The 72,089-nt window shown below is 41.5% G+C and overlaps 5 protein-coding genes across 5 annotated transcripts in view; 1 reads left to right on the plus strand and 4 right to left on the minus strand.

Annotated features, from left to right (window-relative positions):
* Nucleotides 1-448: 448 nt before the first annotated feature.
* Nucleotides 449-5,141, minus strand: klhl7 (kelch-like family member 7). Its single transcript, XM_030789288.1, has 11 exons — nt 5,005-5,141; nt 4,770-4,872; nt 4,360-4,453; nt 3,941-4,065; nt 3,561-3,736; nt 3,010-3,184; nt 2,693-2,835; nt 1,891-2,131; nt 1,274-1,475; nt 899-996; nt 449-765 (listed from the first exon to the last, which is right to left on the minus strand). The coding sequence occupies exons 1-11, from the start codon at nt 5,137-5,139 to the stop codon at nt 449-451; spliced, it is 1,809 nt and encodes a 602-aa protein (XP_030645148.1). The 5' UTR covers nt 5,140-5,141.
* Nucleotides 5,142-8,327: 3,186 nt separating this feature from the next.
* Nucleotides 8,328-30,496, minus strand: rapgef5a (Rap guanine nucleotide exchange factor (GEF) 5a). The gene is made up of 18 exons (XM_030789084.1): nt 30,195-30,496; nt 22,796-22,929; nt 21,579-21,679; nt 16,743-16,821; nt 16,354-16,498; nt 14,389-14,480; nt 12,498-12,528; nt 12,053-12,131; nt 11,503-11,652; nt 11,010-11,107; nt 10,528-10,650; nt 9,883-10,061; nt 9,588-9,678; nt 9,370-9,420; nt 9,189-9,276; nt 8,993-9,057; nt 8,694-8,764; nt 8,328-8,474 (listed from the first exon to the last, which is right to left on the minus strand). Exons 1-18 carry the CDS (start codon nt 30,375-30,377, stop codon nt 8,375-8,377), a joined length of 1,860 nt encoding a protein of 619 aa, XP_030644944.1. The 5' UTR covers nt 30,378-30,496; the 3' UTR covers nt 8,328-8,374.
* A 24,881-nt stretch (nt 30,497-55,377) lies between these two features.
* Nucleotides 55,378-57,840, plus strand: il6 (interleukin 6 (interferon, beta 2)). The gene is made up of 5 exons (XM_030788508.1): nt 55,378-55,492; nt 56,246-56,448; nt 56,590-56,691; nt 56,819-56,962; nt 57,604-57,840. The coding sequence occupies exons 1-5, from the start codon at nt 55,378-55,380 to the stop codon at nt 57,838-57,840; spliced, it is 801 nt and encodes a 266-aa protein (XP_030644368.1).
* A 295-nt stretch (nt 57,841-58,135) lies between these two features.
* tomm7 (translocase of outer mitochondrial membrane 7 homolog (yeast)) lies at nt 58,136-64,174 on the minus strand. The gene is made up of 3 exons (XM_030789180.1): nt 64,008-64,174; nt 59,390-59,438; nt 58,136-58,544 (listed from the first exon to the last, which is right to left on the minus strand). The coding sequence occupies exons 1-3, from the start codon at nt 64,108-64,110 to the stop codon at nt 58,529-58,531; spliced, it is 168 nt and encodes a 55-aa protein (XP_030645040.1). The 5' UTR covers nt 64,111-64,174; the 3' UTR covers nt 58,136-58,528.
* A 3,023-nt stretch (nt 64,175-67,197) lies between these two features.
* hycc1 (hyccin PI4KA lipid kinase complex subunit 1) overlaps nt 67,198-72,089 on the minus strand; it is an 18,675-nt gene continuing 13,783 nt past the window's right edge. The window contains exons 8-11 of the mRNA XM_030789141.1: nt 71,627-71,743; nt 71,011-71,098; nt 70,514-70,673; nt 67,198-67,875 (exon numbers count right to left, since the gene is read on the minus strand). Coding sequence (XP_030645001.1) covers nt 67,244-67,875; nt 70,514-70,673; nt 71,011-71,098; nt 71,627-71,743 — 997 coding nt within the window. The 3' untranslated portion in view covers nt 67,198-67,243. The remainder of the gene's footprint in view (nt 67,876-70,513; nt 70,674-71,010; nt 71,099-71,626; nt 71,744-72,089) is intronic.

The following is a 72,089-nucleotide window of genomic DNA, read 5'->3' on the forward strand; positions in this document are numbered from 1 at the left end:
AAACATGCGATGTAAAAAAATTGAGGGAAAAAAGCAAACCAAAAAACAAAACATAAAAATTAAGCACCGTGATCAAAAAATCAACTCTAACACTAATGTAGTATCTAGTGGAGTGGATAAACTTTCATGATGCAAAACATGAGACATCAAAAAAAAAAAAAAAAAAAATTCAGCACTGGTTTCAAAAATCAAAGTTTTATACTTTTGGTAGACTGAAGCATATACCTGAAAAAAGTTTTTCTCAGTCTTGGAAACGCTGCTCCTTTCACTATCATTGTTTGACACAATAGGATATTAATAATATTACATCATATAAAAAAAAACCCAACACAGAAAAGACAAAAAACTTTAAATCTGGATGTTACAAAAATAAATAACTGGTCTTGGATTTAATCCACCAATTTTTTTTTTTTTTTTTCAGCAGTTCAATGTCTGTAATTCGTAGAGGCTAAGATGCTGATGACGAAGTTGAAGGCACGTTGGAGGAGCTCATCTCTTCCTCGTTGGCTCCGCTTGTGTCCACCACACAGATGAGGCAGCTGGTGATGGGGAAAGCCCGCACTTTGTTACAGACCGCCCACTTGTCCGTCTCCGTGTAGTACTCCATGATGTGGCCCAGACGGCCGACGCCCTGGAAACCAGCCAGCACGTAGATCACGGACCCCACGGCCGCACACTTCACCGTCACTCCTCTCCACGGCATCGGCGATGCCACCCTCCACTCATCACTGCCGATTTCATAATATTCCACCGAGTCCAGACCGCCTAGGAGTGGAGCATTAGAATTAAAAATCACCCCTTTAATCCTTATTGGCCTGTCAGCTTTCATGACCTTACCTGTCAGTTACTATTTATTGACATGACTGATAATGAAGTAGTGACAACAGAGAGAGCCTACCGAGGCCGTTCTGTCCGCCGACTGCATATATTCTTGAATTGGCCACCACCAGGCCGTGGTTCTTCCTGGCTTCTCTCATACCGCACAACTCTCTCCACCTGTATTGTGTGGAGGATGTTGGAGAGATTAACACGGCAAATCACTTAAGACAAAACCTATTTACCATTAATCTAGCATGTATTTGATTTTAAAAAGCAAGCATGTGGGTGGGCGTAACTAGGTAAAAGCCACCATCTAACACTAATCTGACGTGAAAAGTGGCATTAGGTTACATTTGGAGCAGGAGAGTTGCTCTTAGATCAGCCTGAGAAGGCAAGTTCTGCCAGGTGCTAGTCAAGGAGTAATGGGGGTCCATGTGAATATAAGGTGACTCACTTCTCTGTGCTGGGGTCATAAACCTCACAGTTGTTGAGCACCCTGCCGGACACATTGTTACCCAGGCTGCCTCCACACACGTAGATCAGGCCGTTGGCCTCCACTGAGCCGTGACTGCAGCGTGGCATCAGCATGCTGGGCTTGATCTGCCATGTCTCTGTACGAGTGTCATAACACTCAAACAAGTTTAATGCAGAGCTGCCTGTCAGAAAAAGGACACAAAACTCAGCGTCGCGTTCAAGTGGGAGTTCCCGTTAAGAAAGTATAATGGGCCACTCCAGCCTATTTAGAATGGAGAACTCACATCCTCCCATGACAAACAAAGAAACAAACAAACCGCAGCATGTGAGTGAATCACAAACTGTGGGTAAACAACACGTTCTGAGGGATAAACGATCCTATGAATCAACCTGCGGTGGAATTAAAAGTCTCTAACAAATGACCAATATTTGACCGTAACACCAAAGTACATAAACACTATGTTAGCTTTTTGGCTTTATACAGAGAATAAACCAGTGCTATGTCACAACTCCTTCGTTCCTCTAAACTATGCAATATTTCATTAGCTTGAAATATTGACCCTATTCATAAATATATCCAGTGCTTTGCAAGCTCACCCACTTCTGATCCTCCTGAGGTGTAGATCTTGCCTTTGGAGGCACATGCAGCCAAGCTGTCTCGTGGATTAGGTGGCCCTAATTTGGAGTACCAGCTGTCCTTTACCACATTGTAACAGTCCATTCTTTTAATGGGGAAGAGTTGAGACCCTCCCAGTATGTAGACTACATTGTCCCAGAACACAGCAGTAGCATCGCGCCTCTTCTCAAATGGACAACGGATGTCCGTCCAACTGTAATCCTAAAATCATCATGGAGAGGAGCATGACACAATAATTATCCTATAATGATAATAATAATAATAATAATAACAACAACAACAACAACAATACTACTACTACTACTAATAATAATTTATGTTTATTTAGAGCCCAGTATCACCATTTATAGTTCACTTATAAAAGGACTTTACATGTCTATAACCAAGTCAAATCAAAATTATATTATCCATAGGTTCAAGAAAATAGATATCACAATATTTCTTCACTGGACTCATTTTTCTCAAATTAATGAATATGTAACATGTATGAATGGAGAGATTTCACAGGGAAATGGAAAAAAAAACATGGAGCTGTATTGCTAGTGCCATTTTAAGGCAGTGGACAAACTGTTTCAACAGAACCACAACTCAACATCAGAATCTTCTTACACCAAATCCTCTAATCCTTATCAAGTGCTCCTTAATGATTACATTTATTTATTATAACTTTATCCATTCATTGGACCTGGAGTGCCACTATGTCTATGAAAGCATTATTTTTCTCCTGTGTATTGTTATGTTAACTTGTGTGTCTGTTTTTACCTTGGGGTTAAAGTATCGGCAAGACTGGGGCTGGGACCCACCAAACAGTGCAATCCGGAAGTCGGGTTTTTTGCGCCGTGGACGACTGCTCTCCCCTAACTCCTCACGGTCCTCTGGTGACAAGAGATGGTAACGCATTCCACCTAAAAAAAACCAAAAAACAACACAGACATTCAGGCTGATCTAGAACTCACTTCACAGCCAAGACAATTAAACATGATCATGATCATGATCATTTCTACATGTGACTCACAGAAGTGATGTGTAGAAAGATTCACCATTAAACATATCTTTAAAAGAGAATGCTGACTGCTTACAGATGACCATTTTCAGGCACTCTGAGTTGTCCTGTATGAGAGGCTCTGCCTGCACGGTTTTGCTGAGGAAAGTCTTTGAGACGAGAGGAAACCGAACTTTGCCGAGGATGTCGACGATGTACTGCTGACGATTCAGCACGTCATACTTGAGCCACCGCACGGCTGCGTCGTAAATCTGTACAAACACAAATTTACATGTCAACAAGCTAAGCACAATTAAGAGCTGGACTATGATACTTTTACACTCTGTGTTTTAGCCTCTCGGCTCTCCAGAATAATAGGTCAAATTAGAATAAGAATAACACAGCAGCAGAGCACATGTCTCAGAACAATATACTCAAACTTTGTGTAACAGCCCGAAACATGATTTTATTTGTTTCACAATCTGTCAACTGCTACGTCATACACTTATGAAAAAGGGTTTTTGAATCCACACTGTTAAACAACATAGTGCAGCAATTGTTGAGTCTGGTCATGCAATGAAGACTACAACTTGTAGAAACACATATAGCCACATATTGAGATAGAAAGGGAGTGAGACAGGCAGTCACCTGGTCCTCTGCTCGCACGGTCAGTGTGTCCTGCTGTAGCAGGTGAGTGACCTGTTTCACATCCAGCTGCAGGAACTCATCCATTTTATACACGTCAGTGAAATGCTGGTGAATGAAATCGTCCGCCACAACCTTCAGTTCAGGACAGTTTAGGTACTCAGCTAGAGCACTGATGCCTGCACGATTTTCAAAAAAGATCACACCCAGGAAACACATCAGTCAGTAAGCTTGTTAGCAGATCTAAAATGTGAGAGTAAAATACTGTAGAAACACTGTCAGGAGTAGCTTAAAATCAAAATCAGTAGACTTTTGTAATAGTGAACAGAATGTAATCCATTCATTTCTAACAGTATGCTCAGTGCAGTAGAATGTTGTCTTACCGAGACAATTTGTCGCATCTACTTGCTCCTTGAGAAAATCCACGCACATTTTCTTCACTGGTTCTATCTGATATTGATTAGCTGCATTCAGTAAAGACTCAACATTGTTGCTGTTGACAGAAATTCTGAAACATGAGGAAAATGACAACCAGAAACCTTTATGATTACCCAAAATTACACCACTGAACCATGACAGTAAAATCTATTTATGAAGAGCCTGAAAGCTGGATGGATTCTGTTCCTGTGTTATGTTTAGCAAGACTAAATTGGTCTGCTCTAGTTGAATAGATTGACATTTGCAGAAAAGGAATGTTAAACTTTGATTACGCTTGTGGTATTATAGCTTTAGGCCAATCAGAGTTTTGGCTTGAAAATGTTTGAGGTTGCTTTAAGATCTTATTTTTAGCCATCAGTCTTACCGTGCGGTGTATATAAAGTCCACAAGCACCTCAATAATCTCATACTCTGCATCCCTCAGTTCCACTTCTTGATTTGATGCCTCCATCATGTTGGCTATGACAGACAGGTATAAGAAACATCCTTGTAATTATGAATGACTATATACAAGACATTACAGTGAGTATATCACAGTGAGTATGCTCATTACCGATTTACTCTTTCGAATCTCTTAGATGAAGTTCTTTGTGAGACAAAGGCATTAGCCCTATATCCTCGTGCATCTGATGTGCATCTACAAAGAATTTTTTGCTTTAATCAAAATTTCCCAAAGTCAGGTCCATTTTAGGCTTCATTTCACAGATTTAAGTACGTATAATTCAGATTTGAATCTAATTCTGATTGCTATATAATTGTATAACTCAGTACTTACTGGTAAACATGAGATTGAAGAAATGACTCGCAGCGGCCAGCACCACTCTGTGTGCAGGTATGTGTTTGCCTTGAACCACAAGGCTGACGTCGCACAAAGACCCCTGAGGGAATATATATTTTGATTACACTCAGCAGGCGACACACAATTACAAAAAGTCAAGCGTCCTTATTACTGTCGTATCGTATTAGATGTAGGGAACCAGCAAGAATGTCTGTCAAATTAATGACCTCACCTGCTTCCTTAAGTTATTCATGACACCCATTATGTTAGACAGCAATCTGTATTCCTCTTTAGAAGCGAATTTCTTTTCACTTTTCTTTTTCGGACCAACAGTCTTCTCACTCATCGATGATGCCACGCTAGCCATTCTGTTCTTCTAATATTGTTTAGTGTCCTCTTTTCAGCGAGATATTTACCACACAGCTAACGTCAGACTTACTAGTTTCTTTAATTGAAAACAAGAACGACAGTTGTCAGACAGTTTAAACTGACTTTGAGGCTAAGCATAATAGTCTCCTACATTTCACAGGACTTTGTTTTGTCTTCGGAAACAACTTCTTCGTCAATGGATTTTGTTGACGGAGTCTAGCTGAAGAGCTGCACACTGCCACGTACTGTCCTGGAGTGTGATGAGGACGTGGCCCATGATGAGCCCTTTCAAAGTTCTCTGGTTGCATGGAATCGGATGGCTGCCTTATAATGGAGCCTTGGCTTTCCAGTAAGAGAAAGAACAAGTAGAAATCTCTTTACCTGAAAGACGCAAGGGTTCTTCAGTGTTTAACATATCATATTCATACACGTGGCAGGTGACACAGCATTTTCTGGTGTATGGCCGTTATGAGGTTGCTGTGAATTCTAAATTCAGTATTAGACTAGATAATAGTGAAAGCACAAATTTAACTCAAAGATTTTTATTACGTTAACGGTTTAGTTTAGACTCTAAGAGTTTGTTTCCGGCAACTACTGTACATATATTAATACAAATAAATAATATAGTACAAATATACTTGAATATATTACTTTGCTCGGGTCCCACTCTGAAATTGTTTTCCTAGACCAAATTTAAAGTAAACTTTAAAGTTTACTCTCCAAATTTCATTTAAAGAAATGACACTTTAGGCAGAAGATGTAATATTACATAAACCTTTTATTTGTTGCTTTACATTTGAACTTGGGTAAAAATGCAGATTATAGAAAAGATGTGTGTGGTTTTTATAGCAAGAAGAGGAAAACTGAACACACTGTTAATGTATTGCTTTGCATTTTTCTTCTTTATAACATAAATTATAATATTTAAAGCATATCTATATTTACATTTTCACTTTAGAAGAAAACATTTTTTGTTTGTTAGTTTGTTTCCATTCTTATTGTGTTCAGGTGGGTTTCCACACCTCATGCAAAACAAGTTAAACATATTTTGAACAGAACAATATTAAACAACAGCATCAAAACACTATACCCTCTCTATGAGTGATTTTTGTTCACCCTTGTCATGACATCACAAGACAAGTCACAATCATCTCAGTATTATCTGAAATGCCAACTCAATACTGAGATAAAGGTATAGGGAATTGCAACACATCACATATCAGAATATAAACACAATAAAGATCCTCTTTACAGGAACCTGTAACTCTCTGAATAATCTCTGCACAGCTCGAACATGGCACACAAAACATTCTGCACATCTCTGAACCCTTATCAGAACATAAATAATAATGAGAAATAATAAATAAGCATTAATTGTTTATGCTCATTTTAATTACAGTGTCAAAGTGAGAGATGTACACACTAAGTGATTTCACTACAGACTTAGAGAGAAAAGTGATGCACAGGAAATATGATACAAGTACTTAATCCACAGATCGAAAAATTACCAAAGCAAAGTGACTAATGTTAGTGTTTCCTTGTTTACTTCAGTTTTCAGTCTTTTGGTAAGTTAGAAAGAAAGAAAGAAAGAAAGAAAGAAAGAAAGAGAAAATAAGAGCAACAACCAGCCATGGCTTCCTAGCAAACTCCTACAGCACCAACCCCCTCTTAAAACATTTTCCTGAGCAATTACTATTTTTGTAAAATCATTCTGAACTTTTGCTTACTGAGCCAGACACACAAGGCTGTCACCCAGTACAATAAGACATGATTTACACTGGACAAAAAATGAACAGTCACACACATGAAAATATTGTCAGTGAATTTTCAAAAACAAAAATACTGGCGAAATGTTTCTAAGGGGACATGAAGAGTTTGTAATGGATGCACTTTGTTTAACCAAGAGAAAAGCTGCAAGTAAGGCATAAAAACTGTTAACACACTGTTACTACATTAAATATTGCATTACTCCCCCATTATTCTGTTTGGCACTGAAACAAATGCAAGCAGATGTTTCCCCATTCACGTGTACACATATATAAATGTATATACATTCTTACACATTACTGTACAGAAAACAAATATGTAAGTGCAAATCTTATGTGCGTGCATATGAAATGTAATAAGAAAATAATCTCCCTTTAGCAAATGAGGTCAACTGAGAGGAAATCCAGTGTTACTCTGTTAAAGCAATATGGCAACAGAGTAAACCAAAAACAAATCAACAAACAAAACAAAATATCTGAACCAAAAACAGCTACTGCATTCTACTGTTGCAAGGGAGTTTGGACAATTGAACAGAACAATACTGAATACTTGACATAATACTGCTGTGTTTTCATATATCAAAAAGCAAATAATTACTGAGGATTTGAACTAAGTAGGTGAACAGTTTCATTACTTATTTGCCTCTTTTAGTGAATGTGTCTTATCCTTGTGTCCACCAAGGAGACACATTAAAAGTTTGCCATGCGTCCATGCGCTTTCTCCCATCCGTGTCCACAGTGTGTCCATGAGCAGACAGGTGAAGAAACTCTTCCTTCTGAAAGTCTGGAAAAATACCAGTCCCATGGAAGTATGGCATCTTAAGCAAATTCAGAACCTATTTACATACTTAACACATATATAAATGACACTACATCAAATCCCAAAGTGAGGATATGAGATAATAGCAGTGTTAATTAACATCAAAAACAGCATTTCAACAAGGCAACATCAAAAGAAAAAAAAACTATACACTCTGTGTCTTGTGTTTTAAGGAACAGGCAGAAGTTGCCTCCAGGGCTGGTGAGGGACCACTCAATAATGTCAGGTCAGTGTATCTATTCTCTGAGTGATAACAGAGTAGGAAATAAACAGCTTATGAGCATTGTGAGAGAACAGCTTGTGTCTGTTAGACAGGTTTTGAAGCTGTGGTTCATTCAGTCTCTTCTGTCAGGATTCCTCCTGTTTGGCTATGAAGGAGCTCTGTCCTTCACAATAATATGACACCAAAAATTAAGTAGTGATTAGTTAGTGTTGTTTTGTGTGGTTCGTCTGAGTTCTCTGACTGTCTTTCCTTTTTTTTGCACAGACTGTCCTGTGTATAAATGGCAGCTTTTCTCATTTCAATGTGTATGGCTGTTTGAAGTTCTCCATTAGCCGCTATATTTCAATGTCCAGCAGGGGTCACTGTTGGCCGTTCACCGTTCTGTATTAGCTGCTACATTTTTAGTGTCCAGCAGGGGTAGCTGTTACGCTCTGGGTTCAAGTCTGTGAGACAGTTCAAATAATGTCTGCTGATTGTCAATGATGTGAAGGTAATGGACACTGGCTCTCACATCAGGACTGTCACTCTGGACAATCTCATTTCCTAAGAAAAAGAAAACACATAAGAATCAAGACAACACTGAAACATCAGCGCAAGCAACGTACAAACCCCGTCCTTTTGGGTGCTATAGACTACAGGAAGAATAAATGGCTTTGGCCAGTAGCTGCCAGCAAATATTCTTCAGAATGCAGGTAGAAGAGAAAAGTCAGCATGGCCCACATCAGAGATTATGAGCAATTCACAGCGAGGGTTGTTTACCTGTTTGGTCTGTTTGACAGTGGCGGATGAGGCGGACGGTGTCTGCAATCATGTGCTGTGAGGTAGAGTAGAAATAAAAATTCATTCGAATCACACAGACTGAAACAGATGAGAGCATGCACGATGAATGAGTGATCAACCGACAAATTCGGTCGTGCTTGTAATATCCTGCTTATTAAAGTGCGCTGCTTTTTAAAAATGGTAGCGAGAGCGCACAAAACCACGGGATTCAAGAGAAGGAGAGCATGCAAAACAGCATATTCTGAATACAGAAGTCACTCACCAGCTTCTCAAAATTCACAAGGTTATCATGAAATGTTTTGTTTCCCTCATGGATGAAGGTAATATCTGTAAATTAAATTGGAACAGAATCACATGCAGTGGTGACATTAATAACAACCTGTTTCAGTATGCAATGTATGCCAAATAATCACCCTATATGGTGCAGTCTTTTAAAAGGCTTGAGTGTGGCCAGTTACCTTTTAGTAGCAGAGGCATAAAGGGGATTTTAGGTGGCTTCATCTTCCTGAATGCATCTCTGTAGGCCTTATGGTTCAGAGACGGATCCTGACAGTGAGAGAAAAGAGTCAGACAAATCCATGAGAGAGGACCACGTTCCTTTAGTTAGCACAAACATGGAATTGGGGAAGGGTAACTTACGGTCAACAACTCTAACTCAGAGAAGAGCTTCTTGAATTTCCCTGGAACTTTCTAAGGAATTGAAAAAAACATAAAAACAAGAACATTAAACAACCGAACTAGTAACATTCATACAGTATCGTACTGTTCCGTGAGCCATGCGCATCTGACCAGCAGTGCAAGACTTGTCCAGTACAAGCCCCAAAACATTGTCATAAAAGCCAAAACACAGCTCTTACCTCCCATGTCTGATTCAGGCGACTGACAGCTGCAGTGTTCAGACCCATGATGATGGCAAAAGAGGAGTTGAGATTTCTCTGAGCTTTACAGCTACAGACAGACAAAGGACACACAACCCATTAACCTCTACAGATTTAAAACCAAAGGACAAAAAGCCTGAAGGTCTTTACTTACAAAACATTTTTTTTTTATTTGTTTTAAACAGTGTTTAAAGCCACTTATATTAAAACGATCGTTGGGATTTCATATGTTTGGTGATGTTTATAGAGTCTGGTGCTTTGGAGAGATCCTTACTGCGCTGCGATCTTGATGAACTTCTTGAGAAGCTGGACGCGTTTAGCCAATGAAGAGCAGAGAAGAATCTCGGACATCACCCACTGCTGAACCTCATTACAGCGCTGCAGAAGGAGCTCCAGCGCCACCGTGTGGCCGCTGCTGGCCTGACGGTTAAAAGTGTAGTAGATGAGCTCTTGCTGCAAAAGGGAGACATAAAAACAGTGTCAGACAGTGGGAGGAGAAGTGCAAAGAGAGACGGTAAAAATAAACGTGTGAATGATGCAGGGAAAGAGGAACAAAGCAAGCAAACATATAAAACTCCAGGAGCGCAGGCACAGGGAGAAATTATTTACACAGAGAGATGAGCTACCCACACCCTTACGGTCTCAAAAGGATTTCATATTTTGATAATGTTTAATAAAAATGAACATTCTTCGTCACTGAAAATGAAGGGAATATGTAACAGCGTATAACGGAGCGGTTGGAGCGTGAATTCAAATCGTCAGTTGAATTATAAAACTGTTTGGAATGAACAGCTCACAAACAACTCAGTCAGTAGGATGCCAGTGCCGTTCAAAGCTAAATGCCACCAAACGTATCTTAAGATTATCACGTGGACGCTTCATTTACATTCCGCTGAATAATTCATTAGAGACGGTTTACCTCGTGGATAGAGTTGAAAAGGATCCAGTCACAGTTGGTGAGGGCCACTGCCACATCCCAGGTATTAATGCCCAGGAGTCTCACTGGCCTCTGGCCAAGTTCAGTGCATTCTGTCAGAGGAGGCTGGAGGACAGGAGGAAGAGAGAACAGTTAGTTAGTTAGTCAACACAGAACCAGACGTGTAAGGATTCTGGGTGAAACTGAAATATTCAAATTCAAAACTCAAATGCAGAGCCCTGTAGCTGAGGTTATATTACACACAAAAGACTTCAGTATAAGGGAAGCTGTGGTTTTGATCAAGAATGAGAAAGCTTGGTGTATGCTGCATATGCGAAAGCATTTTTTTTTTTACATGTTATTCTTATATCTTAAGAATAACTGGGGGTGTGATGACAGATGATGGATGCTGATTATGCGATCATGCTCCTCTGTTTGTAATTACGTGTCTGGTATGAAAAGCGTGTTTAAGTGTAGCATTGTACCAGAATCTCAGTCAGGTCTTTGCGGCACGCTATCAGTCGACTGGGAGCCGCTGGAGATTCTGAGTAAATACTGTCATGTGGCTGAAGGACTAGTTTCTCTGGAAAGGGAACAGAAGAGAGAGAGAGAGAGAGAAACAAACACACACACACACACACACACACACAGAGAGCGAGAGAGAGAGAGAGAGAGGGAGGGAGGGAGGGAGGGAGGGAGGGAGGTTGGGTGGGATAGGGAGAGAGGGAGGGGTGGAGAGAGACAGACAGAGAGAGACAGACAGACATACATACATACAAAGACAGAGAAATGAAAATCTTGAATTAAACTGAATTGAAAGTCTTATCAAGATTAAACAATAATAAAGCCAACACTGCTTACATTGTGTGTGTGTGTGTGTGTGTGTGTGTGTGTGTGTGTGTGTGTGTGTGTGTGCGCATGTGCGTGTGCGTGTGCATGTGCGTGTGCGTGTGTATTTGGTATGTCTGGTGGTCTAACCTCCATTGTAGGACTGAGACACCAGCACCATGTCCTCCTCTGGCTTCTCCATCTTGTGGGCGATGATGCTCAGCAGCTCCTGAGCAACCAGCGTAGGACGAGTTCTCACACTCAGGTATGAGTCAGGGCTCACATACACACGACACAGAACTGAGACAGAGAAAAAGAGAATGAATGAATGAATGAATAAATGAATGAATGAAGTCACAAAACAGGTCTCCATAAAGAAGATGAAAAACCTGATCTGACGACAAAAACATAATCCTTTGAATGATTTAGATCCAATAAAAAACAGACATTAAATTTAACTAACCTCTACAGTGGTGCCTTACAACACCTGAACAAAGTGATTTATAACTTTGAAATGTTAAAATATTTATAACCTAGGCGCAAGACGCAAGGCGCAAGTAAACGTCCAGTAGCCAAATACGGTAAACAGTGCAGGTTCATTCACTGTGCCAAGTGGGTTAAGGGTCTTTGACAAGCACGGAAAACGCACTGACGCCAACACCACGAAAGACAGGAGGAACGTGTGAATCGAAGGGCCTACCCTCTCTGCTCTCGCTCGGTGCCCCTCGTAACTGGACGCAGTTCTCTTTCAGGCTCAATTGCTGGAAGAGGGCTTTGTTCTGTGAGGAAACAGATGATATGAAGTATTCTCACATTTCATATCTGAGTCAGAGATGTTTCTGGATAGATGGCAAGCTGCCCTCTCAGGAAAAGGTTATTAGAGGAAAGGATGAGGAGTAAATGGGTACTGGGTTTAACAGTCGGGTTTGTAAAGAAATGTAACTTTAGGCTGTCTTCTGCCTTTCGTGTCTGTATAAAGAGTGGCAAAACTAACTCATTTACAGTCATGTGTTGTGTCTCAATGTATCAATGGATCTCTGTTGGATAGCTTGATAATGAGCAACCATGCTGACAACGGATGCAGCTCAGATTTTCTGAGTTTAATTTCTGAAACTTTCTCTGACACATTTCATTCATAATCTCACCTTGTGATGTGGAGAATAGTCATCCACCGTGCTAAGTTAGAAAGAAAGAAAGAAAAAATGGAATTAAAGCCATATCAACACACAAACACCCCCCCCCCCACACACTATAATCTCTTTCCAACATTAAAAACAGAGTCAAATCACATAGAGAAAACCGGTCATATTTAAATCTGTGTTTGTTCACCCTTTACAGCAGTGTAACAGACCAGGACTGGCAGAGATGTGTGTGTCTCTGCTGTTTGTCTGGCTCTGTGACAGTGTGTGACCAAGCTGAGATTTTTCCTTGTTGACAGAGCTCATTTATCAGAGTCAGACTTCACTCAGAGAGAGATGAGGAGAAGAATGACTGTGTCTTCTGCTCTGTCTGTTTCACCGACGCTTGGGGCCGGGGGGGGGGGGGGTACACCACGGAGCAAAAGCAGCTGACCCCAAAGGGCCGGTTATATGATGCAATAGCAATGACATGGAGAGACACTCCGCTTTTTGTCAAAGTGTCCTGAGCAGACCAATGAAATGTGTCACACTGAGAATGTCCAATGGAAAGCTTCACTCTGCCTCCACCTCCACCAATAAAAAGCTTCTCACCTCCAATATCCACTTATATGTTTAGCCGTCTGCTTCCAGCCTATGCCTGCTATTGTACTTGTCTCTGTCGACTGAAAAAAATCGAATTTATCTTGCCCCTCTATATTGAACAATCTATCCTGACCTAGTGGACAAAGACTTACTGCATAGTCATAGAGCACGCCATTGGACTCAATTAGACACACCGCACCACGCCAAACAGACACTGACTGATGTGATTTAGCGCTCCTAATGACATAATGAAAGGTAATGGATGTGGAAGATGGCTTCACTGATCAGTTTCCTTTACATAACCATTATGCATACCCAATTACCCATCTGCCCCAGGCCACACAACCAAATGCCCTTTGGTTAACCAATTAAGGGGTCTGGAATGAGGTTTAATGTTGCTAACACCTTCCTTTGCTCCTGTTTTTCTGTGTCCTCTCATCCTGCCATTCCATCCCTTTTTGTGGGAGGTAAAGTGGATATATACTAGCAAAGGTTAGGATCTGTCTGATGTAAAGAGGATGCAACACATAAGTAGTTTAGTATTTTTTTTATTTCCTGAGGTGAGCAGTTTCCAGTGATGTTGTTCAGAATGCAGTCTGTGAGAATAAGAATGTTCTGGAAGAACGCTTCCTACTGTGAAAAACAGACCACATAACATCAGTGTGATTTAACAGAGGCAAAGAAGTCCGATACATTCTCAAACAGTGGTCTCTGTTCCTAATCACAGAGGAGACCACAGTGTCTCAGTACCACGGAAGACTTTCAAAAACAACTCCGGTTTGTGTTGAAAGGGGAATTATTATGTTTGAAGCACAACTGGGTGTAGGCTGCGTCTCAAGAAAGAGACAAGAGCCACACTGTCTCCCTCACAAAGAGCGGCAAGAGGGCAAATATACAGTAAAGGCTTGTCTGAGCCATAGCTGGTTGATACCTCAGAGCACCCCTCTCTCCTCCCTCTCTCAGTCATTCATTCTTTCCTCCTAATCCATCTCCTTCTCCCCCTCATTTAAGGCTGTACGCGTCACATCTTTCTGTGGTCCTGGTCCATTAAGAGGACAGACAGTGCACTGTGGGTCATGCATGAGTGAGTCCTGTCTGGGGTTGTGTGAACAGAAGCTATCTAAAATCCAAACGTAACCAGAATGTGGAACACATGTGCAGACAACGTGAGCTATGTCCTACACGCTGATTTCAGGTCTGCTCAAAATGTTAAGCCACACTCCGTTGTATAATGTAGGAGAGTTAACCATTTGCAGAGCACGTCTGAGCATGTCAAACATCTGCTGTGCACCGAGAGGTAGAAGAGGACACTCACTGCCTGCGTCGCAGAAGTTTCTGGAACTCCTTTAGGTCCTTCTCCAAGGTCGGGAACTCGTAGACATCCTCCAGCACGTAGCGGTATAGGGTCTACAGAGGGAGAGATTTATACAGGAGCTGAAGAGCCATAAAGCACCATGTGATGGTGATGGAGTGTGTGTGTGTGCATGCGTGGGCATGTGTTTATGTTCAAATAAATGCATTCGCATACACACAGGTAATAAGAGAGGTAATTTATTACGGAGCATGAATCAGGAACTTGCTTGTACACCAATATATCACAAAGAAAACATGCAAGCATTTGCTGTATCACATACTCAAACACGCCCCTGAGTCTCTCTCATTCTTTCTATCTATCTCTGTGATACAATGCCAATCATACACACCAGTGTATAGCTTCAGATGCACTGTTCTGTCTGACACGTACCAGCATTTCGAACATGGATTAATATTCTAAGGGGAAGGGTATGCAATAATGGTTGTAATGGCGTTACGTCGAACAAGACTCTGAATTCCCTGTCTCTCATAGCAATACTGCATAACACAGGGGAAAAACACGGCCCCCTCAAACCCAGGACCTGGTACACTAAACTCTATGCCCCTTTTCATGTCTGTTACCAAGCAACTATCACCTGGGATACACTCAATGTAATAATCTACACTGGCGACCGACGAAACAGCCTGTCAAGGCGATGGCAGCTCGGTTGCTATGGCAACCGTGAATGGAACAGGCAGGTTAGGGCTGGAAGAGCATGGTGTGTGTGCGTGTGTGTGTATGTACATGTGCCTTTGCCTGTGTAGACAAGTGTACAAATCAGTGCAGTTCATAGATTTCAGTGGAGAACACAATTAAATCTGTTATTTTATGAAACACTGCCATATGGAGGCAATGTGGAAATAAATATCTGGATGTATTGTACTGAAAACAGTTTAGATCCATCTGCTCCCTCACATCAGTGGAGTTTTCCTCCTCCTCCTCCTCCTCCTCACACAGTGTGCTGTGGAGTTAATCGACTATGTTTATGAGTCCATCGTCATCAGAAAAAAAAAAGCAAAAAAAAAAAAAAACAGAGCAGCGTTTCTACCACGCATCTAACACAGCCTTGGAGTCTTTAGTCGATTGGAAAAGGCTAAATAGTTTTCTAATAGCCGCATTAGCCTGTAGCTTGAGGCGAGATTCATGTTTGAACACAAGCACGAGAGAGAAAAGAGGCATCTGGAGAGAAAAACGAGCAAAAAACGATTAAAAACATCAAGTCTCTGCATGTGGCAGCAGGAGCCCCTGAGGATATGAACTAATCTCCAGCCTCCCACTGGAGACACTGGCGTGACTCGGGGCCACCCACTGAAACCTTCACTCTCACAGCTCCACACTGCTGCACTCTCTCAGAGTGATTAACCCTATATCTTACTGTGGACTGGCATGTGTCAGCTAGCCTCACAGTGATTACTAAAAAACCCCCCAAAACACTGGTTATCAAAACGCTTGTTTTAAACTGCATCAGAGATTGCAACTGCTATATACAACATAGAACACCCTCAGATGGATGAGTCCACATCTAAAACATGCTGTGTGACCAGTATCACGGATACACCGGTTGGGAAAAGACCTGAGGGACCGCCTGGCTTTTTCAGACTCTCCTTTGTGTTTCCCGTTTGGTTTGTATAGGGTGGAACATGACCTTACAGCTCAGCCCCAAACCATTTCCTTAAACCATCCCTTCCTACGACCTTTTCGAGCACAATCCTTCCTTATGACCTCTTGTGTAGGTCGTTCTGGGACTGATAACTGTGAGTAAAATGGCTGAGACGTCAGCAAACAGGGCACATTGACCTAACGGGCACAGAGGCAAGTATCATCTCAAAAACAGCGTTTTCACCTTCTGTTAATACTATCTGTCTGTCAGCACCGATTCCAGAGTTGTGTTGCCACGTTGTTAAAATGTTTAGGGAGTGCGCTCACCTTCATGAAGAGTTTAACATGCTCCTCCTCACGTAAGAAGTCCTTGTAAAGGGAACTCCACTGACAGACCAGGTGCAGTACTTTACGCTTCCTGTAGAGGGCCTCTTTCCCCTCCTCCTTCCCTCGGCACCGTTTGGTGCAATAGGTGGAGACAGGTTAAGGACAGCTCAGCTGACAGACATAGGAAACCCAGACATATCACATAACAAGTTCAGAGGACCATTAACCTAAGCCAGACAGACAGAGACAATGGGTTGCATAACATCTATAAACTAGCTGTTTCCTGTATAAAATTGAAGATGTTCTATCCAAAAAAAAAACCCTCTGCTTTCTGTACAGACATGCATATTTCTTGCAGTGTTTACACGAATTTGAACCACAAAGGATATTGTCCAAGGAGCGCCTGACAGAGATCATGAGTAGACATAAACACAAGGTAGGTCAACAGGAAGTCATCTAGAAGCATCTCTGTGAAAAGAAAAAGAAAAAAACAGACAAACATCATAAAATGCTTAGTTATAAATACCACAAACAGTTCAATGAAAGGTTCAAACCCTCAAAAACAATCACAATTTCATTCCACTCACACGAAAATGAAAATTCGAACAAAACCACGCCAATTAACTCATCTACTTACCAAAAGATTATGCAGCCCACAAACACTATAAAATGAAAAGCCAAAAAAAAAAAAAAATCCCAAAACAAAACAATCTGTGCCTCATAGTCCTGTAAGGATTTCAATAAATTATAATTCACAAGTTTTATAGGCCTCATGAATCAGAGATTAGGCATGTCATCACAAACTTGGCAGCTGTTTGTTTGCACCTCCCAAGTGTGTGTAGCAGCCAAGAGCTGGAGAACTGAAATACAAATGCATTCACTGGATGTTCTCTCTATCACTGCAGGGTATAAGACAGAAATCAAACAGGAGTTCAAACCTGCTTTTTCTTTTATTCCAATCTTCCCTCCTTATGAGACAGGATAGCAATACAGTCTTTGCAAAACTCTATCTGACCTAAATATATGCTTTCACAACTAGTGATGTGTAAATCATTGATAAAGGGGGGGGGGGCAGTATTGTAATATGCTTCTGGTGAAATCTCCTCAGTTTCATTATTACAATCCTCCTGTATCCAGATGACACATAGAGAATGTCAACGTTACCTGTAATAACCTTCCATCCTGACTGCTCTACTCTTCCCATCATTCCCCCCTTCCCATTCCTCTCTCTCTTCCCTCACTCTGTTCTTTCATTTCATTCCTCTCTCTCTTCCCTCACTCTGTTCTTTCACTCCATTCCTCTCTCTCTTCCCTCACTCTGTTCGTTCATTTCATTCTTTATGATGCCTTCCATGCTTCTGCCTGCTCTCAGCTGTAATGAATATCAACTTTCATCTTTATCATATGTCCTCACTGTCATAACACAACCATGCCTCTGGAGAACCAACTCATCCAGCTGAGACCTCTGGCTTTCTCACACAACTGGTGAGCAGAGAGAGAGAGAGAGAGAGAGAAAGAGACAGACAGAGAGAGAGAGAGAGAGAGAGAGAGAGAGAGAGATCTAGAGAGAGAGAGAGAGAGAGAGAGAGAGATGACAATCTTGTCATTTGAGAATCACAGGGGGAGATGAAATTGTACTGCCTGACTGATTGCACCGAGTGGCCAGGACTACAGAGTGCAACTACCACATCATACGCACATGAACACACACACACGCACACACACACACACACACACACACACACACACAGGGCGTTCTGCTCGCCCCACACATAAACACCTCTCAAAGCATATCTAAACACGCTGTATTTATTATGCTTTGTGATTTTCCTGAAGATTCAGTGTAAAAAATATCTGATCTAGGATCAGAGATACCTATTAAGTTGTTGACTTTTCAGTCTACATGGGCCACTGAACAGTGTTGTGTACAGCACGTGTTAGGTCAATAAAAGGAGAGGCTAATTTTTCTCCTCTACATTTTCCTGGGTTTGGGCCCATTGTTGCATGACTAGAAACAATACACTGGTAAGCACAGAATGAATATGAGGATGACTCTACGTGCTGAGGAAATCCATTTTGATCTGACCTCAACTCTGAAGTTAATGCTTCACACCCTAAACCCCTCGTGTTTGCTGTAGCACCCACGACAAAGGCTAAACCAGTTTGATTACGTATAGTTTAATCTCTCTTTTTTTTCCCTGTTGTTGTCTTCTCCTTGGTACAGGATGAATTATTCAAAACTGCAGAGCCCTTAGGGGATGCTGGGAAAACACAGCTTTGTTTTGCCTGTTCAGAATTCCACAAATGTCTAACAGCCTGAACCACAATTTCATGTTCTCCAGATGAAAAGAGGAGAAGAGAGGAGAAGAAAAGGGCAGCAGCCTTTTCTCAGTGATTCTGATTTACTGTCGCCAAATCCAGTTAAGTCTGAAGTTGCACTGAAACACCTTGAGAATGATACTGCTGAACAGGCTACCATATAGTTACTTCTATATGCACGATACCAAATGACTGTCACAATGCATCAAAAAGCATTCTTTATGAAATCACATTGACTGTATCTTTCACATCAGAGTTGTAATAGATCTGACATTTAAGCAAGGCAGAACCCACCAGAATTTCTTCTATAGCCCCCAAACACACACACACACACACACACACACACACAATATGACACAGTCAAGAGCAGGAAACAAACACAAACCATGACATTTTCAAACTGTTCTTTTCAGTTTCCTTGGTCCTTGCTCTGTTTGTTTATGATGACATTTTAATAAGACAAAAGAAGGCTGGAGCTCTATATCTTGAAGAATGAAGTCATTAACAGTGTTCTCTACAGCCTCTTTTGAGACTTCCCTTCTCATTTGTGTAAACACTCAACTGACATTGGATCAAAGGTGTGTGGTTTGGCAGGAATAACTGAAATGAGAATTAACAGGTTACTCGAGGTAATTAAATTAATTTCATGGAAAAAAGTTTGTAACTGATTCTCACTCAACTGGGCTCCCAACCTAAAGGCCTCGGTGATACAAAACCTGCATTCAGTTACAGTGCATCTGTATTCCAGAGTGTGTGTTTATGTATGTATGGTGTCTTTGTCCTCGGTGCTGCGTATTTGGAGTGAATTATTGCCTGAGTGGACCAGCTGCTTTTCCGCTGACATTAAAAAGCCAACAGAAAACTTTTTTCTTTATCCTCGTTAGCGTTTGGTGAGGATAAATGCTAAATGTAGCCGCGAGTGTGCCGGTAATTACCCAGGATGCACTACACAGACAGGCTAACTGTGTGCCTATGGGTATACTAAACAGAACAGAACAAAACAGAAAAGAGAGAGCATTTATCACATACAGGCATGCTCACACACACACACACACACACACACACATACACACGCTCATTATGCCTTGTCTTTCTCTAGCTTCTACTTCACTTCCTCCTCCACACTCTCCCTGTCTCTTGGCATATTTTACTTCATTAATGTAAAAGTGAAACAACTTTCATAAACTTTCTATGAAAATTGGATTTTGGAAGAAGGACCTTTTTTTCCCACTTTTTAATCCCCCTCCGCCCCCCCCCCCCCCACCCCACCAAAAAACCAAAACATTTCCCTATCAACTCTAGCCTGAAACAGCAGCAATTTACATGACACCAACAGTCTAAACTTCCCTTCAACAGAGAGTCTAACTCAACAGCACAACAGACTAACTCACTCCACAACTGCCTCTCTACTTGTCTAAATATCCTTCTGTTCTTAGAGCAGGCTGAGTACACAAACATGGACAGAACTGTGTTAACCATAAGCACATCCATTGCATAAGTTTCTTCCCAAAAAAAAAAAACCCTGATGGATCAAGGACAAGGCCACTGGGCTGTGACTTGTGTCTTATTGAAACTACCTGTGCCTACATGTTCAAACAGGGTAGTCCTGGGCATACCTTGAAGCTGCGAGGAAAGAGAGCTTAACAAATAGAGAGGAAAATTGTACAGCTATAGGGGATTTTAACTACAATGCATTCCTGGAAGAGTTGTGGTACATATCAATGCTCTGACTTGCAGGTACATTCTTCTCACTGTTTTTTGAGGTCTCTGTCAAGGGTGTTCTATTTTCAATAACCATAATGAGGTTTCTGTCAAACGTCTTTTGATCTGACATGTGCTATCCTGTTTTCATTGGTTTCATAATGTCTTATACGCATAACTTTATTGTTTCATATTAAGGTTGTCATATCAGGTTCAAATCAAAAGATTCATATCAAGACCATCTTGAAATGAATTTTAGATTGTCTCAAACAGGTGATGAGGGAACATATTACACCATGTGGCCACTTTCAATATCTGTGCCCTAAGAACCAGAGACGAGCAGAGCTCCGACCGTAACCCGCAACACCCCAAAATCTGAGACTTGGGGGAGAGCAGGGGGATCTCTCCTGCTTATCTCATTTTGTCTTAAGTGAGAAACGAAGCCGAACTGTGAGGCAGAGAGATGGCAATCCAACACATGTTTGACTCTAGGTCTATTCTCATCTTAAACTTGTATCTTTATTTCTATCAGTCACTCCTACTATATCTCATCGTTTTCTCTGCCATCTCACTCTCTCTCTCTCCCCCATCTACTCTCTCGCTGACTCTGTCAGTTGTCTCCGAGTGCTTGAATATTTTATAATCCTGTCAAATACAGAATCATATATGGGTTCAACCGATGCACAAACGGACGAAATCATAGCGCTTCCATATAGGCAATCATCAACGGCTGCCGAGAACATTCATAGATTCTTCACTTCAGGATTCATCTCCCTGTGTCATTCAATCCATTCCAGAACCTAGCACTACAGCAGCAGTGTGTCTTTTCATTTCAGTCATGTGTCACATTTTATCAGTGATTGCCTACTTTATCTGTCAGCATACGATGTTCCACTATGTCTTAATAAGAGAAAATACATGTTACGTCTGAAAACATAGGACTTTGAAACAGAGAATGATCAGAAAGGAGAGGGAAACCGTATTGCAAATGTACTCTCTCGAACTGTTTCAGTATGATTTGTATGGATAAAAGTGCCAAAAGTAATGTATATAGTCTAATCCATGTCAAACTGGACTACAAGTCCATAACGCTACTGTATACCAATCCAATGCTGAGGGATCCACTGATTTGTGGCCATTATAAAGTGGTTTAAGTGAACTCTTATGGTATGGGGGTGTGGGAATCAGAGGCGATGGTTACTCACCTGCCTCTTTGCCATCCGTCGCCCCCTGGTGTTCATCCAGACGCAGGTCACTCAGCAGGTGCTCCAGGATCTTATGGGGCGTACCGGACACCACCACATACCTGTCAGACACACCAGAGGAAGAAGAGTTGGTGGGATAGTCTTCATCAGTGGAGGAAACAGAGCGAGCACTGCTGCTACTGCTCCACTCTTTCTCCTCTCTCTCCTCTTCCTCTCGGTCATTTTCCTCCTCATCATCATCATCGTCAATGTAGCGGAAATGTGGAATGTCAAAGGTGGCTACTGTCTCCTCCTTATAGCTACTGCTGCTGCTGCTATCATCGGACTCTTCTTCATCGTCGGAGTCATCCTCTTCCTGCACCAGCGTGGCGGGTCTAAGGTCTAGAGAGAGCTGTTGCACACTGTTCATCCCCACGCCTCCAGAGAACCCCCCCAGGCTCACTGCCACATGCCCCAGGCCAGGTGTCCTGTCCTGGGCTGTGGAGACAAGCGGATTGCTCCGTGGGTTAGGCGAGCTCCAGAAACACGGTGCCCAGCTCCAACAGATCTGTCCCAGTCTGGGTGCTCAGCGCTGGCCACGCACAGAGAGCAACGGCTCTCTCTGTCTGCCTGACTGCTCCAGAGACACTCCCTGTTCTGTCACTGCCTCTGGAGCTAACGCACACACACGTAAACTGAACTAAACACACACACACACACTCGCACTGTCCCTGCAGCAAGCAACAAATACTGTACTAAAACACATACATTGTCCCTACTGCAAAACCGAATACTTACGCACATAAACTCATCACAATGTATCACAAGGCACTAAAAACACACAGCTGTACACATACACACTCACACACACTCAGACAGAGAGGCTAGTGTGCTCAGTCCTCATGTAAACGCTGCAGTAATTGTATACATAAGAATGCTAGTGTTGGGTGTCTAAAAGAGAGAGAGAGGAAGAGAAAGAGAGAGAGAGGGAGGGAGAGAGAGAGAGAGAGAGAGAGAGAGAGAGAGAGAGAGAGAGAAGTGATTGGGAGATTGGGAGCAGAGAGTGATTGAGAGGGAGTGTCTGGAAGGGGAGGAGACAGTAAGGTAGCTGTATAAAGTGGAGGAATACTGAGATGGGGAGAGAGAGAGAGAGAGAGGGAGAGTGTGAGAGAGGGGACTCACTAGAGGGAGAGAGAAACAGAGAGAGTGAGAGACAGAGGCCGTGGGAGGAGGCTCACCTCTTATCGCTGTCCTCCTCCTTTACTCCTCCTGCTGTCTGAGGTGATGTTCGCTCTGACGACACCCTCTGAAGCACCAGCACATCCTGGCCTCTCTCCTTCAGACACACACGCACTGCTCCCTCCCCCTGAGCCTGGGAGACAGAGAGAGAGAGAGAGAGAGAGAGAGAGAGAGAGAGAGAGAGAGAGAAGAAATGAGAAGTGTCAGACAGAAGGCAGGTGTAAGACAGAGGGAGAGAGCAAAAGAAAAACAATAAGATGAATGGACCAGCTCCAGAACAAAAAGACAAAGATTGTGATTGACAATTGAAACATTGAACAATGCCTGACTGCCATAAATAAAAAGAGAAAGGAAAACAGAAACACAACTGAACAGCATGAACTAACAGACATAATTTTGATGTCACAAATGTAACCAAACAGGAATGAAAGCGATTTGCATACAAACTGAATACTTCTACGTACACTGTAAAAGTGAAAATTAAATACTTGTATGGGTAAGGGAAGATTTCTGTGCGTGTAATACTACTCATAGCAGTACTAACATGTTCATGCTTGAATTCTCATTACAGTTTTCCTAGCACCAACTGCCATATGCTTCCCAATGCCCCGATAAGCCATTAGGAGAAATGAGAGTCAGCTCATCCGGAGCAGGAAGGATGAAAAAAAAAAAAAACCATTTTCCCAGAGAGCAGGAATATGAAGAATCTCAATTTCCATGATCCTGCTGAGAAAAACCCTGAGGAAGGCCCACTGTAGAGCGTATCTCAGGTGCAAAGCAAGTCATTCCCTGAGGAGGTGGGAATCAAAGCTGGTACACCCAATGCTAGAACGCCGGGATAATGACTGCCACCTCGGGCAGTCGGGGGGGGGCGCAAAAAGAGAATAACGCTTTTTTTTTAATCTAAAACTGCAACTGCCTTTTCAGTAAAAACCAAAACAAACCATAGACTTCTCCCACTGCTGCATTTCACTAATCTGTTATCAACACAACCATTTGTACTAACATAATAGGTAATCAACGTTTGGAATTTCTAAAACTCTTGCTTTTAAAACATTGCTGTACATTGACTTCACTTGCTGAAAGAACTTCATTGTGCTATCAAAGTCCAAAAACAACCAAGGAATAAAGTGATGGAGGCTTTATTTCATCCTTCTAATAAAGTGACTTTGTTCGCAATACTCTGCTCAGAGTGTGACCCAGATGCAGGTCGTATGTACCTGAGAGTCCTTAGCAGTCTTTGATGGCAAAGATAAAAGACTAGGTGGGGATTACAGATATCTGATACTAGATTTCCACCCCCTCCCCTCTACACACCTGGCTCTCCAGCACAGGTGTGAGGATCCACAAGACACTCGCGCGCACGCACACACACACACACACACACACACACACACACAATGTGGCGCTGTCTCTCTCTCTCTCTCTCTCTCTCTCACACACACACACACATTCACACTAACACACAAACACCAAACACAGAGTGTCAAGGAAGAATAGAATATCTGGAGTCACTGTAATGTCCATTCCACAAGCTCCACAGTACCACAGTTAACATGAACAATGAACGCTCACACAGTTTACTGCACTATGAAAGCGCCTGGACTGCAGGCAGACAAATGAACAGTTCAAAGCCCCTGCAAGCCAGCAGGCCGTAATGTCTCAATAAACCAAACCAGCAGAATTTACACACTAACCACAGGATGAGAGCGCTGTGTTTTAACACCAAAAGTGTACCAGTAGAACATGATCTCAGTGTGTTATATCTTTAAATGACTAATCTGGTGGTATGTTTAAAAAGGACTTGCACTGGCGTGAGATGCATAACACACTCAGCCAAGCATGAGGTCTTTGGGATGACTTATCCACTAATAACCACCTGGTACAGGTAAAACAGCGATGATGTCACCTGAAACTCCTCCCCAGGTGTGTTCTGTCTGGCTGCTGACAGGTAGGCGGAGTCAGACAGGCACAGGCCTGTCATTATTCCAAAGAGAAAACTGCACAGGAAGTCCGCTTCATATGAGCAGCTGGCCAAACTGCTTACTGCACGTTCAACCACATTATCGTTAATGTTTGCAATGTCAGAAGCAGCAAACACAGATCAAAAACCACCAGTCTGGCTCACAGATAATCACCCATGAGATTACACAGCAGAATAGAATGCATTCCACTTCAAAACAGAAATGAACATTTGTTGTGAGTTTGATTGATGGATAAAGTGAAACTGACAAAGTTTATAAAGAGTAGTCTGAAATGATAAATGAGGGAGTGAAGTGGCTAAAGCACACAGGGTCAATCCCTTGAATCCTTTGAATTCCCCAGAGGCAATAACATGCAGAACGACATGTCCCAGTTTTAGTGTTTCACTGAGTAAGTGAGCACACCCAACCATAATAAACAAATCACCAAGAACACGCATAACTGCAAAAAGCTGTATGCTGTCACGAGCATTAATATCTACAAACAAGTGCTGAGTCAAGAAACAACTTGACCAGCATGTATGTCTTCAAATTTTCAAAGCAAAGTTTCTCAAATAGTTCTCCATCCCCACCCCAGACACACCAGTACTAACATACACACACACACACACACACACACGAGAGAGAGAGAGAGGCTCTGGTCCAAACCATTTTTCAGCAGTTAGACCTTTAGCCAATAAAATGCACCCCATCTGTCACAGTCCCATGAGGAGCTCAGGAGTGCTGGTGGGGTATGTAGCCTCCTGTCTGCAGAGTGAAGGATGCTGGGACACGGCCACGGAAGGACGTTTGCCGTGGCGGTCAGTCACCAGACAAACACCTGCAGGACAGGACAGGATGCAGATGACACACATCTGCATTCAGTCAGGGGAAAAACCTCCTTAAGAGAGAACACATTAGCCTTTTCTCGAACCGTGACCCGGCCCTCTCTTAAAGCCACGAAAGCACGCTTTGACATAACTTTGGATGACCCACTTAAGACCAAAGTTACCTAATAGTTCACTGTCCACATTCCTTAACATTCCCAAAATAATCCCTGTCTTGACTGGTCAAACGAAATCTAAACATGAAACATTTCCAAATGTTCTCATCGTCGGCTTTTGTGGGATGTCTGCTACTCCAAGTGCCTCTGACTCAAGAGCGCCAACTCCCCTAAAACGCCCAATTAAATCCCTGTATGAAAACCATGTACTGATGAAAACATCAGTCGGAATGGTTTGCAGTTACATAACACTTTGGAAACAGCTATACTAACAAATGGGGACCAAGAGGCTCATGGGAAAAATGTCAGCGATGTACCTGATAACAAACAGATTATCTGCCACAAACACATTTGTCTAGGCTCTTTCCAAAATCAACACTGGACAACACTGGGGAATTTATGGGCCAGTGACACAGCTACTCTGCTTACGTAGGAATGGACACACACACACACACACACACACACACACACACACACGTACTCCCACACACATGCATGTACTCCCAAATTCGCAAATTCACGTACAATCACTATTAACATGCATAACATTATTCACTATAACATAAAAACACACATAAATTCCCTCTTAAATATACACAAACGTTGTGATGGACGCAAATGCACTCGCACAACGATTAACAAAAACTCAAAAGGAATTATTCCACAGACAGTTTAGACATCTGCATGAATCTAGTGGGATAAATCTGATGTTAAGTTAGACAAATAGTTGGATAACTGCTAAGATTACATAACATGTTCTGGAGGGAGACAAAGGACTGGAAGTGGTCTGGTTTACATGATCCAGGAATGTAACGTGGTTTGCTACAGAGTCGTGTGAATTACATGTGGTCTAACTTTCGAACCTTTAGAAAATAACGTTGTCAACGTCCTCACACGGTTTGTCCACACGGCGCAGGGTGAAATGTGGGGGTTCTGTAATCACTCAGAAAGCATTTAATAACTCACTAGTTCCCACTGCAGAGAACGAGAAGATAGAGCAGGAATGATGCAGGAGTGCTGGAAAAAGAACATTTGTATCTTAAATGGTATTTACACACTGACTCTACTCCTCACAAGCACAGCTCTTTGACTGGACTAGACCAGACTAGACAGGGCAAGACCAGATTAGGGCAGAAAAACACACAGGGGATTTTGGTGTCACCCTCTTAAGAGGGTTTGCCCGGCGAAACCGACGAGGAGAAAAGCGTTCCGACACATCTCTTTCCTTCCTCTTTTTCCTGTTCTGCGCTCCACTTGCTGTTCCTCCTTTTCTGCGTCCAGGACATTACCTCACCTGCCTTTTCTGTTCATGACATCCCCTCTACATTCTTGTCCTCTTTCTCCAGCCAAGCCAAGACTCTTACTTTAGCACATTCCTATTCGTATTAGCGCATTCTTATTATTCTCAACTCCATCCCACCAAAAACATCCCAAGCTCTCTACACCCACCAGCTTTCTTTCTTTTTTTTCTCTTCCCTCTAAACTTCTCGCTACGCCATTCTTCCCCTCTCTTTCTCCACGTTCATCCATATCTTTTAAAGCCTTCTAAAGCTCTTAATACCCTTAAATGAGGCCCAGGTTCCCTTTCAGCGTAAATTATACTGTGCATTTCTTTCAGACATACAACAGCGTTCTCACATGACATATAGGTGTATATACCGAGTTTAAAAAATAATGGCGCATTCTAGAATTTTCCAACAGTTCCACAGGACTTCATTTTCATTTTAAGATACAATGGCTGTTCTTAAACTTTGTCTTCATTGAGTCAGAATCTCCACCTGTGCTCAGAATCTCCACCCAAGCCCCTGCTCTTGTCTGTAGTGGGGTTGTGAGGTGGGGGGGGGGGGTCATGGTCTATTTTCTCACGCCTAGAGGAAGGGACCAGAGCCACTGATTGACTGACGTAAAGATGTGAGGAGAGAGGAAAGGAAAGGAGGGTTTCATGGAAAACCTACAGGAAGCACTTGGTGTTCCTTTCCTGTGTTCCTGAGCAATGAATGTGTGAGTGTGTGTGTGTGTGTGTGCGTGTGTGTGTGCGCGCGTGTGTGTTTGTGCGTGTGTGTGTGCATGTGCGTGTGTGTGTGCATGTGCGTGTGTGTGTGCATGTGCATGTGCATGTGCGAGTGTACAGCTGCAACCCATTGCTTCCTAAAATGCCAAACTGCAAACTGAAATTAGAGGTGTCATGTCTTTGTTGTGATATTACGATATGATTGTTCCTGGAAAGGAGCATGCCGAATGTAATCAGCAAGGCTCAGTCAGGAAGACATCTGTTAAATAAAACAATCCCAAAATAGGGCTAAAAACACCCAAAGACCTTCTTCAAAAACTCTTAGGTCATTGACCATTCAGTCCTGGTATCTGGGCTTGATAAAGTGCATTGTGTAAAGTGCATTGTGTCTAACACAGAACTCTCTACTTCTTAATAGCGGAGCCACTGTAATCAAGAACATGATACTCTAGCTTCTGGTCCAGATAAGGACTAATACGTCTGATAATTACCTTGATTAAAATGAGACATTAGGGTCATTAGTTCAGAATCATTACCGAAACACCCTGGGCCCCTCGGCCAGGGCCGCAGGCTCCAAACGACAACACGTCTTACATAAGCTCTCATATCACTCTTCCATAAAAGCCCCTGAACCAGACTCAAAGTCCTGTTTTCATCAAAACACAGGCTACTTTGTCTCAAACTACGGCCCTGTGCAGGATCAGAGACAAACCGAGGCCTCCTGTTTTATGTTTCTGATGATTTTATCTGTAGTTATGTGGAACTGAAGGCTAGAGTCTGAAAAAAAAAAAAAAAAAGAGTCAGACTGCTGTCTGTGATAGAGCATGATCACCGTGGAAACCAGCACGTTGCAGGGGGAAGGGGAAAAAAAATAGCCTGCAAAAAGCTGCAAGCGAAAGCTCCAGGTCTTTCTTTTTCCCCATGACCGCCGAGGGAATGTAGCCAGGAATCATCAATAGCAGGAAGGGAGAGACGCAGTCATGGTTATTGTGAGGCAAGGCAATCTGTAGCCAATCAGAACGTCCCGTGCGAGGTGGACATGTGATCTGTGACCGCTGTTATCACCAGGGCCGAGTTCTAAACCTCCGTCTCCTTTCCTCGTCCTCTCTCCTTGATGGGCATTGATCTGAATATGACTAGGTGTGTGGGAGCAAAATGTAGTAAACACAGAGGGTGGACTGCCCCTATGAAGTCCTAAAGAAGACCAGTTGTAAGAAAACAGAGAGAAGATGAGCAGATGAAGCTCGCTCAGAGATCTGGATCGGAGCCCAGATCTGTTTCCTCTACCCACTCAGCTTCACTCGACTTTTCTTTTTACACATGTCTCGACATCTTCACACAGACTGAGTGGGATTGATTCAACTCACACAATGCATTCCAGTGGGATGATGGTATTGACTATGATAAACCCAAATTTAATCCGGCATGACCCGTATCGGCTTTTGAGTACGACTTTTTTTTTTTTTCATCCCACCTGCAACTTCAGAGCTCACCTAAGAGTTGCTGTAATCAAGGCAAGATGACACAGACCTAAAACAGGGCCTCTAAGTTATGAATCAGTCCTCTCAACTGACATGTTGAGTGAAATATTAATTATACAACTACAGATGCAAGCAGAACACAGCAAATGGTTGGAAAAAAAAAAGGCTCAAATTTTAGTCTCAAAACACCCCGCTGGCAAATAATACAGGGATGGTACTATTCTTAATAACAAACAAAAACTCATTTTCAAAATTAATCTCATTCTAAAAATAACTTTGAAACATACCCCACTAAAACCTGTCTTCTTCTTTACTACAACATTCCTACCAGCGCTACACAGCAAGCGGAGCACGTTCAATAGCCGGAGGGCAAAATTTCAAAAGATGCGAACACAGCTTGTAAAATACATTTAGTCATGTGCTGTATTTAGTCACACACATCACACACTCTAGTCACTGCGCCGACAAAAGTTACACAGCGTCTGCTGTCACCTTGCTGAAGGCTATAACAGTAGCTTGTTAAGCCCAACAGTATCCTAAATCTTTTATGTCTGAAGGTACAGTGACTACTTCATGATAACTTATCACGCCAGAACATTAGCACACGAATGTACTGAAAACACTAAAAACAGATCATTGTGTAGGAGAGATGTCTTAAAATCAAAGACAGGCTGAGATAAGAAGATCTGTCAGAGCACTCAACAGAAAATACATGATTTAGAAAGTACACGATTTTCAAGTTCCATTTAACGAGGTATGTTGTTTATATGTCGCGCTATTTGGTGTGAGGGACACTTTGCAGCATGAATTCACTGAACACTCATTTGTACATTATAAGCCTAAACAAAAACCACGCATCACCCAGATCATTCCATCACCCGGACTCGACCCAAACGTTTCCATGTCGACCAGGACGCGGAGCAGGCAGGTGAGGTCACTTACCCCTGCGGAGCGGTCAGGCAGGCGGTAGTTCTGGTTCTGGAGGAAGCGGCAGCCGTCCTTGGCCAGCCTCTGCACCATCTCCAAGCGGGAGAGCTCGTCTTGGGCACGCAGGGCGCAGACGCCCCCCTGCTGCAGCGCCGGGGGTAAAGAGAAGAGATATTTCAGCCCACAGTCCCAGGACATGCTCACTATCCCTCTCAGCCCCAGTCACATGAAGAGATTCACTACTGAAGCGCGCTGACCCGCTAACAGGGAGAGACAGTCTCCCACTCCTCACTACCTGAGATCTGTTAGTGTAAGTCTGTGTGAGTCAATCAGTCCAGCTCCAACCTTCCTAAAAGTGTGTAGGGTTATATGTGTGATAAGTGATGCTACCCTCTCTCTTTCTCTTATTCTCTCTGTCTTGTAAACTGTGAGTGAGAATATGTGTGTGTTTCTGAGTGAGAATATGTGTGTGTTTCTTCTGAAGTGATGAGCGCTTGTAGTGAGTGAATAAAGACGTGAGAGAGTATGCTTGTGTGTGTGTGTGTGTGTGTGTGTAAGAGAGGGGTGTGTGTGATTAACTCCTCCCACACAGAGGCGGGAATGGGAAGGATTAGATTTTTCTGTGAGGGATTTTCAACATCTACACCTAACGGAGAGAAAAATGAAAGAGTGGAGAGAAATGAAAGTGATAGAAAAGGGAATGGAAGGTTAACTCTAGCCCTTCCTCTCACGCTGTAAGAGGGGAACTCCAAAGTATCCAGTTTCCTGATAGGGCTCTCAGACTTACTGCTTGTAAACATATCCTGGTGTGTTTAAAATGTGTGTGTGTGTGTGTGTGTGTGTGTGTGTGTGTGTGTGTGTGTTTATGTGTTGTTTGTCTGTCTGTGTGGAGAGATACACAAAGATACATCCACATGAACTAAAAAAACTTTGGTTTAAATATAAGCTATGAATGTAGATATTTACATACATATTAATTGGTCTGTGTTGAGCACATAAAAGTAGAACTATGAACACCTTATTTTTTTTTTTTTTTAAAGGTGGGGCAAACACAAAACTTCACCAAATGTCCCTTAGCGGGCACATTAATGACACCCATAAGAGGAGACTTTGTGTGGGACAGAGGAGCTGTGGTCACATGGTGAGTGGGAGGTGACAGGGGTCTCTGGTGGATTGGCCTATCAACAGTGCCAAGCTGCCCTTACTCTGTTTATTTACTTTTGGATGTATTTTCCTTGGCCTCCACAAAAAAAACAGACCTTTTCCTCTAAGTCAAATCATCCCACACTGCCACACAGAGACACAGAGGGAGAACAATGGGGGTGGCACAGTCAGGGAGGGAAAGACAACAGAGGAAAAAATGCAAGTAAGACCCTTACAGAAACACTCCTTAAACAGATAACCTTCAGAAAAAAAAACCCACACAGAACAACAGTCCTCAGATTAAGAGGAAATATGATGTTCAGTGTTTTACTTCAGTAAACAGACTACCCTCTGGAAAAAACAAAAAACAAAAACACGACAGAGCATCTGGTCATAAATTTGTCATGTCATTGGTTTTAGCTGTTCTGACCTATATAAGAGAGAGAGAGAGAGAGAGAGAGAGAGAGAAACTCAACAGTGCCTTACACACTAGTCAAATATTCATTAAAGAAGAACACGTGACCACACATACACAACCAAAGGTGGTCAACCACCTCCCATCTTACAGAATTGACTGAGAACAGACAGTGGCATGTTAAAGTGAACAGAACAGAGGGTTGTATGTTAGAGTGGGGCAGTGGTTGAAGAGGAGTGCGTTGGCTGAGAGTGCAGTGGACATTGGAGAGTGTGTTTCAGGGCCTGACCTGATAAACTGTAGGAGGCAGGCTGTCTCTGAGGACGGAGGGCTACTGTTACCAAGCCTGTAATTACCTACATGATAATGAACATTCAGGCTCTGGGCTGCAGAGAAGATTTAATCAAATCCTGCTCTGCTTCACACACACACACACACACACACACAATACTCCTCTCTCTCTCTCTCTCTCTCTCTCTCTCTCACACACACACACACACACACACACAGACACACACAGACACACACAGACACACACAGACACACACACAGCACAATCATAAAACACACTCATACCAGAAGAGGAAGCACAAGGGAGTATCTGTTATCGCACTCTTCCTCAAAGTTCAGCAGTTCCATGGTGACTCCATCTGTCACAGTGCATGAAGTGAAGCCAAACGCTACACTACCTAATCACCCTAACACACCCAAAAACATCTCTCTCTCACACACACACACACACACACATAAACAAATATACACACTCACACACATTGCCCCGCCCCTCCCCATCCACCCCCACACCTTCCCGTATTAGTTTGTTTACTAAGAAAACACCCATGCTAACTGCTCCCCCAAGTCTAACCAGCCTCTCACCTACCGTACAGGAGTGACCCTCTCATACCTTACCTGCCACTGAGGGGACAAAGAAATACAAAAAAACGACTCAAAGTTGAGAGAGGGCCATTTGGGTAAAGTGTACTCTATTGGGTTATGTAAGGTTATTTGATGCTAAATTTGGGTCTGTCTGTTCTAAGCGCCGGTGACTGGCTCTCTCTCCTCCGTGGCTCTCTGTTCTCTTGGGTCTCTGTGTTGTTAGGCCTCCTCTCTAATTGTGATGGGGCTGATGAATTATTGAGATAGAGTAAGAGGTTTCCCCTGTTTGAAGGCAAGCCAAGAGCCCTCTACCCTTTTTCAATCTACCACTTCCTCAACTAATTCTTCTCTACACACACACACACACAAACTCTCACAAAAAAAAAAGAACAGAAACATCATCACAAACTATTATGGTAAATCCTAAAATAGATCCAAACAAATAATTGCACTCCCCTGTCCCCGAGTTGGAATAATGTTATTCCACACAGTTCTGTAACTTTCAGTAGTCTCTTGTGATTTCTCTTATCGTGACTGGAAGGAAACTCTGTGTGTGTGTGTGTGTGTGTGTGTGTGTATACCCCAAATTTACCTTTGTTTTCTCTTCAGTGGGTTTCGGAGTCTCTTGTGGAGAACTTTCTGCTGTCTCTGTGCTGTCCTCCTCTGCCACTGTTGGTAAAATCAACACATGTGATCAGACACACAGTTTATACCAATAACGACAGTTAAACCAAGACATGACACTCCTCTGTCAACGAACAGAACATGTTTGGATGAGAAACATCATTCACACAATGATACCGTCATCCACACAGGCACTTGAACGCCAGTGACCACCGTCATTCCACTGTGAGAAGGAGAGTGGTCTTGGCAGATTCACCTGCCCATTGGAACACAGCCATAATGTCTTCCCTGTGACCCTACCCACAGTCTTTTCACTTGATTTCCTCGTTCTTCTTAACTTCATTAGACAAACTCAAAATATGAATAAACTACTGGGTGAAAAAAGAAAAAAAAAACCCAACATTTCACTCACTTGATTTCCGTGCCTTCCTCGCAAGAGCAGCGGCCAGTTCGTTTTGTACCTTCGGAGACGAGAGAGCAGAGTTAAGTTTGTGTCAGGGGAAGAACATTTTGACTAATTTTTATTTCAGTAACCCAAGGACTCAGAACCCTGCTGGGTATAACTGTAATTCAGATAAGACTGGAACTGGGATGTAGCAAAGGGAAATGAACCGAGATGGTCTGAAGTTTCTTTTTTTGACACAGTCAGCAAAGTGGACCTATTTTCAGGGTCATTGGAGAGACAGTAAAAATTCAAAGCACTTAAAGAGCTGAAACATGGGAAAGTAAATGTTGAAAAATTGAAAAAACACTGAAAAATCTCTAGTGCTTTGGAAATGAATACATCCAACGCAGGCTGGTATGGAGTGTGCTGTACTGTGTGTGCTAATTGAGCTGACTGAGTAGCATCTGCTTATTTCTCATTAATTACTCACTCAGAAATGCATTATGAATGTTTTTTTATTTGAGACATGAACTTTATTAATGAACTCTGTGATTAAAAAGATGGGAGGGGTATTTTTTCTCAACAGAGCAAAATCAAAGAGATTAAATAAATCAAAGTTTTTAAACAATTTCTGATTTTTCTCATTCATGCATAACTCCCCCATAATCTCTTAGCAGGCCCCTTCCAATCTCACCATCTCACAGAGACAGAGAGAAATATGCTGTCAATTTGGGGAATGATTTTTGATGTGATATGTTTTCATGTTTTATGCTGATGAAGCTTCTTTGTCAGGGATACAAGCATTTTCTGTCAGTCTAACATCTAATATCTGTGAATCATGTTCAGTGTTTTAAACTCATTGGAGTCAGATTGTTTGGCTGTGTATCTGTTGTTGACAATGTGTCTGATGTGGGGACATTCACTGAGGTAAAGCAGGACTGACTCTCCTCTTGTCCCAGATACATCTCCTTCTGGTGAAATCTCATGAGTTCTCCCCATGCAGGCACTGAGAGACATGAGACACAGACATCCAGCACTATACAGCAAACACACACACACATACACACACACACACACACACACACACACACTCACCGTGGACGTGAGTCTTTCCAGAGCCTTCATCTGGAGAATCTCACTACAGATGTCCCTCTTTCCATCAGCGTCCTCTTCAGGTCTAGACAAAAAACACGCGCACACACACACCCCCCTGATAAATATCTGACAATAGAACTGACACAGCAGGCGTTAATTGCATGCCGTACCAATAAGCTTTCACATATTCAGTTCTCCAATACGTCATATTGATACTCAAGGTGAGAACAAACAGCAGCACAGAGCTGATGGTTCTCGCCATACTCCAGTGCACAAACATCAGCTCTATACTGCACCCTGCTGACAGCACTGCACTGGACTGGGTCCCCTCCAGTTAACAAGGGACTGAATCCCTGGAGTCCCCTAATTAAACTCAAGCAAAACACAGTATGTAAAGCTAACCGTGCTTGCATAAAACTTAAAAAGGCAAACAGCTCCATACAAGGGCCTCAGTAATAAGCAGCAGAGGTTCAAGAACAAAGGAAACACTAGGCTCAATTACACTGTTGTTTATGAATGATTTTAGAGGCCTAAAGAAAAGGAAAAAAGACGAGGAAAGATTTCTCTTTGTCGTTCTCATTGACTGTGATTCTCTGTCATTTACATTGATACATGTTCTTATTACAGCCCCTATCTCTTGTCCTGTCTGCTCATCTCTTCTCTCTCTTCTTCCACAGAGACATATACAGTAGATAAGATGATTCATAATTGCTTTGTCTCTTACACGAGGCAGTCGGGTGCCCTAGCTGTGAGCATGAGGGATAAGACGCTCCTCCATAGAGATTTCCTATCATTCTCATCTTCATAACCCTACTGTGTGATACATATTCACCAGAGGTCATACACACACACACACACACACACACACACACACAAATGCAAATGTACACACACACATACACTCACACCCACTCACACACAAACACAAATGTGTACACACACACACACACACAAACACAAATGCAAATGTACACACACACACACACACACACACACAAACACAAATGTGTACACACACACGCGCACACACACACACACACACACACACAGACAGACAGGTGCAAACGCACAAGCAAAAATACACACGCAAAAGTGTGCACATACACATACACACACGCGCGTGTGCACAAACATGTGTGTATGCATTCACATGCATGGACACGGACACGGACACACACACCCCCCCCCCCTCCCCACACACACACACACACACACACACACAGTTTCTCCCTGAATCAATACTAAAACACACTCAAATAAGAATGACAATTTTTCAGTCAATTGGCATGAGATGCAATTCATTTGTGCTCACACTAAACACACTCTCAGATTTCATGTCTGTCAGGCTCCACACCGGTCCACCAGAACTCCAGATAAAATTCAAATCATATGCAAATTTTCTCAGGCAGCTGGGTATGTGTGTGTCTCTGTGTGTGTGCGCGCGCACATGCATGTGCTTGGAGATATCCAAACACTCATTTCTAAAAGAACACATTAGCTCATATAGCTCCCGGCATCTTCTATTCCAGTGGGTACACAATAGAAAAAAAAACTATGAATGAAATTCACACCAAAAAACCCCCGAAAAAACAACAAAACCCAATTTACACAGAAACGACAACAGAAATTCAACCAATTCACAGTCTCAATGAATCCGTCACCATCTCTTTCAGAGTCTGCAGAAGACCTGCATGTTTAGGTCTCAGAAGAACCGTAAATCTAAGGTATTTTGATTATTTTCCGGGACCTCGTTGCGTTCAGGTCACTATTTTGCATCAGGTCTGGCAACACCGTGTGCAGTCAGTGATGAAATAAACAAAAATGCATTGGTTCAGACTGATGTGAGTGAGCGTCGGAGAGTGTGTGTGTGTGTGTGTGTGCGTGAGCGTGAAAGAGGGGCAGGATTGGACAGCTGGCTGGCTGGTGTCAGAGAGGCCAGTCTGTGTCGCTTTCAATTTCATCAATGTGAAATAGCTGCCACTGCCAGATCTCTCTCTCTCACACACACACACACACACACACACAGAGACAAGAGCTAACGCCAAATGTCTGTTTCATCTGTTTCTATTCAATCTATCAATTCATATCTGTCTGCTAGACCCCACTGCATCAGTGTAACAAACAAAAGAGTGCTGCACAGGGAAAGATGGGAACTACATCGATAGGGGTGTGTACGACATCACAACGTCTGCTTCTTTTCCAGGTATGAATGCCCTGGCTACGCCACTGTTAATGATTCAGGGAAGACTCACTCTGAAATCACTGTATTCTCCAGTACAACTCCCCGTTTTCTCTTTTATCAAAGAGGGAAAAAAACCCCCATCTACAAACCAGGGTGTAACATACTCTAACACACTCTCCACAAAACTATTTGTTTTGGGGTTTTTTTGCTACAGAATATTTGATGGATTGGACAACAATAAAACAAAGAAAATACATTTGTAAACCAATCGCAAACACACATTACAGGTCTACTCACTCCTCAAACAAAAGGCACATATGCAAAGTACAAAGTACAGATCCACTCTGTGACAAAGACTGTAATTTATAACCAGACATTAATAGTAAGGAGAAAAGAGAAGCACAGAGAGAGAGAGAGAGAGCGAGAGAGAGAGAGAGCGAGAGAGAGTGAGAGTATGTTGCTGACTGTAGGAGTTTTTGTGTGAAAGATTCAGTGTTGATCTCAGCAGAGCTTCCAGTCTTCCCACAGCACCTGGCCTGTCTCATCTCATTCATTATACAGCCCCTCCATTCTCTCCCTTACATCTATATTTACATTACCAATCTACACAGGCTTTCCAGCTACAGCTCTACAATAGAAAAAGACCAAAAAAAGAAAGAGAGAGAGAGAGAGAGAGAGAGAGAGAGAGAGCGCGAGGCAGAAAAAAGGGACAGTGGGAGAGAGACAGAAAGAGAGAAAACACATTGGGTAGAAAGAGCATCATACGATTCTATGGCACATTTTTAAAGGCACAAATAATTCAGCTGCCTGGCTGTTCAGAGGCTGACAGTCACCCCACTACATTCGTTCTCTGGTTGACTCGCCCGTTCCCTTCCTCCCAGAACTGAGTGACATATTCAGTTCAGCAACCATTAGCTCAGTGTGCTGAAATACTACAAGCCCAACTGGATTCCTCATGGACAACAATCACGCACAAACACTCCACGCACACCTACGTACTCTATCAAAGGTACACACTCTTTACACACACTCCACAAACAAACACACACACACACACACACACGCCATGCAGCATAATTTGTTCTTAGGCTATCTCGCCTCTTCGTTTCCTTGCATAGGATTTGAGGGTAAAACAGGATTAACATAAACAAAGTAAGAAATAAAATAAAAAAACATCAATCCTCCACGCTTTTCCACTGTTCTGGAGAGTGAGATTAACACTGAGTAGGAGTCTGAACTGCAGGGAAAAAAAAAAAAAAAAAAGCCAGCACAAGCCACAGCCTGATCACGTGACATAAGCCACAGTACCTCACAGACAGAACACAGCTTAAACATCACCTGTCAGGACTCTGTTTCTAACAAAACATATAAAATGACCAAATTTGGGCTTCCATGTATGAATACGCACCATTTTCACATCTTCCTTGGAAACACAGCACTATGACTATGACACAGATGAGGAAATGGTAAAAAAAAAAAAAAAAAAATCCACTGAATTGTCCATTGTGAACACTGAGACAGTTATCCAATTGCGCTCCTCCAGATAAGTGGAGGGTCAGTGCTCTTTAAGAGTTACAGTTAATGAGAGCACTCGATGTACTGAGCCAATAAGACTAGTTGATCGTGACGCCAAGTACTGACCCACATCCATTCACATCCAGGCGCAACTATACGAGAAACTCCAAGGGCCTAAAGTAGAATGAGCAGTGAAGATAGATACCTGACTCTGATTAACCGTAATGATGGTGAAAACGGGCACGCCGCTGTGGATTCCGACTCCGCCTCAACTCTAAAACCACTCGGTTAAATGTTTCGAGCGTGACCAGAGACGCGCGTACTCACGGGCTGACGACGCGAAACTGGACGTAAGGGACGAGCTGAAGGAGCAGCCGGACTCCGTTCTGCCACTCCTCCTCGTTCCGAAATTCACAGCCTTGAGCCTCACACTCCTCAAAGGAGAACTGGTAGTAAGTGTTGGAGTCTTCGAAGACCACCCGCTGGTCCACTGCAGCACAGACAAACAGAGAAAAATGATAACTGTAACCATTATAAAACTATTGTAACCGTGATACTTGTGGGAAAACACCACACAGAACAAAGTCGGGGTGAAAACCTGGAGGTTGTGGAAGTCTAGAATTGCTAAGAAGCTCAGATTGCTCGGATGTTAAGACAATAGTGCAGTGTGGTAGAGAAGCTGATATGGATACTGAAAATGTACTGGTACAGGGGTTTAGTACAGAAACACTGAACCACTAAAGGTGGTAAAGTCATGGATTTACTGCTATAAGGAAAAGTCTGAAATGGTCACTGTGCAGGCTAATTGTATAATGAGCAAACTTACAGATATACCTTCAAGACAGAAGAAAAGGGGAGGTACAGTGAAGGAGTAAAGGGGTGTGAGTATATATTAAATACAATGACGTTTTACTACACTGGAGAAGTTTACATACAGTTAGAAAGTAGACGTGGAAAAGGTTTCTCTAGAAGCACTGGTGTACAGAGTGGTTAAAGTGAGAGGGTATGAGCTGGTTGAGATGCAGTGGGATAATGGCTTTGTAGTAGGTGAGTGGGGTCATGTACCTGAGTGTAGAATGCCAAGTTCCAAGAGCACCTGCCACACACGGGCAGCCATCATCCTGCACTGGACAAATACACACTGCTCCAACAGCCACTGCACCAGCTCCACACCCACATAACTCCTCCTGTACAGAGTGAGCGAGCGAGAGAGAGAGAGAGAGAGAGAGGACAATCTCATCATCTGAGAATCACAGGGGGACTTTAACAAACACACACACACAGACACTCTTAAACACATCCAATGGCCACTGCGCCTGCTCCTCTTCCATATAATTCCCTTTGTTCACATTGAAATGTTAGTCCTCCATACACACACACACACACACACACACACACACGCACATAAACACACAGACACACACAAACAAACACAAAGACAAAGATATGTCAACAATGGTCTGGCTTACTTTACAGAGACACCTGATCATGCCTCTTTACATCTGTGTGTGTGTGTGTGTCCTTTTAAAGTACCTGAGTGAGCAGGCAACTGATTATATGTTTCCATGGCACATGTCCATGGCTTCATTTACATCTCTTCCCATCACATGTACTTCTCATTTCCTCACTCTTTCGCAGGGCACAGGTGCGTGCTTATTGGCTGCCAGAGGCGTCAATCTAATCAGAGCGCAGTCTGGACCATGGCCATCTTTCCAACAGTAATTGAGCGGTGATGAGTCAGCCAAACCACCCCTCACTGTTCCATCACCCCTCCCCCAACCACCCCCCCCCCCATCCTTTAACATGGAAGTCACATTGATCCTCAGTTTGATGAACAGTATTTTACTCTCACATGTTTTCAGCTTACGGAATCACAGCAAGCAAGGTACGCACGCAAATCAATACCCCTCTCCTTTCATTCTTCAAAAAGGCTCCACTTTCACTTCACACAAATGAAATATAACGCTCCGAGGAAGGAGACGCACACGCTCAAACATGAGCAGTCACACACATACACACTGACAAACACACACGTGTTTACCTGATGATGCGAGCCAGGTGGATCTTGTCTTTAGCGGGGTAGGGGCCGTGAGATAAGAAGGCATTTCTTAATGCACGGCCAGCACATGGAAAACTCTGCGCACACGTCTGAGAAACAGAAGCAGAAAAAGCTTCAAACACTTTGGAGTGTGTGTGTGTGTGTGTGTATGTGTGTGTGTGTGTGTGTGCGTGTGTGTATGTATACGTGTGAGACAAAGACAGGAACAGCAGAGATCAGTGAGGTAGGTTTGTGTTTAGGTGTGTAATAACTCCAAAACCAAGTGTGTGGATAAGTCTGTAAGTCTGTTGTAAGCCTGTCTGTTATGGGAGGGTTCACATTAGTGTGTGTCTTTGTTAATCTGTGTACATGTTGTTTTATGTGTATGTTTCCGTGTAAGCCTAAGTAAATGCTATACTGAAAATGACCCCACCATCATCTGCGCTAGAGTTTACACATAAACAGAACATTACATCACTTCCAATGCCAGTGTGTGACCTCATACTAAACATCTGAAGAGTGTGTGTGTGTGTGTGTGTGTGTGTGTGTGTGTGTGTGTGCGCGCATGTGTATGTGTCTGTGTGTGTGATATGGAGATGAAGAAATGTGGGAAAACATTGTGGTGCTTTCCTGGTTTTGACCAAAATAGAACACATCATTATTTTGTAAATCAAATCACGTAATGCCTGAAACCATAACATGACACGTTCTCTTCCCTGTGTCTGATAACTCTCTTTCCTGCCCTCTCTCTCTATCTCTCCCTTTTCATCGGGTGTCCAATCGATAACCTGCTCACTTTAACTGATTATTTAAAAGCACCTTCAGCATTATTGATAAACTTCCAAAGATAAACAGGGTGACAGACAGCAGTATCCTACAGGGCAAGATGTGGAGCAACCTAAAAAGAGGTCATGACCCCTGCCCTCAGGTTGGGAACAAACAATGTCCTGTTCCTCACCAGCAAAAGTCCCAGTAAACTCACACAAACTAAAGGAGATGTAATGCTTCAGTCTCTTTTTCGATATTCGGCTTTGCCAGTTGTTTGACTCCGCAATTAGACTTGTAATTGTCCAGTGGGTGTTAACTCAGTGGTGCTTCTGGTTCAGAGAGGACTTGCAGATTTACTTGGCCGATTAGCCAGTTAGGTTCTCCACTTAGCCGGGCTCATGTTCGGATTAAAGGGGCTTCAGAGATACACACATCAATTATCATAACTAGCAGAGCAGGATCAGATCAACAGAGGGACTGGTGGAGACTCATCAACACGAAACAGGGTGATTAACATTGCGAGCCCTACGCGTACAGGGCTTTCTCACCATTTCAAAGAGCACACACGCTGAGAATGGTAATCATTGTGTGTGTGTGTGTGTGTGTGTGTGTGGGAGAGATATGGTGTGTATGCATTAAACAGCTCCTTTCTGCTTATGGAAGAAAGAGAAAGTAGAATAGGTTTGGGTATGCGTTTCTCTGTGGTAAAGAACGGTAATATTGTACCCTAACTTGCACCTGTGAGTGTGAGACTGTGTGTGTGTTTTGTGTGTTTGTGTGTGCGTCTATGTCTACATACACCTACCTTTGGTCTTGTGAGTCCAGTACTAGGCCCAGGGATGGTGTCAGGTGACTGCTGCCAAGACACAATCAATAAAAACAAACGAGGTCATAATGGCTTTTTTAAACAAACAGTCACATAATAATGGAATCTAAACCAAACACAAAGCGGTGTGTAAACCAGCCAGCTGTAAAAGTAATATCACATGACATCACAACACAAACAGAACTCCTCCTCGATACAGAAACCACCCTCCAATGAGATGCCTGCGCTATATCCCTCTGCCTTTTTTCATATTACTGCAGATATCGGCAGTTTGTGTTTGATGTTTGATGTTTGAGCGTGGCTCTGCAGACAGCAGTGAATCATAAAAAAACATTTCAGCCTGACAAAGCCAGGTTTGACACTGTTCCGGCCCAATAAGTTAACAGTTAGAAGCGCGAACCTTCCCTCCCCTCATGTACGGTACTTTCGTCTGATACCTCTGGCTATGGAGCTCTAGTTTTTTGGTCTAGATTTTGCCTGAGAGGAATTACACTACAAGGCAGAGTTCATTCACAGTGTATGAGAGCTCCTTAAATACGACATAAGTTAAGATTAAATAAATACATACATCTGGATTATACGTATGAGGGATAAAAAAAAATAAAAATCCTGCCTGCCTAAGCATCTGTCAGATTTTAAAAAATGCGACTGTCATCGCTCCGGAGCTGAGTTGGAGCACCGCTGCTGTTTTTTTCTCTGTGGTGCTTCGTGGAGCTAAAAAAAAAAAAAAATTGCTGGGTCTAATTGGGGAAAACTGTCATTTTCGTATTTCCATTTCAGAAGGAACGTTAAGAGAGGGAAAGATGGACCATTAGAAAGATCTAGAACAGTGTGAGTGATCCTCATTATTGCAATCACCACTGGAATTGTCTCAGAGCTGTAATAAAAAATGGGCTGAAACCCTTCCCGGTCCGTTCCTTTTTTAATTCAAATTTAGATGCTCTCTCAGTATTCTCTCAAGTCAAAGACTAGTGGTGTCTATGGCATTTGAAAGACGGGAATAAATGTCACTAATACACTTCACTAAAACCTGTTACAATCCATGCTAATTAATATCGACAAATGGGCTAAGTCTATGACAGAACTGTTCACTACATACAGAGACTGATGAGCAACGTAATGGGTTTCACCCCAACATTCCACTTAAGGTGATCTTTTTATCACAAAATATTTAAATTCAAATTAGGCAGTCGTCATCATTGTGTTTAAATGTTATTTATACTTTGAATCAATGTCAATGGTCATCATTTCAGATAGGCATCCAATTTCAATGCTGCTTATCTGAACAAACAAAAGCTAAAGATAAGACAGAAAAACACACAGACACAAAATCATATCTCGTTCGTGAACAGTCCGTGTTTCATAATCTCCTCTAGTGCAGTAAACAACAATGCGGGCTTTGTTTTGGCTGAGCTTGTTCATATTGTCATGTCTACGTAGGGCATTCGTATCTGATTTGGAGTATTGATTCCCAGTAGTCAGATACAAGGCTGATAGTGGGAGTTCCACTCCACAGTGAAGAGACAATGTTTGGGTTCCAAAGGAAGTGGGGCATACTAAGCACCGAAGCACAACGATGAGCTGAAGCACACACAAATTACAGAATTACAGAATATTGAAGAACAGACTTGGACAGATCTAGTTCTCTCTCACTCTGCCTGCTGCACTCATCATCCACATCTTTCTCTTTTTTTTCTCCTTGTCTGCCTACACAGTCCAACCTCTCTCTCTCTCTCTCTCTCTCTCTCTCCCCCCATCACTAATTTCCCGCCTGGCTTCTGTGCAATTCCTTCTACTCTTAAAGCTATGGATGATTAGAAAACTGTTGTCTCTTCCTTAGGGATGCACTTGAATTCTCTCTGTCTGGGTCTTATATTTGAATTTATTCCCATTTGGTGAAGGAGAGAGAAAAAAAAAACAAACATTTCTCTGAAACTTCCTTGGGCAACGGAGAACTGACATTTCAGTCTCACTTATTCACTACCCAAAAGCAGTTAGAGGACATTTAAGATGCACAGAGAGGGAGGGAGAGGGAGGGAGGGAGGGAGGGAAAGGAAGGAAGAGTGAATAGGGAAAGGATATACAAGGAAAAAAATGGGCAAGAGATGGAAAGGGAGATTGAATGAAAGAGTGAGAGAGTGAGTAAAAGGGTGGAGAAGGTGCAAGGAGGAGAATAAGCATGAACTGAAGGCGTGTAAGATAAGGAAAGAAAAATGTAAAGCAGAGGCACCATGAGAGAGAGAGAGAGAGAGAGAGAGAGAGAGAAAGAGAGAGGGAGAGAGAGAGAGAAAGAGAGAGAGAGAAAGAAAGAGAGAGAGGGAGAGGACCACACCACGTTTATCTACGTGAAGACTTCAAAGCCTAAGCGAGGAGGGTAGTCCCGTTTTCAGAGAGAGGAGTGAGTGTGTGGGTCATTATCTGGCAGAAATGGATTACTCTCAGATTAGAGTGCTCAGCATGGCTCAGTGCTGTAGCACTGCATGCTCGTACACCACATACACACACACATACACACACACATACACACACACACACACACACACCGCTCGAGTTGACACGACTCGCATCCTTTCTCCCGGATAAATCTGTCGCGCTGGATGAGCATGCTGTAAAATGGAGACATCAAACAAACCTTGTTTCCCTCGTTAACATTTCATGTCATGTATGACACAAACCTTCCCAGAAATCAACCATAACAAAGAACGCCAGACATCTATGAGTTGCACCTGCCTCAAACCATAATACACTTCCATTTTTAAATGTCTTTTAGACAGCTTTGTTCAGGGTGATGAGCAACTCAAAACTGTGCGGTCACATGCTTTTTTTTGTAACATTTTCAAGCTGTAATGTGAGGTGTGACGCAGCTCAATAAAAAAAAAAGACTCATTTATCTAGATCATTCCACACACATTCAAAAACAGCTTATGCTTTTACATTTCAACCTTGTGACGTATTTTCATAAGCCCACAGATTTGCGTTTCATTTAACATCTACCTATAGCATTTCCTGAGACCTCCTTGTTCCTGGGAAGTTTTGTGATATGATATGCAAAGGAACCTAAGCTGAACTCTTAACGTTCGGACGAAATAATCTCATTGTACCTGCTGCTGTGCGAGTTTAAAGAAACTCCAACATCAGCGACGTTACCCCAGACAAGCGCAAACACTGACGATGAACATCGCTCGGTTTTGTTTAAACACCCAAACAGACACATTTGGTCATAGCAGTTGGAACTCTAGATTCAATACAACTTTGTTTAATTGTGCTTGATGGTATGTGACGTTATTATCAACTTTAACCAAACCAACAATATAATTTTACAGGGTCAAATATCGGTCCATATATTCAGATATGCTACAATCATTTTGCTGGAGTGTTGCATCAGTGGCCATGAATAAGTCAATACACTATTTCTAAGGAGCTCTATGCAAATAAACTGTTCATCTCCTTTATCTCCAGTCAGACCAGGACAGGAACATGCCGTTGAAGAGAAACCTCGGTGCAACAAGAGACAGAGATCCAGTACATGTACGAGTTATGTACAACAAAACCTTTTAAAAAGAATGTTCTTTACCATATAGAACAGGTTAAATATATTATTATTATTATAAAGTGTTGACAGAAAGAGATAACAGATCACAGACACAAGACCACAGCAGAATCAACAGAGCCTATAATCTTAGACTAGACTGTGATGAAAACACTAATGTTAGATGTTCATGGATGCATTCATCTGTAACCCTGTGACAAGAGTACTGCTGGACATAAACCCCCCTTTACCCTTTCACCTCAAAAGAAAATGAACAGGGTAAAGCTTGGCGCAAACGTTTCAGTCGACCCTCTGACCGTTTGATCTCGAGGTATGGAGAGTCACAGCCTGCTTTAGGTGTCTAAGTGGAATCTCTTGAGAAAATACAGTCTGATTACGCTCATAGCTGTATCACCATGACAATCTACCTTCACAGATAATCCGTACCTAGACCCAGTGTTTGGGAACATGTTGAAGACTGCTGCTTGTACACATTCCTTGAAGAATTAGACTATATAACTGTCCTTCCTCAGTATCATTGGTTAAAACTAACAGGTGTAGTTTCTTCAATATTCTACATATTTTTAAAAAAAAAAAATGTTCTTGTCATCTGCGCAACACTATTTATTTCCTTTTAATATGAAAAATATCTGCTTCTTTGAAGCAGAAATATGAAAAATTAGAGAAAGTTCATCCGATTACTGGGCAAGTTAAGACAAAATTGCTCCACCCTCGTAAACCCTCAGTAATTAACCGGTTGATTTCAATTCAAAAATACAACAAGCTTTTCAAGTGTCACACTGCAACCTCACACATATTAAACCAGAATTTTATTTATTGTCTGTTATTCTGACACCATGACAGAGAATGAACAAAGTACAAAGCTCTAATGACCATGTGTTAGATTGCTGAAGGGAGTCAATCTGTTCAGCAGATAATGAACTGCCAGAACAGTATCTAGGCACTGAATGGCGGATAGAGAAACAATAAAGCGCTTACTACAATTCACCTTGTATCGGTTGACTGTGTATGACCTTAAAGAGGCAGTCTACCCTTACCTCTTTTGGGTCCATTAACAGTGGAAGTCTAGTTATCTAGTCTACCTCTACACGGCAAGTCTTTTAGTGTAACTAAATCTTGGATAGTCTAAAGGTATTTTTCTCTGTTTCCTGTGTGTGACCATATGGGGTTGTGGGACCTGAATCTCATCTCCAAACTATGAAGCCAGTCTCTCATCTCCCTCTCACCAGTCACTTGACGTGCTAGATGAAAGATCTCAATAGTTTAAGGCAATGAGTTCCCTTCCCCCATCCAACCACTCAACACAACCAGAGTGATAATTTGAATATTTTCATCATCGGTGTATATTACAAGAAATGATACGACACTGGGGAGGGGTTTGGGGGTTAATGATTGATTGGATTGTATCAAACAACCAACGATTGGCTTATATTGTTCTTGTGCTTTAATTGGTATGAATTGTCTTCGCGAATACGCCTATAAATGTCGCTAACGCCTTGTGTGATAAAGAAGTTAGTTGGAGAAGCAATAAACATCTCAGGTGTGAGTGGGTTGCAGGATCCTTGTTGCCTTAGAGACGGCGGTTGAAAAAACACATTAATGGGCTTCCTCAGAATCAATGACATGCGGAAATTCAATTCGTACATTTTAACATGGTACACTTTGCATCGTTCAAGCCGTTTATCAAGTCATCTGATGCGTAAATGTGCTGATAATTGCAATATATTAATCTCAACGGTGGAAACGTGGTGACATATCGATAAACATACGGGGGCGATTTAGAGCCACACAGGGGGCCGTCACACTACCACAGTCGTCACACAGGTCTAATGAAAATGAATTATTTACCTCAATGGGAAATAAAATGTTCGTCAATACTGTACTCACACTCTTCTTCCTTAGGTGTAGTCCGTGTTTCAACAAGCCAGGTAGATCTTTGATCTTCTGCTTGAGCTGAACCTGTTCCCTCGCGTTTCTGTTCCATCGCCAGGTCGCCAGGAGTCCGTCCTCCGGTGCGCAGGGAATGTTGTCGGATTCCTCCATATCCCTCACGGAGAAGCTTCACACACACCCGTTTCGGAACACCATTCCCTCCGTTCTCTGCTCACGACGTATTTGCATCTGCAATGAACCGCGCATTCGACAGACTGTATTCCTGCAGCACGCGACGCTGCTCCACCCAGCGCCTTGCGTTTTTCTCGTACTACAAATTCAGCCGCCGAGTGTAGCCTACGTGTTTGTGTTTTAAGAGTATGAGGGCTTGGGGGTAAGGGTGGCCGAAGAAGAGGGGGAGGTGGCAGTTACAGGTGCAGGAAACATCTCTGCATCACTTCCACCTTGCCCTCCCTGGGGATTTACACCAACTGGCTCGCAATTGTATTCAAGTTAGAACACAGATGGGTTGACACACGATACACGGAAAACAGTACGGAGAGAATGATACGTGTCGTTACTGATATTACCAGTGAAGGTGAATGTCACTTCATTTACAGTCAAATGCAGTCAACGAAGTCCTCATTTAGTGAATGTGCCGTGAGGTGTATTGAGCCTAAAGCGACACACGTCCTCCCAGTCTGTTTTCCCCCCTCAGTTACATATTCGCCAGGAACAATGAGAGGCTACAAAATCTTTAACTTTTCACACACAGCCATACACAACAGAGTTTCTCCTTCGTGGTGTCAGTGATTTAAACAAGCACAGAACCCCATGACACGCAAAGAAACCCTCTTTGAAGCAGTTGAGCTTTCTGAGGTAACTGTATTCAAAACCAGAAGAATGTTGTAAGACCAGCATATTTACATTTCATATTCCAGTTTTTTGTTACTAACGTTTTGTATTTTTGTTCGTTTAAAATTACATTAAATAGGGCTGTACAAAATCTGAACAAACAACCCACATATTTCATGACACTTCTTGTTCCTCACTCAACTGGAGGAAAAATACTCGTCCAATACATTTGTGAATTTAATAAATCAAATAAATTTATAGTTCACTGTTTTAAAAATAACAGTAAATGAAACACAAAACCTGATCTGTGAATAAACTCAGGCTATTACATCTTTTTGGGGTTTGTAAACTCCAGTAGTAAATATACCTTGTTTATTCCTTCAAGCATGTTGTTTATGTTTAATTTCATTCAGAATTCTTAGCTGTGTTATGAAAGGTGCCTGATGTCTATGTGCAATGTTATGTCTTCTCACAATGAATAACTGAATTATCATCTTAATCACTGGCATCACAGCCAGGTCACAAAGAGAAAATATCAACTTAATATCTCCGACAATAAATCCAGGATCTGTTTTACAGCATGTTAATATATTCTGTCATTACATTTTCTTAGACTAGGTTTGCTTGGATCCCAAATCTTGATTGTGTCGGCAGTGTTATTGTTGCAGTGTTGACCGACTCTCATTTGATTGGTTCACCCCTTTGGTGCTTTTCCATTAGAGCACATCACTTGCATGACATGGCCTAACAGTCAGCCATGCTGTTTAAAAATGCATGGCAGGTTGGAAATGTTTTGTAGCGTAAATGGCGCCACTCTCCCCAAGGCTTTTCAGAGGAACTCTCCCCCTAGATCCACTGGAAGTCTCTTTTACTATAGAAAACATAAACACACACAAAAAAGCTCTGCACATCAGAACCGGTCCTGTTTGATTAGTGCAACACACAAGGGCTGAAATGAAAAACAACCACTCCCCTCTGCATTTATCCCAGTGCACATAATATATAGAAATATCTTTTCGATCTGGTGAGAGAGAGGAGCTGGTAAACAGTGAACACAAGTGTGTACTGTCAGTGTGAGAAATTGCCTGGGTGTATCGCTGAATTGAGAATATTGCCCAGAGGGGGGTGTGTGGGCTCCACTGTTTGTACTCAGGACTGGTGTAAGCACGGCCATGGGATTTGGTAGAGATGTGTGGGGGGGGATGGGCAAAACAATGTGATTGTTGGGTGTGTACCTGGCCTCTCTATTTTCAGGCATTGTACAATGGTGTTAGATGACAGTAGAGCCAAGAGATACACTAGGGAGTCTCACATTATGAGAAAGCTTCATATCTGTGATGAAGGTTCAGTTCTTGATTCTCTTGAAAAGATCTAAAAATGAAACTATACCTTCAGATGGAGGTTCATCCAATCACTGTGGTGTCTATGTTTAGTGGGCTTTTTATCCCAACTTTGATTCCACACTTTATCCTATCCGTCTCATCCTCACCTTTACACGGGCTTTTGGAAAAAATCTACGACTGAACAAAATGTCATTTATAATTCAAAACATATTCACAATGTACATGCATGAGTAACATCTTGTTCTCGGAATAAGCCTGTGTTCCATGTTCCACGTAATCTCTCCCTATTTTAGTCCCCCCCCTCACACACAGACCTCCACGCACACACACACACACACACAATCTCAAATGTGTTGATACATAGGATGAACAACAACTCATTATAATTTCTAGAACTGTTCATACCACAATACTAACTGTAATGTTATGCAACAACAGGAACCAAACAGGCATGACTGTATGGGCACTGACCCTTACCAAGAACTGTAACGGACACAACCCTGAGGGCAGATCATTTAACGTCATGGTACCAGGAGTAGGAGCTCAGAGCCAGAAGCGGTAGTGTAAATCTACAAAGGGAGAACACTGTCTGAGCGGGTTCATCGCTGCAGCGACGATTAGAATATGGTGAATATGTTGACCTTTTATAAATTTTCCCATCCTATTTGGAGCCTCACCTTTGTACTTGTCCCCACTCAGAATTTGAATGGCCTTGTAAATGTTCTGCATTTATTGGCACGTTACATTTACCACCTACGCCTATCGGTTGAGACTGTTGTTGTCTGAGCTGAGCTGAATGGCGATTATGATTCATCCCAAACTGTAGGTGGTTAGGTGTTGAGAAAGTGTTGATTGGTGTTGCATCACAGGGAGAAGAATTTAACATCCTTTAGTGTGGATGACAGAGGCTGTCTGTTCCCCTGATTAACATGCAGGACTGCTCCTGTCTTGTTCTCCTCTGTCTTTCCTGAGCTTTGCTCTGCATATGTGTAAGAACAGACAGAGAGCTGTCTGATAGTGGTGACTGATTCTGTATGAATAGGAGAGAGCAAAAGTGTGTGTGTGAGCAAGAGAGAGAGAGAGAGAGAGAGAGAGAGAGAGAGAGAGAGAGAGAGAGCATTTTCCTCAGCTGAAGAAAGCCTTTCATCCTTGCTGATAAACCTCCTCCCCAGTTGTCAGCCACTGCTCATACTCAAACATTCAGTTGTAGGGTTACGTGTAGTACTCTCTCTCCCTCTCTCTCCTTCTCTCTCTCTCACCCTCTCTCTCTCTCTCTCTCTCTCCCTCTCCTTCTCTCTCTCTCACCCTCTCTCTCTCTCTCTCTCTCTCTCTCTCACACACACACACACACACACACACACAGCTCTTCAAACAAACTCTTGATTAAATATTGAAGAGTGCCTGTGGCGACTAGAGCGCAGATACAATTCCATTTTAACTAAATACAACATACGTAGAGGAGAGGAGAGGAGAGGAGAGGAGAGGAGAGAAAATGCTTTAAAAGATAAAGAAAGATATTATAGATAATTACTGACATTATTAGCTGAAGAATGATGTTGTAACTGACACTGATTTTATTGCCAAAGAACAGTAAATATAATATTCCCCTAGTATTCATTTAGTTAATGAAAAGACACAATTTCAAATCTTTTCAAATATTCATTCAGAACTACACTGCACCTTTCTCCCAATGGAGTGTACACTTATTTATAAAGATAAATAGTTTCTATTAGGGTACATTCAAAAATATTTTCCCTCCTGGAGGGTATTAATTCTTTTGTTATTCTAGCAACTATCTGCTTAAGAAAAAAACTGTGAACAGATCAGTAGTACAATCTTCAGATTCTGTAAATGGTATGGTACAGGCTTTTTTTCCTAGCTTTTTCAAGATTAGGCCTTTTCATAGCACCAATGGACTGTATAATGTATTATATGCTTCATCACAGCATTGAAATATATTGCGTAAATATTCACAGATGAGAAGACAACCAACAAATACATTTCCTAGGCCAAATTCATTTGAAATGTTCTGCTGTAAAAGAAAAGAAAAGAAAAGAAAAGAAAAGAAAAGAAAAAAGACACAGTCCTTTGAAGTGTGTATTGTTTGAAAACGTCTTCAAGAGAAAATGGTTTCTGTCAAAACCCGTCTTTCAATATCAGAGCAGCAAAGGGGAAAACTGACCACTGCTATGGTTTGACATGAAGTATTGTTTGTCCACAGTCATCAGTCTTCATCATCAGTTTCATCAGTAAATTTTTTCTTTGGGAGGGAGGGGGGGTCCAGCTGTCATCGTAAGTATTTACGTTTTAGCTATTTACGAAAAACAAAGACATACTGCCCTGAACGTCTTCTCGTGTTCCCCTCACAAAATGTTGTGTGCTTTGCCGCCATCCTGTGAACATTTCGGACAATAACAACTTAAGATCTGAGTTCTCCCATTCAGCGATTAACAGCCTCCCCCCGAGGGATTCAAACCGTGTTTGTTTTACTGAAAGGATGCTCCTTCATTCTTTCACTGGAGAATCCACTATTCTGTGTGTTGTGCGGTGATGGAAAAGAATGTCCATAATTCCTTTTAAATGTTTCAGTGGATAGAAATGTGGTGACTGAAATGGCCGAGACTTACGGTATAGATCGCTTCCGTTAAATCATTCAGCACCCATTTGTGTCCTGAGGATGTGGGTACTGGTGGCGTGGAGGAGAACACTTTATGGAGGACAGACATGCTTCAATATAAGGTGAATATGATCACATAGAATGGGTTTTACTCAGTGGCGCTTACCTTACTGTCTAAGGAGTGGTAGTGGACCTAAACCAAGCCAGGAAAGTGTATTAACACTGCTAGATCCACCAGAGGCCTTCATGGTGGGAAACGTCCAGCACTCTTATTTATGACAAAATCATTATGAGACATTCATTTGTTAACTGGTTCAGGAAATACATCCCCGTGTGTAACTATTTTACTGAAAAATTACCTTATTTCGGCTGTTATCTTCACACTGTCCTTAATGAACAGGTGCATTTCACAGGACAAAAAAATCAGTATTAGAAGCATAAAGCCTCAAAGTTCTACTATAGCTACAGGGTATTCATCCACTAAGAGTGAAAAACCGTTTCCTTGCTCGTTTCACTTCGAGCAATTTATGTCTAATGACCCATTTTTGAACATTTTTTTATGTGGAGGCGGATTCAGAAAATATCCAAATTAGGGATAGAATTAGCAATAGTAATAGGAGTAGTAGAGGAAGCTTTAGACTTTACGTTAAAATGACTCATTTTAGTATCAAAACTCAGATAAAAAAAAAATCCCATTTAGTTCAATGCAACACATTTAGAGTACAAGACATCCGAGGAAAAAAGTTCGAATCCGTTGTATAGGTTCCGCCCTTGTCAGCAAAATCAGGTCGGAAAAAAAGTTTTACCATTGATGCAACTTATACAGCTAGCGTATCTCAATCCTCACGCCTCACGTGGTGATGCGTTTTCGTTTCAGAGAACCTAAGCGCTTCCGTTATACTGAGAAATGCAATCATGTTGAATGTTAAGCAATCGAGGTATCATCAGGCCAAGGCAGGAGGTAATGAGATAACGAGATTAAAAAAACCCACCAAATATGGATTAGAATTTCTTATATCAAGTGCGCATGTACAAAATAATGTCATCAATTCCCCATGTGGTTGATTGTATTAATGTATTAAAATGAACTGTGAGTTTCAGCGAGGAAGAATGTGAAATTCAAGTTGTGGAATCCACTGGAAAGGGGGAAAACTAGAATGTTACAACGAGACTGCAATATTTGGAAAATAGGTCTCGGCGGTCAGCTACAAATCTCTTAACTGGACTGATTCTGCCTCTCTCCCCAAGAGAGTGTCACAGATGAATAGACAACCAACCATTAAAAAATCTGTATGATCAGCATACTTTACATATTGATAAATTAGGAGCATCTAAGGATTGTATATACAGACTACATAAAGTCCTTGACAAGGTCTGTCAAGAACATCCTTTTTTTTTTTTTTATAAGAAATTGCATATGAGGAGAACAGGAAACTCTTGAGCTGCTTCCACAGAACTGTAGACAATGGGGGGTATTTTTGACAAATTTCCTCATTCAGTACCTTGTGAAACTGAAACAGAAAATGTTGTTTGATGTCAATTCACATTTTTGTGTTTTACTTATCATTACTTGAGAACTCTTTATTTTTTCCAGCAGAATTTTACATGTATATTGACTAATATAAATACAAAGCCAAGTCTTTCCTTAGTTGCTTCAGTAAGTGGTCCTGTCCATTAACTTACGAATCATAGTTTACTGGATGGGAAGTAGAGTTCTATATTGGCACAGAGTTCAGCAAGTCATCTGACCCTTAGCTGTTGCTGCTTGGTTCTTTTTCCCAAGACCAATTCATTCATTCATTTTTTTTCTTCTTATGAGTTCCTGGACACATGCAACAGTCTCACGGAAGTAAACTTAACACTACGCATGTTCTAAAAGAGTGAGCCAAGTATCTGACACTTAAGAAATATTCCAAGGGAGTGAGTAAAAAGCACTTCACGCAAGTTACTGAGTCAAAACTTTGAGCGACTAAGTTTGATGATTTCTGTTTGGTGCGGAGTAGAAAAAAGTTTGCTTCATGACAGCCACAGAGTTCTCATCTGTAACGATATTGGATGATGAACAATGATAACTGGGTAGTATTTAGACATGTGCTATGGATTTTCTCCTATACTCCAGAAAGTCATTTGTTGAATGAACACAATTTAACCATGCCACACGTTTCCATCTAAATGAATCAAGTGAAACTAGAGTGTCTTTATTATGTTCTATGAATACGGCAAACATTTGTAGATGTAATCATTTAATTTAAGTTCGATTTATTTGCCTTGCAATGAATCCAAATGTTTATAGACCTAAGTCTAGTCAATTGAGCTAATACATTGTTTGTCTGTCTTACTAGTAACAGCCTTGTTGGGTGACTTAGTATGACATTTAGTAATTTTAGTTTCACCAAAGGATAATTAATCTTACATACATATAACAAATCACAATCTGTTTATGTTCCATTTGCTTTTGTTGTTTATTTATTCCTGCAGAGTTGAAAGACTTATTTTATGAATGCTATTGTTATCAGTAGCTTCTTTGGGCAATATCTTTTTTTTTTTTGCTACCCAGAATGTATATTAGAAAAGAAAATATTTGACTTACTAGTAAGGTGGGAGGGGAGTACATCTTTCATGAAGACAATTACATTCACGGTACACACTTAACATTCAAACTATCACAGGCACTAATTAACACAACACAAAGACTAAATGATAAACAATCAAATAAACTTCTACTGGACACAAAAGAGAAACAACAGTCCGTCGCCCCAAGGCATGCTGGGAAGCTCCGCCCATCTACCGAGAGTATGGAGTATGTACAGTAGCTAGCAATACTTGTGTCACTGATCCAAAGTAACTCTTCCTCCTTGAATCAATATATGCTGATCGAGTTCATCAGAATTTTTGCTGCTTTACATTAAACAAACAAGAATGAATCATGTAACAAACATAAACACAATACATTCATATTATACAAACATATTTCTATTTTGGTAATAAAACAAATGCCCTTGTTGAGTTTTTTGAGTGGAGTTTGACTGGAATCCAAACAGACATGAGAAGTGTCATAGCCAAAGTATGATATGTCAGTCAAAGCCATAGTGAAATGTCAGTTACAACCCTCAACATTCTGGGAATAAGCAAAGTTGTCTTCCCTCCTATTTACATCCTGCCCCTCAGTGTGCCATGGGTCAAAATCTATTGCATCATGAACTTGCTGAGTAAGCAACCAAAGTTTTAATGCGTCATGTGGATGTAATACAGATACACAGATTAATTAAGATGAAGTCATCATCAATGTATGTTTTATGATAATATGTTTTTATATTGCTATATATTTTTATGTCTCTGTCTTACAGAATCTAATTAACATATTTTAACTGTTTGAAAGTGGATGGATATTCAAATGAGACGTAATAACTAAAAAAAAGGAAAAAAAAGTTATTTTGAGAATGTACTTTCATCATATGAGGGACAACCCGTTTTATCTCACTAAACATAGTTGACATAGAATTTCTGCCACATTCCTCTAATTTATAAATTAATTGACTTTAACTAAACATGATGGTCTTAGCCACTTCATATGCACCACAAAAATTTAGCAGCACAGAGCCTGTCATCCTTTATACCATATTTATCACGTATAGACACTATGAATACTCTAACATCAAATCATAATAGAAAAGCAGAAATTAGTCATTTGGCATAATTTATGCGTGAAACTGACGATCAAAGAGTAAATCGGGACGGCGGTGCAATTTGAGGGGTGGAGAAGCGGAAATCCCTTGTCCTTGAGTATAAAATAACTTGCATTTCATCCAAAGAGCAACTAAGAAGTTCAAAGTATCGCACAAGAACTGAACCATGCCCTCTTCACAGAGTAAGCGAAACGTCAGAGCTGTTCGTCATGCTGAATGGTCCGATGAATTCGATTTGAGAGAGCGCTAATTCTTTCTGTGTTCCTCCTTTTGTAGATCTCCATTTGATCGTCGCAGTGATGTTCGCGGCGGTTGTTCATCTCAGCCATGCAGTACCGGTCCTCAGTGGTGCTGGGGAACTGTCCGAAACTTCAGGAGAAGGGTTTCCAGAGATCTCTAGTGCCTCAGATTTAACTATCAACTGGCATGCCATTGCAAAGAAGTTGCACCATGACGTCCGCACACTGAAGAATGAACAGGTAGGCTTGCTTTGAATGCAACATTTTTAACATCTAACCTACCTGTGACTCCATTTTTTCTTATTTATTCCCAATTTTCTTGAACTTTCTTTACTTTAACTGTCACGAATAATACTTTATACCGTATTATTTCATCACCAGTTCGAGAGGGATCTTGTGAATATCACGTCCTTGGCGGTTAACAGTGACTTCACTCCCCTCATCAAGGCAAGCGATGGTTGCCTCTCAAAGAGTTTCAGCGCAGTAAGTAGCATTTCTTTTCAAGTATCACGCACGTTCCTGAAAGAAAGTTTTTAGGCTGTAAGAAAATGAAGAGAATCTGACTCCTCCTAAAAAAAAAATCAATTGACAAAATGTATGTGTGTTGCAGCAAAAATGTTTACAGAGGATTTACAGCGGTTTACAAGAGTACGTGGTATATATGAACTACGTAGAACGAGAGAACCTCACAGAAACCCTGGTCAACGACGTCAAAGTCCGGACTAATAACTTACTACAAATAATTAAAAACAAGGTAAGTTCAACTCTGCCCAATAAAAATACGTAGTACTCGCTGCATATTACATGGGTTTAGCCAAAGATTAGGTTGTAGGATGGGTGTTGCCTTCAGAAGGGTAACCCAGTAGAAGGCCTTACTGGACAACACATTTTAATTAAAGAAAGGCTATGCTAAGAGGACAAGCTCAAGTTAATTTCCATGTGAACAGAAAGTGTTCTAGCTGCAATGGAATACTGTAATATCTCTTTTGGGACAGTTTCTCCTCTTCAAATTATTCATGTAAGCCATGGTAAAAACCTGTAAATTACTGAACAATCAAAATATGACATTTCTTTTCAAGCCTCAAATTATGCACACAAAATGGCCATTAGGTCTTTAAAAAACATGGAATGTTCAATGTGTTATGTACCATTCTCACCATGGTAGATCAACCATCTTCCTGCACATAGAGAAAGACATTTAAAAAATGTTTGCTTTGCTTGTAAGCAAATCTTGAGGAAATTAAAATCTTTGCTAATACTGCAAAAGCTGGATGATCAAACGTTACCCACTAACCCACTAAAATAATCTGAACTATCATTATAAGAATGAAAAAAAAAACAATTATCAAAGCTCAGAGGTATAAGCTCTTGTTTTCCTCATCTTGTGAATTTCAGCTGAAGGACTCCCCACAGACACAGCTATCACAGATTGAGTTGCCTGATGGCTCAGCGTGGACTCGGAAAACCACAGTGCACTCAGTCCTTTCCAACTTCGCAACCTTCCTGACTGACACAAGTCGGGCCATTCACTTTATGAACAGGAACTCGGCGAATGAAAGCTTTTTGGACAAGAGGCACAAAGGGAGGGCCAATAACCAGCAGTCAGCCAAACATCAACTTGACCATATGTGATCCTTAGTTAGTGTGGAGATGAGACCAGAGAAATGATAGGTTATTTATTACTTTTATTTATTTATTTATTGAGAATAAAACAAGCTCTGTTTTTTTTTAAACTCTGTGCGGGAGAGTGAATTTTGATATGTTATTTTAGAGTGTAAATTATATTCACTTTTTCCCCAAATACATATACATATTTATTTTTGTTATTTATTTACTGTCATGGGGATCATGCTAACTTAAATTGCAAACTCTGGAAATGTGTAATGTAAGAAGTGAATCAATGAATAAAAAGATTCAACAAACATCATTTTTGATTTCTTGAATTTTACTGCGACAAAACAAATACAAACATCATAGATGAGTTCTAAAACAGCGAGAGGAAATCAAAATCCACGTAACGACTCCTAAACAACAACGTTCACATAAATATCAAGAATGGGATCCAAGAGCTGCTTTCAACCATCTTCCATCAAACAGTGGAGACTGCTGATATAGAGTGAAAGTGCATAGCAGTGTAGTGGTGGAGAATGTGGGCACTAGCTCATCCTTGTAATCACATCTGTCCATTTTCCTCTCTCCGCTCAGGGATACTGCATGACCAGTTTGACTTAGGGTGTTCAGTCCAAAAAAAGTAAACATCAATATTGGAGATGATCTGGTGGTTGTTTGGTCTTCTGTGATTGTCTGTCACTGCCACTGCTCATCCCCAGAGTAAGCTATAATAACAAAGATGATGATATTATTACTATTATTATTATTATTATTAATTATTATTATTAATAACAAGAGAAAAAGATTTTTAGATACAACTGGTGGAATTTCAAGAAATTAAACTGATGGTAAAAAAACTGATCTAAGAAGACAAAAGGAGGACAAAAATGTTAACAATTCCATTTAAAACATTCAGTAGCCGCTGAAATAATGCAAGTAGTTTACTCTGAAAATATATCCCTAGAAGTATGATTTCTTTGTTAATTAAGTGATCGATGGCTCTCTATACTAAGTGTTCAGTATAAATACACCCAGTCACTCATTATTTGGACAACCATGGCTAAAGGAACAGATCTGAGTGACTTTCATAGAGGGGACTAATATTTGGGGCACATTTTGCAGGAGCAGCAGAGCACAAGTGCTTTATGATATTCCAAGGTGTTACAAAGACAATTCATATTTACATTTCTTTTAGTATATCATATATAACAAACTGAGAATGCGGCACATATATCATAGCCATATTCACCTGTATGGCTATGGACTTCCTATTTAACTGTGGTCCTAGCTGTAAAGCAAAAAGAGCTTTTCGTCTTGTGCAGGTGCTCATGTGATAAAAACAGTGAGAGTGACCTCATAATTTCGAAGCCAATCAATCAATCTACATTTACTCTTCACTCGTTAGAACTGAAATTTAGCAAGAATCTGACTGGCTAGAAAATCTACCGTTATAGCAGTGCTAAATGCAGGGTGCATGATTTGAGTTCGAACACCCTGTGTGGGACAGAGTCTCAGCTCTGTGGGCATTAAGAGTTTTGTCTCAGAAGCACCTCTTACACATAAAGTTTACCTTAGAACAGTGGGCTCTGGCATTCCAGGATCTGCACCTCGTTTGAAGCCTGTCAAGAGAAATGGTACGAATTAAGCATCATACAATACAAACCAGACCTTTGGCATTTCTCGTAATTACTCACCGTACAGTCATCCATAAACTGGCATAGAGAAGCAACTCTCTTCTGTTTCCTCATTTGTGAAATTTAACCCAACGAAACTCTAATTCTTTGTAATGACTGAGCTTGTAAGAGGCCAACATTATATTGACTCCAGTGAAAAAAATACGTACATCGTGCCCCTTTTACACAACGTGATGCAGTGCCTTCCAAAAATGTATGAACCCTGTAAATTGTGACTAAAATAGTACTAAACTTATTTAATTCTTCAGTTTTGTCAAATAATCAATTATAATTAATTACTTCTGTGTGATAGCTAATAAAAGAATCTCATAATTTTATTGAATCATGCAGATCCTCAATTGTCTGTAGTGAGACACTTTGTAACAGTTTCCCCTTGTCAGATCAGAGAGAGACTTAGGTAGGGAATGTGAGGGTCCCACTGTTTTCAGCTTGTTTAGGACTGAATCACTGAGCCACCCAAAATACATGGGGTGTTTATTTAATAATAATAAAAAAGTTTGCATCATCTATGTCACCATAAAGCTTTATTTTACCAGAACAGGAAGGGAAATTTACGAGCAAGGTGAACGCATGAGAAGTCAATGGCAGGAGGTGAATGGAGGGAATTTATTGCGCATTAACTCCCTTTGCGAAATGGCCGAAATGAGCGTTCATTTGAGTTAAAAAATGTTCAACACAAGCAAAAATTTCGCCTGGAGAAAGCCAATCATCTTCATGTAGGGCTAGATGCCACACCCCCTTCCCAGGAACCTCTTCGGTCGTGCGTAATCTGATTGTCGCAATCAAAAATGCTTGCTCTGACGTAATGTGAAATGCCGCTGTTCATTTTTCAGGCAACCGGATCAAACCCGCGCAAGGAAAGCGACATTTCACTCCGCTTTGCATTCAGTCAAAACACAGTTTAAGAACCTTTTATCTGTCTCCTGAGGCCTACTGACAGGTCAGCAGTTATTGCGTCAACATGAGGGAGAAAGCTGCACTCGGCTTTGCCTCCACAGAGTTCATGCTGGACTCAGTCTCAAATTTCTCACATTTCTTAAAATTTCAGCTCTAGACTCCAAATTAATCATTTCTTACTGACTGTTGTTGTTCTTCTGTTGTTTTGCCCACATGTTTTTGTGCAATTGTAGAGCAAAAATAAACAAAACAGAGACATAAGATTTTTATTTCCACAGGTATTATACTACAATATGTTAACTTATTTTATGACTTTGTTTTACAATAATATATGGCTATTTACTTGCATATGAGCTCAAGGTTAATGTTGGACCAGCATTTTCCTCTCAGGATACTGTGGAGCTCCCCCTAGTACTACATATATTCTAGGGCTTTTTTCGCCAGTAGGAACACTGAAGTTACATGAACCGGCCGACAATGGTATAGCAACGTCATGCTAAGAGCTGTTGTTTACTCAGCTGACCAGGGTAACTGCACGGAAATGGTCATTGTTGTAGGATATAAAATACCGGTATAATAAAACATAAAAATTGAACATGCCTCCCCTCTTACAATTCCGGACATTTTAAGACATTTTTAGACCTGATTATCAAAAACTAAATTTAAGACGTTCTAAGAGTATATTTTACACGGATTTTTAAAAATTGCGGTTGCAATCATCGTATAGCCTACCTACGTCTGGACCAATCGCTGTACACCTACGTCACAAGGTTCCTATCGCGCTGCGAAAGTACCTACCCTGAAGTAGGAGCTGAGACTGTTTGTAGTGTGCCACTTCACCCACATTTTTTGACACCTTCCTCCAGGCAAAAAACCCAAAACCTTATTGGATGAAAGGAATCGACCCACGTCATCTGAGTAAGAAAGCATCAGTTTCTCTCACCTCACAAAGAACCAGCCTCTACTAACACATTACTAACCGATGCACACAGGAGAAATAAAAAAACCACTGGGGCCTCCTGGTTCACAGTGCTTTTTAAATCCGAGCAAAAGCCTTTACTGCTCTGTACATTTATTGACTTGGCATCAGTGAACCAAAGATGAGAAGTTGATTAACTCTTGCTTATCACTGACCAGATGATGCTGCTGATTTGAGTGTACCGATATGACTGTTTAGACATTTAATAGATGTCTTCAAATTGAATATCCAGAATTTACAATCTTGACATTCATCTGACAATGTTAAATTCATGCCAGCTGACACAAATGCAGAATAACTGCAGAATAAATTACTGCTTTCAATGATATTTTCTTCCCCATTGTAAAAAAACATGACAAACATTGCCAGGAGGGATCAGTGATGCAGGTCTACCAACCCTAAAACAAACAGATGCGGTTGTTGTGTTACTTGTAGGAATTTGCATTTGTCTGTAGAAAACAACTGTAAGATAAACTGATATAACTCTAAGAAGAGCCAACGAAAACCCCTTCACAGTAGTTCAAACAGACATGTTGTGAATTAACTTCCAGTTTTGGGTACTATCTAGACCTGTCTACCAGCCACATTCATTTCTTATCATGAAACTGTTTTACAGGCATCTCTGACTTTGACCTAAATATCATTTTCGCATAAGAGTTTCTAGTTCCACCAAAGGTGCATTTTGGGCTTAGCCATGTTTTAGATTTCTTTAAGCATATGCAACCATGAAATTTCCTTTGCACAACCACATTCAAATATAAAAATGCAACTCCTTGAAAAAAATCAACAGCACTTTAAGGGAATCCCTTGAGTGTGAAACCAGGGGTGTCCCCCATTCTCAAAAATGCCTCACAGTCTCTCTAAAGAACTTTGCATTTCCCTGCGTACTATGAAAAGAAATGAACTCAAATTTAGAAACAGCTAGATACTACAATGACATAATGGATTTCATCTGAAGATTTCCTAATTTAGGATTATTCCAGGGACCATGCATGTGGATAAATTAAGAATGCAAATACTTGCTTAAAGGAAGCGTCACCCAAAAATTACCTTTCAGTTACTCAACTCAAACTTTCATGCATGATAATTCTTGTTCCAGTGTCAGTTTCTTGTGATAACAAATAAGACACGCTGGGTTCATCAGATATGCTCATAAGACGGGGTTTTTCAGCTCTCTATATTTCTATTTTCACTGTTTAATTTTCATTAGAATTTCTCTGAAAAATATATCAGTGCAATGTGAGATCTGAGCAGTGATTAAAAAAAACCACTGATCACTCCCACAATACTGCGGTCTGACCTGCCTCTAGATCTTTATTTTTGTGGTACTCCATCCAATGCAACTTGCAATTCATAACATTTAAATAACATTATTTGCGATGATATTCTTGTTATATTTGGAATAATATTATGGATAATAATATTAAGATAACTTTCAAACCAGTTCCTCTTGAGAAAATAAGGGAGGCTCAGAAAATAAATTTAAATCGCCAAGTTACAGGTACTCATAGACATTGGACTATTGTCTCTGAGATGCTCTGTGGTGAAAAGAACAAGACACACGTCTTGTGTGTCCAAGCAATTCTGGCTTCAGCTTAGCGCACAGAGGCGTTCGTTTTAAGGACAATGAGGATGCTAAAATAGCTTTCGTACTCAAATAAGGGACAGAAGCACTTTATTGCTCTCGTTCACCGCGTCTTGACTGCCATCGCCGGAAAGCAGTTATGATGTTATCTACAGGAAAACTGACGGTTAAGTTTTCACGTCAACGCTACAACACATACGCAAACCCTCAACGTCCTCCAGGATATATCTAACTCTGAATGTCAATAGCAAGGACAGAATGACTAACACGATTCGTCAAGTAATAATGAAACTTTGATAGTCTCACACTTTTCACTGTGTCTCCTGATAAAACTTCAGTCAAATTTGCACAATATTCGTCCAGTTCAACTAAAATACATTCTATTGCATTCTATTGCATACCAGCACTTTCCCTCAGTAAATTACCCCATGCTCGTCATCGAACTCAAGCATCTTGCGTTAGCTTGTCAAAACTGTAACTAAAATATTCATCCCAAAATTTTATTGTGACGAGCGCCTAAACTCCCTTCATAGTTGCATTATATCCCTGCTGTCGTCAAACTTGCGCCTCCGGTTAAGTTACCCCGGACTTTCCCCTCATTGAAGTGCCTTGACTTATTCTGAACAAACACTGGGAATTCCTGCTAATCTTTCCATATATATATCTCCACTTTCACCACATTTAACAAATTAGTGTAGTCATACAAGGGACTTTTGGACATTTTTTAAACAACTGCCCCTCTACCCATCGCAACCAATCTGAGTCACAACGACCAATGCCAAACAGTGTGAACACGCAAGGTTATAATCTATTCTGCTATTCCACTGACCTACTACGGGCAAAAAAAAGTAGTGTTAGAAATAATGACAGTTTAAAATGACAATTAACAAATCCCTTTTACAGATATTATTATAATCACTATAATAGAATATTAATATATTTTGGTCATAAACTGAAAATGAGGCACATGAGATTTTCAGCTATGGAGTAGGCCTAACAGGATAGCATTATGAAGACATGTATGGATACTAACCCAGGTAGAGAACAGTGGGGATGAAACCCCACCGAATAATGAACTGCCCGCACTGGAACACTTGCTGCAACCGTTGTTTGGTCTCTTTACTGAGTTTCGCCATTTTAATTATGGTATTTATCAATTTGATACACGGCACTTTTAATATACGCAGCGAAGGACACAGTCCGGAAGCACTGGGAAAGCACGTTGCCGTAAAATGAACGGTGATACGTTTACGACAGAGCTGCCAAACAATTTACTTCTAGCGCCATCAAGCGAACGTTTCAGATGTGAAGGGTAAACAAACTAAGAAAATATATCCAATTCTCATCTATCGGACACAATAAGGGATAGTACACTGTGCCTGCGCATGAATTATTCAGTGTATAGCCTTATTCTGAATAAATGATAAAGGTGGAGATCGGAATGCTTATAGAAATAAAAATCCAATAAATTAACACATGAATCGGAGTTGATGGCACATGTCAACGGGAATCATTTTATAGTCAGTGGAATTTATGCGTTATTTATCAGAATCAGGTTTGGCTTGACACGGCTATAGGGACACTGGAGCTTTTGCGTGCTAAATGATGTTTTGTAAATCAAGACAATTCTTTTATTGAATCTTTCGTTATTATTACATCCAATTTTCGCTTCCTGCGACTGATACATGATTAATTTAAATGATTTAGAATCTTAATCCTGAAGTTTTACGATAGAATGCGATACTTGACTTACCTCTTGTTTTTATGTATATGTTAAGTGGATGAAAATGAAAATGGACAATCATGCACATCTAATCTAGGATTCAAGAAAGCAAAACTGGAAATTAAAAAAAAAGAAAAGAAAAAGGCATTGGACCCACACAGGCACAATCTCCAACTATCCAATGTATATCACAATTATAATTATATTTTGATGTGACTTCATTAACAGGTTGCTCTGGCATACTCCGATGGTATGAAATCTGAAGGCTAGTATAGCCTTATAAACCAATATAGTCTATTTGTACTGTCACATACTGTGACTGAAAACTGCTCAGACAGTTTGTGCTCGAATGATATATGCAATGAACAGGACAAAATTTCATAAATATCAGTTTAACTATTGATATAGATGAATGTAACTATTCATCTAAAAAGTTAAGTCATTTAATTAACTAATTTTTCCTTCCTTGTTTTAATGTTGTTCAGACCCAGTTACATCAACAGGACCATTCAAATAAACGATCAAAAATTTCTCTGCATAGCATGGGTAGATGGTAGTATGGGCCAAAACCCTGTGGGAAACATTACACTCGATCACCTCTGATCCTCTTCTTTTTCTTTTTTGAACTGTTTGACTATCTTCATGTATTTAACGCGATTGTGGAATAAGGTTTTAACAGGCTTTACACATGCTTCTCAATATACATATTACATTTTCTTTTTAGCATTAACATATACGCAGGGCACAGAGACTGTGAAAACTATACCCACATAATACTTCTGGGTAAAGTTCCTCGGACATTAATCCGTTCAGAGACTAATACAGACAATGTCTAATACAGAGACTAATACAGACATAGACTAGTACAGACACATTTAAATATATAAACATTTTATTTTCCCAAGAAGCTCTAGCATTGTATAATTTTCAGACAAAAGGCAAAAGAAAACTTTAGTACAACAATATGTACAAATCACAAGAGCATATTTTCACATTCTGTAAACGAAAATACCGAGACTGGGTGATTGTTACTGTTCAACTTAACAGAAAAAAAAGTTAAATTTTCATAATGGATATTTATTGTCAGAGGAAAAAAAAAAAAAAACATTTTCAAAGAGAAATGACTTTTTTTTTCTCCCTAAAATAAACATACAATACCACAGTGTTTTGTCATAGCTCCTAATTATATAAAAATGTGACAGACAATGAGAAAAATAAAACAAGACTAATTAGGTCTGGAAGAAAATATATGAAATCGGATGACAAAAGTTTGAATTATTGGGTGGATGTGCTTTGGCAGTCACACTGAGTCTGTTCTTTCCCATGCTGGTTATTAGAGCTATGTATACTGTGCTTTGTTTAAAAAAAAAAAAAAACATGGCTCATTAATACTGTAATGGAGCACAATTATATTAGAGTTAAATACCACAGGTTTACATCATAGGATCTCAAGAGTCCTAGACCCTCAACCTTTGCCAATTCATTATAAATCCAGTGCAGCCTTATGGATACTCTCAATTGATACACTGACTATACAACGATATTGCTCTAAAAGAAAGACTTGAGCCTGGCGTAAACACCTCTCTTTCTCATTATCTTCTTCTTTTGGTTTCTATTTAAAAAAAAGAGAGAGAGAGAGAGAGAGATCAATTTAAAAATAAGTGCTTGGGGATACACAGGACTGTGGTGCTGTTAAAAAAGGAGTGGGATTTTAATGCTGATGGCTTTGTGTTTACACCCTGTTCATGATGGACTGGAAAAAAGCAGGTATCTTTTTACTCTCCCATCTTTCATTGCGTAAAAATACTTTGTTCCTCTGCCGTATGAAACATGTTATTTATGTCAATACCGCTGACTGACATCTAAATTACAAACTGTACTTTGCTCTAGCAAGCACCCTGACAGTCTCATAGTAAAATTATTCAAACACTGCCTCACCCGTACACAGAGGCATATATTTCTGACAAGAGACAATACAGCATCAAAAATACCTTTATCAGATCAGCGTTACATTTTACACGCCGTCTTCAGTACCTGATGAGCAAGCGGAGACACCGTGAAGGAGTTTATGGAACAACTAATATGAATTTCCAAAAATATCGAACAAACGTCATGGGTCTTTAAAACACAAAGTTCAAAAATACATTTATTTTCCCCTCAAAAAAGGTTTTAGTAATCACACTCAATCGACAAATAACAATGATTTTAAAAACCAGACTTTTCAGTAAGGTGCCACAGTTTTGGTTCAATGCCACTAGGGGGGGGAATAGAGGGTTGTTCAGTCCTCCGTATCCTCCATCAATAAAAAGAAGAGGGCTTACACATGTGAATGAATTAGAGTCCTTTCTCCAGGAGACGTTTTGTGTTATTGTGCTCATTAAGTTCTTTGCAGTTGGGGCAACTCAGGACATTGAACAGTTAAGGATGAGCTGATAAAGTCTCAGCTCTGAGTGGGGACGGAAGGGCACGGGGGTGGGGTGGGGGGGGAGTAGTGGAGATGGACTGGAGGCTCCTACTGTTATATGTCACAGGTTAAAGGTCAAACCTCACAGGTCAGAGGCGAGGTGGATACTGATACTCGGGGAGCACTGCTTGTGATGTGGGGCGGGGCTCAGGTGCTCGACCCCGCCCGCCACATAAGTCAGCCCGTCTTCCTGCAGGCTGCAGGCTGAGAAGCGGTTTCCCTCCGTGGTGTGGTTGGGGGCAGGGCTGGGCGCGCGGTTGGGGTTCCCGGCGGCGACGGCCAGCGCGTTGCTGACTTGCTCGAAGGAGCGGGAGAACACGGCGCTGGCTGTACGGGAGAGGCTGAGCGCAGCTGTCTTAGGCACTGATTGGCTGGAGGTGAGGGTGAGACGCTTGACTGACAGCAGCTCCAGGTTCTCGCTCATAGCTCTGCCGCCTCCTTGCTTACGGGACAGCTGCTCTGCCGCTGTGGCCAACTCCTTCTCCTTCTCCTTCTCTTTCTCCTTTTCTTTGCTGGCTTTGCTCCCTCCCAGCCTGCGGAGGCCCTTGCCTGTTAGCTTGACCCCTCCTCCGCTTACAGTGGTGGACACGGCAGTGTTGTTGCTGACCACGATGGTGGGGGGGCTGCCTCCCTCTGCGCCTCCCTGCATGCAGAAGCCCTCGTCTACCTCAGTGATCTCCATCAGCTCATCCGGGGAACCCAGATCCACTGCGTCTGTGCAGAGACGGACATGGAAAACCAATCAGAGACTTCAGTCTTAATGTAACAATGTTCTGGGGTATTGCCAAAGCAATGACCCACAGACATGGTGGTACTAACTGCCGCTAACTTGGTCATCGTTGCCTCTAGGACTGTAACCTATATTCAACCTGGATCCTACGTCACATTTTCCTGTTGTTAATAACATAAACAAATCTGGGGTTAAGGGATTTAAATAAAGTAAAATTGTTCGTTCAGTAACTTAATATAAAGTAGACATCAAATAGACATCAAATCTATCTTCAAACACAGAGGAAGAGATAAAGTAGTGCTGGCCCTGCCCTCCCGTTAAGCAGGTTATCACAAATGGAGGAACCCAGGAAAATGGAAGTAAGTCACACCACAAAACCAGACCAAACCACATCTGATAATCTTAGGAGTGAAAAGGAAGATAGGCAGGTTATTCAGACAAAGATGAAATGAAAGTATTGTCAACATTGGATGTCATGCCTTTGCAAAATTTACGCACAATTTTAGATGTGTCAGTAGCATTTGCCAATGTCTTATCAATGCTGATGCAACCGTATGGGTAAATGTAGCAAAGCACCAATCAGGCTATGCCATCTGCCTATCAACCTTGGTTACTTATCTAGAGTAGTCTGTTTCCTATGGCAACCCAGTGGTAAAGTGTTGGAGCGAGGCATGTGAGAGCACATTCTAGAAAGTTTTCCCTCTCTGAAATTGTGAAAATGTATTCAACTTGCTTTGTTATTCTGTAGTGCGAGAAATCGTCGATCAGCAAAAGCAAGAGGTAAAAGAAGGTTCAAATCAGAACGTACACTGCATTCTGCAAACTGATGTGAGTATAAGGGAGGGGAAAAAAAGCTTCGAGAGAGATTTGGACAGAAAATGGACTGAACAGAGAGATAATGCTGAGGGGAAAGTAGTAATGAATGCAGGACACTGCAAAATTTAGGAGAAGATTTCAGGAGAACGCCATCAGCCCATGGAAAGCATCGAGGCACCAGACATCTAAGCACATCTCGATTTTTACTAGGAAGTCAAATGACGCCCTTACTGCAGCTTCCAAAAATCCCCAGAATAAAGATATACCATCATCTCTTGACATAGTTCTCATAATGGTGTCCTGTGTACAGTTATAATTCCAAATTATGAAGTCTGAAACACTGAGGTAAGGGCTCAGATGACACATTAAAAATGTATGTCTGATTCCTAGCAACAGTTCCAGAAGTGCTTGGTTAAGAAAGCGACACCACATTCGGGTTAGAAAAAAAAAAAAAAAAAAGACAGGGCAGGTTTGTGCTTTTGTCCTCTCCCAAAGAGAAAAAGAAAAATTTTTGCTCCATCCCACACATTGTACCTCTGGGCCAGTGGGGGAGGGGGGAGGGGGTTTTGGGGTCGCAGTGTGTGTGGAGGGAGGACGGGGGGGGTTCTAGAACTGGACCCTTCCTGCGGAGGGTGTCCCATCCTCCAGGTGCCTCCGCACAGACTTCTGCCTCCTGACCTCTTGACCTCTAGGGTCGGCCCCCAGTTCTGTAGCGGCCCCCAGTGCCCCCCCCTCTGTTCTGCTTCGTAGTGCCTCCCCGTTGGCAACGCGTTCTCCGCTCACCCCTGTAATGCTAATCTCGGGGATGGGCCCGGATGGAGCCGAATCCGGCGAATCTACATTGTTCTCCTGAGACTCTGAAGGGGATGAGAGTGACATACATAGATATATACACACACATGAGAAACACATATATATGTACGATGGCTGAAAAAGAAAATCAACTGAACAATACAGTTTAACTAAGAACAGAAAACATAGAATAACAGCATGGAGATGAAAACGTTAGACAAATGACAGTTTCATCCAAACTCGATGAGTCAATTGTTCAATGCTTAAAGAAAGACATGAAGTCATTCTAAATCAGCGTTGTGATTAACGTCTTCAGACGGGTTTTTATAACTGATGCAGCAGCGCAGTTTAAATATAGTACAGTGCATCATCTTTAAAACTGCAGCTAGTTGCACTCAAACAGTTTAACATAAATTAAAAAAATAAATTCCGACAATTGGTGCTTAATTGCAGCTTTCACGAAGACATGCATTAATTAAAGCTGGGCCACTGAAAAGGTCAGCCACAGAGCTGTAATTACTTCAATGGTAGCACCGGGAAGGGAAAAGGATATGTACTGATGTCTACCACACTGAATAGACCAGCTGTTCAAGACTGCTGGTTCAAATCCAGACCTCTGCAGTGATAAAAGTGCAGCTAAAACAAAAGCCCTGTGTCTGAATACTCTTACAGATTACACAAGACTATGACCTATGAACAAGAAAAAACAAACAAAAAAAGTAATGGAAATGGAAAGTTGATGCAAAAAAAAAAAAAACCATGTTGAGAAATGGAGACAGAGACAATGAGATGGACAGGTGATGCATCGCGGTCCTCGTTTCTGAATTCAAAGAAAGCAAAAGAAAGGAGACATGGTCTACGCAGCTCTATGAAAAGACTGCTCCCTTGAGTCCACCTCTGTCTCTGACACATGCCCTCTTGCCTTTAATGGAAGAGAATGAGAGAAGTGCGTCAATCTGGCATGACAGGCGGCCCTGTTGCCGTGGCGACAGCGCCACGGTAAGCACCCCTCACCGTGTCTCTTCCAGCGGTGGCCACGGATAGACAGGCTTGTGACGGCGTTTCGGGAGATCCTGGAGGACGTGGGAGTGATCTCCACCTGAATGCTGCGTGTGCCCTCCTTGTTGGACTTGAGGGCTACGCCATGGAGTGATGACTTAATGGCATTGCCCACCTGACGTGCAAACAGAACAGTCATCAGACATGAATGAACAGACACTGGACCTGGGTGTGCTACCGCTGTTTTAATACTGTCTATCAGCATTCTGCCAGAAATTAATATAACTGTGAACTACCCCTCTTATGGATCCCCTTCAATTACTTATTCAACAAACCCTTTACGTGTATGTCCCGCAGATAATGATCTTGTCTGATAGGTTCAGCACAAAGGCAAAAAAAAAAAATTACTGAGTGGATCAATGAATGAATGTGAAAAATGTAAACAATCTGTAATAATCTGGAATGGATTTGTCTAATCTCCTTTTCTCCAAAGAGTGAGAGAACAAACCCACCAACAGAGCCTCTGGGTAGAGCTCCAGCTGGGCCCGGTACAGCACGTCATCCAGAGCCCTGGAGCCAAGGTCCACCTCGCCGTTACACCTGCTCACCGCACAGGGACATGAGAACCAAAAATCAGCCGTACACACAGCAAATACAACGCACATCTGAGCTCTCATTGCAGCTTCAACCCGAAATCGTTTGAACACCGGCTGTGAATTATGTAGGTGACACATCAAATGGAGAGAAAGAGGTCAGTGGGGGTCCTCTGGCACACGCGTCCCACGTGAGTATACACTCAGCTCTCCCATACTCTAAGCCTTACAGACATACAAGACACAGCAGAAACATTATATCAACAATAGCTATGGGGCTACTTTACAAGTCTGTATTAGCATTAGGATTAGATTCCACTCAGTCAATGAATGACAATTTTTAAAGCAGGTGTGCTTAAATGGGTAGCAAAACAGACTGGTGTACAAAACACATCCCACACCATTCAGTTTGGTTTTGAAATGATCTACAATCACAGATGTATCAGTAAACAGAAGCAGAGTTAGGAAGGGCGCTGACTGAATGCATTTCATGGACAGTGACGCATGACTGTTGGTAGAGGTGCGACATACTCACAGAGCAAAATGAATGCCAGTGATCAGCTGAACCAAGAACTCTGATGTAACCATCATACGACTGTTGATGCCTTTATATCGACGCACCTGTTGCCTTGGATACCCACAGATACAGACCCTGAAAAAGATGAGGCAAAGACGGTAGAAAGAGCGTCAGTTATTCATACGAAAAGGCCTCGCTTGTTATCAGACGCTCATTGCAATACCTTTTCATTATATAACACAGGCAGCCTCACGACAGTGCCACAGGGACATGGAGCTGAATACACACTCCATATACAAAAGAGATACATAATACAGTTCAATGGGCTTATGCATGTTTACGCACCTTTGACTGGGCCCTTTATCTTTTAAGCCTGTCAGTCCTGGTACAGAGGGTTAAGAATACCTGTGTCGTGCTGCTGTGTGTGGCGATGATATGCAGACGGAGCAGCGTTACATGAGCTCTGCTCGGTGTGCTGTGT

This window comes from Chanos chanos, chromosome 12 (assembly GCF_902362185.1).
Source record: "Chanos chanos chromosome 12, fChaCha1.1, whole genome shotgun sequence".
Taxonomy (NCBI): domain Eukaryota; kingdom Metazoa; phylum Chordata; class Actinopteri; order Gonorynchiformes; family Chanidae; genus Chanos; species Chanos chanos.

Coding starts and splice junctions, on each gene's coding strand:
- klhl7 (XM_030789288.1), bottom strand. CDS start 5,139: ATGGCTAGCGTGGCATCATCGATGAGTGAGAAGACTGTTGGTCCGAAA. Junction 4,066..4,359: donor GACTTTATATACACCGCACG/GTAAGACTGATG, acceptor CTCATGTTTCAG/AATTTCTGTCAACAGCAACA. Junction 997..1,273: donor TATGACCCCAGCACAGAGAA/GTGAGTCACCTT, acceptor CACACAATACAG/GTGGAGAGAGTTGTGCGGTA.
- rapgef5a (XM_030789084.1), bottom strand. CDS start 30,377: ATGTCCTGGGACTGTGGGCTGAAATATCTCTTCTCTTTACCCCCGGCG. Junction 12,132..12,497: donor ACTATTCTCCACATCACAAG/GTGAGATTATGA, acceptor GTTTCCTCACAG/AACAAAGCCCTCTTCCAGCA. Junction 8,765..8,992: donor TTGTGAATTTTGAGAAGCTG/GTGAGTGACTTC, acceptor TCTACCTCACAG/CACATGATTGCAGACACCGT.
- il6 (XM_030788508.1), top strand. CDS start 55,378: ATGTCAGTTACAACCCTCAACATTCTGGGAATAAGCAAAGTTGTCTTC. Junction 55,493..56,245: donor TTGCATCATGAACTTGCTGA/GTAAGCAACCAA, acceptor CTCCTTTTGTAG/ATCTCCATTTGATCGTCGCA. Junction 56,449..56,589: donor GCACACTGAAGAATGAACAG/GTAGGCTTGCTT, acceptor TTTCATCACCAG/TTCGAGAGGGATCTTGTGAA.
- tomm7 (XM_030789180.1), bottom strand. CDS start 64,110: ATGGCGAAACTCAGTAAAGAGACCAAACAACGGTTGCAGCAAGTGTTC. Junction 59,439..64,007: donor CCCCACTGTTCTCTACCTGG/GTTAGTATCCAT, acceptor TTCTCTTGACAG/GCTTCAAACGAGGTGCAGAT.